The 52,457-nt window shown below is 41.8% G+C and overlaps 1 protein-coding gene across 2 annotated transcripts; it reads left to right on the forward strand.

Annotated features, from left to right (window-relative positions):
* The first annotated feature begins 17,100 nt into the window (after window positions 1-17,100).
* LOC109935649 (zinc finger protein 609) lies at window positions 17,101-35,621 on the forward strand. 2 transcript variants are annotated; one of them, XM_048617161.1, is made up of 3 exons: window positions 17,101-18,003; window positions 22,123-22,191; window positions 35,335-35,584. In XM_048617161.1, the coding sequence occupies exons 1-2, from the start codon at window positions 17,224-17,226 to the stop codon at window positions 22,138-22,140; spliced, it is 798 nt and encodes a 265-aa protein (XP_048473118.1). In that variant the 5' UTR covers window positions 17,101-17,223; the 3' UTR covers window positions 22,141-22,191; window positions 35,335-35,584. The 2 variants fall into 2 exon arrangements, with proteins under 2 accessions (XP_048473118.1, XP_048473117.1); XM_048617160.1 differs by lacking the exon at window positions 22,123-22,191 and having other exon boundaries at window positions 35,335-35,621.
* Window positions 35,622-52,457: the final 16,836 nt, after the last annotated feature.

The raw sequence follows: 52,457 nt of genomic DNA on the forward strand, positions 1-52,457 counted from the left end.
CCTCCTGTGGTCTCTTCCCTCTCCCCCTGTCACCTCTCCTGCCCCAGTCCTGTTTTCACACCCTCCCTCTGCCCACCTCCTTTTCGCCTTACTCACCTGCCCATTCGGAAATTTCGATGGTTACTTATTTTGTTGTGGAAGTGATCTGTTTTCCTGTTGTTGTTTGGGAGCTTGTTGTTCGTTACTCATCGCTTTGTTTCTTACACTATGATGTGTTCTGCAGTGTGGCTAGTCTGTTGTAGTCTGACTTTCTTCAGATGTGCATGAAGCAGTAAACAACACCTTGGTATGTGTGTTATTTATATCTTTAAAACATATTGATCACGCGTTTGAGTTTCAGGTAGCCATTGCCACAAGAAGACTTGTTGGCAGCAATTTGTAATGGAGGACATCTTGATTAATTTTACGGTTTCTCATACTCTGGCAGCATTTTGTGTGGTGGATGCCAGTGCTCTGGGTATTGGTTGTCATTGATGAAAAGTCAAACTTGAGAAATGTTTGTGTGGGGCTTTTGATAATAATATGGTGAATAAAATTGGCTGTTATTTTTGGATTTGGATAAACCCCACAGGCAATTGTGTTTTGTTTTATCTCCACGTGAACTTCAGTTGGAACAGGGTTTTCCCTATGACTGGTTTTTTTCACTGTTTGCCGATAGTTTTTTCTCACACAGTAACCTTGCTTTGATAGTCAGGGTCATTAATCCTTCACCAGCGATGTCTTCCTATGTCAAATGTGTGAACTGTGTTGGCTGATTGCCATGATATCTACAACGGTAAAAGTGTAGGGCAGGTTTGCCAGTGTGTGTTGTACAGTGTAAGCTGATTTCAGAGAGAACAGTGCAAGCATGTCCAAGTGACACAGGGATTAATTAGCAATTGCCCATCTATAGCCAGTAATCAGATAAGGACAGGTGTAGGCATTGCAAGGATACCTCCTGCAGCAAAATGTTCGAGTCACTGCAAACCGTCAAAGACCACATTGAGTATGACCACTTCTGCGATTATATCGAAGTGACAAATAAACATTTGTGTGGTTGCAACACGCTGGTGGTCAGTAATTTCAAGAAATAGATGGTATGGGGGTAAAATAATTGGGGGGCATGGTGGCACAGTGGTTTTCACCATTGCCTTTCAACACCAGGGACCCAAGTTCGATTCCACCCTCGGGCACCTGTGTGTGTGGAGTTTGCACATTCTCCCTGTGTCTGCATGGGTCCAAAGATGTGCAAGTTAGTTGCATTGGCCATGCTAAATTGCCCCATCGTGTCCAGGGAGGTGCATGTTAGGTGTATTAGCCATGGCAAATGCACAGTTACAGAGATGGGATGGTCATAGTCTTGCAGTGGTCACTCAGCATATGGTGCAAGATATTCTGTCAAACGTATATTCAACTTTGTCTTCAGATTCCGAGTCTTGTTTTCTCAGCGTGTGAATGGATGGAGTGAGGACAGCCTGTATGATGGGCTGTTTCACATTCAGAAAGAATAGATTGTTAGCGTTTTCATTGAAAATGTGAGTGAGGATGGTCTTTTCAATGGCAAGTATTATACTATATCCTGCCTTGGTACAGGATGATTATTAGAAAATATTTGAATATGGAAATAGATTTGGTTAGGTATTAGCTTTCTACAGCTTGGGGTTCTTGAGGGGAGATGTTTGGTACGATAGATGCAACTTATGGCAGTGGAAAAGAAAGTTGGTCTCTCTTAAGTTATTTATTTCTTGTCTTATTCTAAGTTAATGTGAATGGCGCAGCAGCTGTGAAAGACTGGTGATATATTTCCAAGTCAGGATGGTGAGTGGCTTGAAGGCAATCTTGCAAGTGGTGGTATTCCCCTTTATCTGCTGCCATTGTTCTTCTAGATGAAAGTGGTTGAAAGGTGCTGTCTAAGGATCTTTGGTGAATTTCTTGATTGAGCAATATTGAGGAATAGAATGCAAACCAACCAAGAAAAGAGTTATCGAAGATTTAGGTTGCTTGGATTTGAGCTATGTGTAGAAGATGTCTTTAAAGGATTGGAAGTACTTTTAATACCTTATGGAAGGGATTGTAAGAGATTGGTATTTACTGATTTAAGCCATTTGTACCTTAAGCTTAGGGCACTTAGGGTTAAATGGTTTTAAGTTGTCGAGTGTATTACAGGTTCATTGGCAAACGAGTGGATATGTTTAGACAGTGAATGCAGCAGGTTGTAAATATGGGAAAACTGAGACTGAGTCAATTAATATAGATGAATGCTATCAACTATGGAGTAGAACAATTTGGAAGGAAAATAGGTTGCCCTGAGCTTAGATTTGAGTACATATGATGTTATAATTATTATCAAGTAAAGGGTTTGAAAATGTCAAAGCTGTGTAGGCTGTTGCCTGGTCTCGAGGGCTTTGGCTATGAGGAAAGGTTAAAAAGACTAGGATTGTTTACGCTGGAATGGCGCTGAGAAGAGACCTGATAGGGTGGTTAGTCAGCTTAGAACATAGAACAGTACAGCACAGTACAGGCCCTTTGGCCCACGATGTTGTGCCGAACTTTTACCCTAATCCTAAGGTCTATCTAACCTCCACCCCTACCTTATACTGTCATCCATATGCCTATCTGATAGCCGCTTAAATGCCCCTAATGAGGCTGACTCCACTACCCTCTCCGGCAATGCATTCCACGCCCCTACCACTCTGAGTAAAGAGCCTACCTCTGACATCTCCCCTATATCTACCTCCACTCACTTTAAAACCAAGCCCCCTCATAATAGCAACCTCCACCCTAGGAAAAAGTCTCTGGCTGTCCACTCTATCTATACCTCTGATCATTTTGTACACCTCTATCAAGTCACCTCTCATCCTTCGTTATTCTAAAGAGGAAAGCCCTAGCGCGCTCAACCTTTCCACGTAAGACCTTCCCTCCATTCCAGGCAACATCCTGGTAAATCTCCTCTGCACCTTTTCCAACGCTTCCACATCTTTCCTGTAATGAGGCGACCAGAACTGGACACAATACTCCAGATGTGGCCGAACCAGGGTTTTGTATAGCTGGAGCATAGCTTCACGGCTCTTGAACTCAATCCCTCTATTAATGAAAGCTAACACACCATATGCCTTCTTAACAACTCTATCCACCTGGGTGGCAGCTTTCAGGGAACTGTGGACATGAACCTCAAGATCCCTCTGCTCCTCCACACTGCTTTTTCCCAGGGTTGAAGTTTCAGTTACAAGGAGGCACAGGTTCAAGGTGAGAGGGCAAAAGTTTAAGGGAGATGTGCAAGGAAACTTTTTCATGCAGACAGTGGTAGGAGTCTGGAATGCACTGCCAGAGGAGGTGGTGGAAGAAGGCACACTGGTGACATTTAAAAGGCGTCTGGATGGTTACATGAATTGGTAGGGAATAGAGATATATGGACTGGATTAGGGCAGAAGGTTTGTTTTTTAGTTCAGCCAAGGCACGATGATCGGCACAGGCTCGGAAGGCCGATGGGCCTGTTCCTGTGCCGTACTTCACTTTTGATCTTTTGCTTTTGTTTAAAAGAAATCACAGAAGCACTTTAGGTCAGCTCCAAAGTTGCAACGCAAGTTGATGCCCACAGAATCCTCATGCTCAAAAACAATGCAGATGATAACAGACTAACACAGAAAATGAATGCTCTCAGTTGTGAAGCTGCACGTTTAATGGCTAACAGGGGGAATGTTAGAGGGTAAAATGAAGACAATCAAAGGAGAAGAAAGTTTGCACTTGCTGCAGGAGAGACAGAAGAAGCGAGGAGTAATTTCGGAGTCGTGCTTCTTGCCTGGAATGGATAAGCCAACATTGAGCTCACCTGGAAACTAGATAGGCGTAAGATCCAAAATATTTACCAGACATAAAATGTAATGTTGATCACATTGGTCAAGTGAGGAAGGAGTGAAACTAGTGGAGAAAATGATCCAAAAGGTCAATCTTATGTTTGGAAGAACAAATTGTTTTGGCCTGAAATGTTGACTTTCCAGCTCCTTGGATGCTGTCTGAGCAACTCTGCTTCACCAGCCCCACGTTTATTGACACTATTAACTGAGCTGGATTCAAGAACAGTGGAAAAAAAGGGGATTGACAGAAGTTTCAAGAAATAATGGTAAGGAACCAGAAGAATGAGAAGAGTTCTAAATACGTTGTGGAATTGAAACAACTCAAACTAATATAAGAGTGTCCTGCTGCGTGCTGGATTGATCAAGACAGAAGGTGTGAAATGAAGAGTTATCTTTTGAAGTGGCTACAAGATTGAATAAGGAAACAGTGGCCATGTCTGAAGGTTGATGGATGAGTCAGTGCCTGGAATGAACACTGGCAAAAGTTTGAGATACAGCACAAAGCATGTTAATGAGAATCAAGTTGGCTGAATGTTTAGAGGTTGTCGGCTGTTAGCAGATTTTGAATTGAATTTGAACACTAAATTGGTTTTGCCAAAGTGGGTTAGTGCAAGTTATTGCTCTGATCCATTGTGCTGATCTGTTAAATCACCAACAGCTTGTAATTTTAGAGTTATGTTATTCACAATGATTTGAAGTGAGTTTTATTGAATTGTGATATATTTTGTTTACATTGATAATCAAAGTGCCTATCCTTCATAGCCTTCATGAAATGAATGATTTGAAATGACTTGCCCTCTTTCCCACTTGGAAATATTGCCTGTTGCCATGCTATGAATCCTGAATGGGGAAAATAAGCCAATATCACCTGTATGTCATGTCTGCAATCTCCCCTGTATCTTTAGGGCAGTGGGAGGGAAGAGTTTGAATTGTTTTGAATACCCATTCAGGTGCCATTTGAAAATTCATAATTTTGTTGTTATAGTCAGTTCAGTAGAAGTTCAGTCTTGGCCACCATTGAACAGTTTGATCATGTTAGAGCATCAGGAGTTCCATTTGGGTATTCCTTCTGGGCAGGGGTCATTTCCTGAATGCAACATCTGTGACTGTGTCCTCAGTAGAAGCAACCAGAAGTGTCTCCTTATTGGGCAGAGATAATTTCAACAATGTTACCTAGCACTTTGTACTGGCTTTGGGGTAGTACTTAACTAAATGATTCCCCAGTGGTATTTTCCTTATTAAACACAGTCTTTTATTTTCTTAAAGCTCTAAGACTGGTTTATGCTATTTTGTTCTTTTCGATCTTTGAAATTGCCTCCGATCCTACTTCCCTGCACCCCTCCAGTTCTGGCGGTGCAATTTCCTTTCTTCCACCATTTATGGCTGTGCTTTTGATGGCCTGTGCCTTAAACCCTGCAATTCTAAACCATCACCTCAATGCCTCCCAAACTTGCTCCTCCTTTAAGACTCTTCTTAAGACTTACTGATTAGACCAAGCTTTCGGACCTCTGATTTCGTGTCATCTTGTGGCGCAGTTTGAATTTTATTGTGAAGCACCGTAAGAGGTTTTATTACATTCAAGGCACAATATAAATGGAAGATGGTTATTTATAGTTTTCCATTGTCTATTTTCCATTTGTCTGATCGCTGTGGGATGTATGGGCCTGGGGGGGATGTGTACCTGCCTCTAGAGAAATGCAAGGTGACTGGGCTGTTATTGGGAACTGCATGTGGAATATGTGATACTGAGGAGGTGTGAGATGACCTTACCGTTTGTTTGAATACGCGTTCAGTTGAGCATCAGCTGTACTGTGTATTTTGTCTGGATTCTGTGAGGGGCCTTGGACCTTGGAGCCAAGATACAGCTGCTGAACTCAGCACCAGTATATCCCTTGAACCAGTGAGAAATATACTGTTCATGTGAAAATAAAGCATTGATATAGCTCTTTTCCTAACTATAGGAAGTCCCAAAATGTTTTAAAGCCAATGTTGCGCTCTTGAAATGTGTTTACTGTTGTGGGAAATATGACAGAAAATTTGCGTACAGTATATCAAACAGCAATTATGTAAATCTCTGGAAAGCTTTTGTGTAATGTGTTGAAGGACAGATGTGGGCCAGTACACATGGGATAACTCCTGTGACAGACTGTTGACAGTGCCTGCATGATCTAATTGTGTGATGTTTTAGTAACACCTCGATGTTGGGAGGTTTGCATTCTACGGTGGCTATATCAGACTGTTGAAAATGGGCAGCCCTGGCAGCTTCTGTGACACAATCCATCTGTTGTCCCTTTAGGTGACCAGTGGCTGCAGCACTCTACGTGTAATGGGAGCAATGATTGAGAAACAAGCAGCTAACCTTCATCTTCCATCCCCATGCACCCCTCATTACAACATTACAAAGTCCGACTAATAACGAGTTGTGGTGTTATGGAGAGCGCTCCCTAATGTCTAGAGATGCTGTCTGTAGCAGATTTATTATTCTCCTGTCAGTGTAAACTCTGACCCAGATTTAAATGGTTCTCATATTTCCAGGCTCTGCCGTTCATTTACCTGAGTAATGTTCAGGTTTTTGTCAAAAACCATCTTGCAAATAGACGCAAACAGAGGAATATTGCAGATGTTTGGGGATTGAATGTTTTAAAAAAAAGTGCATCTCAGGTAGCATCTCTCTTTAAGCAAGGAGAGCTCTTTAACCTGTTGACCTTCAGGTTGTGCTGTGCATTTTTTTTTGTGTACTGACTAGGACAAGTAATTTGTTGTTTCCAAATAGTGTATGGATGACTGTGTTGAACCTCTGTCGAGGGGGTTCCTTTGTGTTTGCCGAGCACTGTCTTCACTCAGGCAGCAGGTGCTGTCAGCTTCTGTGTGATTTGATCCATCTGTTGCTCAGTGTTTAGAAGCTGCCTGTAAAAAGGGGAGAAGGTTTTGACTGCTTGCTGAACACCATTCAGATGGCCTATTTGAGATGCACAGATTCCGTGGAAATGGAGCATTTTCTGATATGAGTACATTGATTGTAAATGCTTAAGTTGTTGTTGGCAAGAGGTGGAGCAACCATAGAGGAAAAACGAAGAACTGTTACTTAGATTTTCAACTGAGAGTCTGCAGCACATCCTTGGGAATTCCAGGGATCATCATATTTCTGTTTGTGATTCGATTCTGAAGTTTGATCTTGTTGGACTCCATACTCAAATATTTCCTTGGTTGCATCCTAAACAATGTAGTTTCAATACTGATTTTCCTTTGGATGCGTGATTGCAGGTTGCATTGTGGTATTTAAGGGCAATATATTGTTCCTATTTAATTAATGTGCAGAACTAGAGGGGAAGTTGGCACTGAATCAAAATGGTCAGACTAGTACAGGTGGAATGGGCTGAATGACCTCTTTTAACACTTTCTAACAATCCTGTGATTCAAAACAAACAAAAATGTTGGTTTTTATGCAGAAGATAGGGTGGGGGAAGGAGTAAACGATAGGTGGGGATAGAACCCAAAGAGAGAGAAGAATAGTTGGACAGATAAAGGAGTGGATAACGATCCGGCTAGGAGGGTGAACAGCTGTTACTGGAGACAAACCAATATTTTCCTAGTTACCATCATAAGTTATAAGGAAGGGTCACCAGATCGGAAACATTAATTTGGTTGCTCTTCGTAGATGCTGCCAGACCTGCTGAGCTTTTCCATGTTTTTGTTTCCAATTTACAGCATCCACAGATTTTTTTTTTCGGTTTTTATTGGGTGTCAGTTTCATTTTTGTTTATTCGCCCCGTTTCCCCCCAAAAAAAGGAGTCTCTCAGCAGTGAATAGAATGATAGCTTGTGACTGCCAAGGAGATCTTTGCAGTAAAGAGGTATTTTGTTAACATTTTATTTAACTCTGGGTGATGTTTTGTTTTGCTTTGTTCTGTTATTTAAAAGGCAGATCCAGATTGAGCTGAGCCTTGAAGAAAAGACTGATCTTATAAATATTTATTTGTTTCTTTTTGGCTTCTCTATTTAAAACATTTGTACCCCCTCTTGTTTTCCCCCACCCCTCTGTCTATAACCCTGCCTATTTTAAGAGGGAAGATAACTGCTGTTCCAGGAGCTGGGATGTATATGGTATATTTTTCTGAATTGACTGTTTTCAGTTCTCTGGAGAGCACCTGGCTTTGGAAAGTTTTAACGGTGGAGTTCTGACCTTGGACAAAGTCCAAGTTATTGTCATTTGGAATTAGAACTGTTTCTAAGCTGCCATTTTCCAAAATACAATGGCAGGTTATATATTTAAATTGCTTGCTGCCTCAACACAAGAATACCTTGTGTGTGATACTCTGAATTTTTAAAACGATTTTTCATGGGATGAGGGTGTCACTGACTATGCCAGGATCTGTTATCCATCCCTAGTTGCCATGGAGAAGGTGGTGCTGATCTACCTCTTTGAACCAGTGCAGACCATGTGGTGCAGGAACACACTCCATGGCATTTGGGAGGGAGTTCAAGATTTTGACCTAGCAACACGCAAGAAACAGCGATATATTTCAAGGTCACGATTTTGTGGAATCTGGAACTGATTTGTGTTTTCAAAACGAACTACAGGCAAAATTGATTTTACCAAATTGCCCACAATTCAGGTTTCCAATTTTCTGTGCTGCTTTTGGTTTTACCCAGTCTTGGTTACGTGCTTACTTTTTGCTTGAGTTTTTCCATAATAAAGAACTAGATGTTACATACTAGATCGGCTATGAACCTTTTCATCTCTGGCACCCTGCAGGTCAGCAGTTCTGGTGAACTTTGACACACACTGATCCTTGCTCAACACTAATGTGCAATTTCACTAAGTGGTTGGTGTAGGAAGGGAAAAAAAAACGCAACAGGTTGAAACTGAGGGAGCTTTCTTAGCCAGTCATTAAACAGTTTTAATAAGCGTTGTTCATAATGTGCAGCTGATTGCTTTCCAACTGAATAACTCAACCCATTGTATGCTTTTTGAACCAGAGTGCATTTACACTGCTTGGTCATTTTAAATATTTTTTGGCTTAACTATGAAATTATACATGTGTGCACTGTAATATTAAATGGAAATAAATAACGTAGATCATGTTGTTTCATCACATCACGCAGTATGAATTATCCAGATCAGCAACTGACAGATGAAGAAAACCTTTCAGCCTGTCTTGTACTATCCATCCAGATGGTATTGGTTGAGTGGGGGATATGCTGGGCCACAAGGTTGCAGATTGTGTTAGGGTACAGTTCTGCTGCTGATGGCCTACAGCTAGATCTGTTTGAAATCTGTTCCATTTAGCATGGTGATAGTGCCGCACAGCAGAATGGAGGGGGCGGTATTCTCACTGTGAAGGTGGGACTTCATCTTCTTCTTCACAAAGGCTGTTCAGTGGTTACTGTCATTGATACCGTCATACACAGATGAATCTGCAACAGGCAGTTGGTGGGAATGAATTGGTCAAGTTCCGTCTTGGTTATTTCACACCCGCCGCAGCTATGTCCTTTTAGAACCCAACCAGCTCGATCAGTAGTAGACTGTAAGAAATAGAAGCAGAGCAAGGCCAGGAGTTAGTGCCGCTGTTCAATCATAGCTGATATGTTTCTCTGTGTCATTTTCCTACCTTTTTCCCCATAACCTGTTGATCCCCTTATTAATCAAGAACCTATCTATCTCTGTCTTAAATACACTTAGTGACTTGGCCTCCACAGTCTTCTGTGGCAATGAGTAGTGCTGCTGCTAAGCAACTCTTGGTAGTGGGCATTGAAGTCCCTGGCCAGAGTACATTTTGTGTCCTTGCTGCACTCCATGCTTCCTCCAAATGTTGTTCAACGTGGAAGAGGACTGATTCATTAGCTGGGGGAGAACAGTATGAGTTAGTCAGGAGATTTACTTGTCCATTTAACCTGATGCCATGAAACTTCATTGACTCCAATGTTGAGGGCTTCCAGGGCAATTCCCTCCTGATTGTATACTACTGTGCTGCCACGACTGCTGGGTCTATCATGCCACTGGGACAAGACATATCCAGGGATGGTGATGTCTGGTATAATTTGGTGAATATGACTACCTCAGGCTGTTGCTTTACTAGTCTGTGAGACAGCTCTCCTCATTTTGGCACTAGGCCCACCCCAGATGTTAGTGAGGAGGACTTTGCAAGGTTGAGAGGGCTGCTTTTGACTTTGTTGATGCCAGGTGGTCTGTCTGGTTTCATTTCTTTATTGAGACTTCGTAGCGATTGATACAATTGAGTAGCTTGCTTGGGCATTTGAGAGTCAAGCACATTGCTGTGGCTTGAGTCACATGTGGCCAGATCAGGTGAGGATGGCAGATTTCCTTCCCTAAAGGACATTACTGAACCAGATTGTTGATTGTCAGAAAAAAAACTATGGTTTCATGGTTATCATAAGATTCTTAATTCCATATTTTTTTAATTGAATTTAAATTCTACCATCTGTTGTGGTGGGATTCAGAAGAGAGTTACCAGAACATGAACTAATTTTCTGGATTAATAGACTAGAGATAATATCACTAGGCCATTGTCTTCCTGATAATTAGGGATGGGCAATAAATGTTGGCCTAGTGACTGACATGTGCATGCCACGAACCATGGCAAAAAAAGATCAGTGATACAGGAGTATAGACCTAAAGTAATTGAAGGAAGGATTAGGGGAGCATTGAGGAAAGTTCCCTTCATTCAGAAGATGTTAGATCACAAGATGTAGGAGCAGAAGTAGGCCATCGGGCCCGTTGAGTTTGCATTGCCATTCAGTGAGATAATGGCAATATACTTAATTTACTTAATACTTAATGGAATAAACTTAACAACCCAGCTCCAACAGCCCTCTGTGATAAAGAATTCCACAGATTTACTACCTTTTGAAAGAGGAAATTCCTCCTTACCTCTGTGCTTAACAGGGCAACCGCTTACTCAGACAATGCCCTCTGGTCCTGGACTCTTCCCACAAAGAGGAACAATCTCTCCGCATCTACCCTGTCAAGCCCTCTAAGTGTCTTGTGTGTATCAATAAGGGCATCTCTTATTCTTGTAAACTCTAATGAGTACAGTTACGAGTGGGGTACCACAAGGATCTGTTCTGGGTCCTCTTCTATTTGTGATTTTTGTGAATGATTTGGATGTAGGAGTGGAAGGCTGGATTAGTAAGTTAGCGGACGATACAAAGGTGGGTCGAGTTGTGGATAGTGCGGAGGGCTGTGCTAGGTTACAAAGGGACATTGATAGGATGCAGAGCTGGGTTGAGAAGTGGCAGATGGAGTTTAACCCTGAAAAGTGTGAGGTGATTCATTTTGGAAGGACAAACTTGAAAGCAGAATACAGGGTTAACGGAAAGATTGTTAGCAGTGTGGAGGAGCAGAGGGATCTTGGCGTTCATGTCCAAAGTTCCCTGAAAGCTGCCACCCAGGTGGATAGAGTTGTTAGGAAGGCGTATGGTGTGTTAGCTTTCATTAATAGAGGGATTGAGTTCAAGAGCCGTGAAGCTATGCTCCAGCTATACAAAACCCTGGTTCGGCCACATCTGGAGTATTGTGTCCAGTTCTGGTCGCCTCATTACAGGAAAGATGTAGAAGCGTTGGAAAAGGTGCAGAGGAGATTTACCAGGATGCTGCCTGGAATGGAGGGAAGGTCTTACGTGGAAAGGTTGAGAGCGCTAGGGCTTTTCTCTTTAGAACGACGAAGGATGAGAGGTGACTTGATAGAGGCGTACAAAATGATCAGAAGTATAGATAGAGTGGACAGCCAGAGACCTTTTCCTAGGATGGAGGTAGCTATTACAAGGGGGGCATAGTTTTAAAGTGAGTGGAGGTAGATATAGGGGAGACGTCAGAGGTAGATTCTTTACTCAGAGAGTGGTAGGGGCGTGGAATGCATTGCCGGAGAGGTTATGGAGTCGGCCTCATTAGGGGCATTTAAGCAGCTATTAGATAGGCATACGGATGATAGTATAAGGTAGGGGTGGAGGTTAGATAGACCTTAGGATTAGGGTAAAAGTTTGGCACAACATCGTGGGCCAAAGGGCCTGTACTGTGCTCTACTGTTCTATGTTTTAGTACAGGCCTAACCTACTCAACCTGTCCTCCTCAGACAATTCCTCCATACATAGGATGAACTCTGATCTGCTTCCAATGCTAGTATATCTTTCCTTGGATAAGATGATCAAAGGTGTTGACAGTGTTCCAGGTATGGTCTAACTGGTGCCTGTGTAGACTTAGTAATGTTATGAAACAAGGATAGCAAGTCAAACCAAATCAGCCTCACTACCCCTAGATTTACAGCACAGTGAAATTAAAACATTTAATAACCCTCAATTGCCTAACTGTTCCTAACTAGACTTTATGAATAACAGATCTTGGACACCAACTTTGTATCAAAAATTAACAATGATAATGTAACTTTAGTAGAGCACAGAAACAGCAAGGTAATTTAATTAATATCTCTGTAAGGCCTAATCTTCTTTGATCTTAAACCTCTCTCTCACTCAGGCAGACAGACACAGTCAAGGGATATATTAAAGAGAAAGTAATTGATTTTCCAGGTCAGTAAACAATTTCAAACGATGGATGCCAGGCCTTCAAAAATCTTTGGACAATTGGTTGTTCAAAGGCAAGTAGAGCTATATATCTTGTTTGATTTCCAAAGTCACTGGCTAATGCAAACCATTTCAGCAGACATCTGTAAATATTAACTTATTTTTTACAGACTGGGATTCTTTTCTCAGAATATTCAACAATTCGATGGCTAGAGAGAGTCTACAGATGTTTTCAAAAGTCACACATCTCATGCCAAAACCAAGTCAGAACTGGTTCTCTCATTTTCTCTTTCCAATCAACATTCTGTCTGGTTGGCTGGTTATTGCTCATCCTCCCTTGATTGACCAATTCAATATCCAACTAGCTACCAGTCCTGAGCATAGCAACCACTTGGTGCTGGTTTGTTTACAGTCTCCTTTAGATCAGTCATTACTTTCCCGGCCAGTTCACAATAGAAACGTTTGTCTTAGTTCTCTTCTGTTTTAAAACAAGCTGCTGGTCAAAGTTCAATTCTTAGCTTCAGCTCTCGGTTCCAAACCCAAAAAAAAGTACTGATGGCATCAACAGTAAGACTTCCCTATTTTTTACTCCAATTACTTTGAAATAAAGGCCAACGTTCCGTTTGCTTTCTCTATTACCGACTGAACTTGAATTTTTGCTTTTGTGATTCATCCATAAGGACCTCCACATTCCCTCTTCCATTGCTTTCTTCAGTCTTTCAGCTTTTAAGTATTATCGTGCTCTTCTTTTCCTCCTGCCAAAGTACATAACCTCCTTTTCCTGCACTATATTCCAACAGTCAAGTTTTTGTCCACTCATGTAACCTGCCTGTGTCGCACTCCAGGCATTTTGTCATCCTCACCACTTGCCTTCCCACCTATTTTTTGTCATCCGCAAACTTGGCGATAGTATATTCACTTTCCTCATCCTTGCCATGAATATATAATAAATAATTGTGGCCATAGCATTGATCTCTGTGACACTCCACTAGTTACAAGTTGGCATCATGAAATGTCTCCTCAGTCCAACTCTGACTTCTGTTGGTTAGCCAATCTCATATCCGTGATAATATACTGGTGTCACCACAATGAGCTTCTTATGTTTTTACGTAGCTAAATGTGCGGTACCTAATGAGACTCTTTTGAAAATCCAAATATATTATGTCCACTGCTTTCCCCTTTGTCTACCCTGCTTGCTGCCTCTTCTCACAATTCTAGTTAATTTGTCAGACTTGAAGACTTCCTCTTCACGAAACTATACTGACTCTGCATGATTGTGTTAACTATTTCTAAATGCTGTGCTTTGACTCCTTTTATAATAGACTGACGTTTTCCCGATAACAGATTTTAGGATAATTGGCCTACGGTTAGCTGTTTTTGTAATTGCTCCTTTTTTTTTTGAATAAAGCTGTTACATTGGCATGTTCTCCAATTTTTTAGGAATTTTCCAGAATCTTAGGACTTTTCAAAAATTACAACAATGAATCCACTCTCTCTGTAGCTACTTTCTTTAATGTCTTAGGATGCATCCCAAAGGATTTATTGGTCTTTAGCCCCAGTAGTTTCCCTAGTACTTTTTGTCTAATGATGGTTATTGTATTTATTTCGACTTCCCATTTTGCCTCTTGATTATTTAGTATTTTGGGAAGTCTATTAGCCTTCTATCTGATGCAAAGTGTTTATTTAATTCTTCTGCCACTTCCTGGTTTTTCATTTTTATTTCCCCGGCATCATTCTCTAAGGGGCCTATGTTCACTTTGAAGTCTGTCTTCCTTTTCTTAAATATTTTGGAACTCGCTGCTTGAAAGGGCAATTGAGGCAGAAACTGTGGTTACTTTTAAGTCTATTTGCACTTCACTTCAAGTGCCTTAAAGTACAAGGTTTACCAACCAACAACTGAAAAGTAAAAATAGGCTGGTTTGCTTGTTTTTTTTTTTAACCAAGCACAGACATGGTGGGCTGAATAGCTGCCTCCCATATACTTGTATCCATCTGCTTCATGAGATCTTGTAATGTACTGAGCAACTGGAATATGAAGTTAGTTAGGATTTATCACTTCAATGACGATATGTAGACTAGATTAATTTGCATTTTCAACTTATTTTCTGTTTTATAAATTCATTCTATCCAGCTGTGATTTTACAGCTATGAATTTGTCTGCTAACTGTGGCTGGAATATTGACTAAATTAGTTAGATTGCCTAGAAAGGATGCCAAGAAAAGTGTTTGTAAATTAAAGCTTAAAACAGCAAAATGGAGGGAGCAGACTTGTACGTTGAGGTTAGGTTGTGTAAGAACAGCTTAAATTGGAGAAATCCCATGTCCCAGTCTGAAATTTGTTGGTACAGACCAATCGTGACCTAGAGTACATATTGAGGATCACACTTGAATGCTGCTGTAGTTGAGATAAGGCATTAACACTGTCTGTTTGTTCAGGTGAAGGTTAAAGATTATTTGATGCTGCTTAAAAAGAACAGAGAGTTCTCACGTCATAGCCAAGTTTCTTTGCTTACGCATAAACAAGTTCATTTGCTGTGTATGCAAAATGGCTGTTGTATTTACTTAACTAACTGTGACTGCACTTTAAAAGTAATCAGTTTGTATAAAGTACTTTGGGGACATCCAGGTGATATGAAAGGTCCTTGTTCTGGCTCAAATGTTTTAGAGTTCCTTAGTTTCCCATTTGTTATTTCTGAGTTTGGATGGCCACCCTATCCAAGTTGGGGTGTAAATGGTAACTATTGCAATGGATGGAAACCTATTGTTTAAGTTCAAGAAAGTAGGAATCAGGACTACCTTCAAGCCTGTCTCTTGTTCAAAGTTTTCAAAAGGCATTCTGGCCTCAGTCCTGAAGGGCTATGTTCTATGTTTAGTGTGAGAGAAGGTCATAGTAAATTTTTCTCTGCGCAGACTGTTCGGGACAACCGCAATGGCTGTGGAGGAAAAGTATGCACAATGCTACAAAGGCATAACCGGTTCATCTGCATCTGAAACAAAGCTAGGTCAATGTTTTGGGTGTCAGTTCTTCTGAGAAGTGGAAGAATCAGTCTAGATAAAGTCCTTTTTTATGGACTGGTGAAGACAAGTCTGTTCATGTCTAGAGAACAAAATGGGAAGTGTGTGCTAAGGGGTAAAGAACAAGAGATCAAATCGACAATTTCTTTCAATAAAGGTGCAGCAAATGGCTTTGACTAGCTCGTGGATATGACTATTGATGCTGGAATAGGGCAGAGTGTTGAAAGATGCAGGCAAGTGGGATGAGAGTTAAATGGAAAGCATTCAGATTTTCTGAACAAAATTTTCTTCATTTGTGGGACCAAATGTAATATTTCCAAGTTTGTGGATGACACAAAACTAGGTGGGAATGTGTGTTTTTGAGAGATGCAAAATAGCTTCAAGATATTTTGGACAGACAGTGAGTGGGCAGGATCATGATGGATGGCATACATTGTGAAAATCAAGGTTATATACTTTGGTAAGAGGAACTGATGCGCAGAGTTACTTCTTAAATGGTAAGAAGTTGGAAAGTGTAGATGTACAAAGGGGTCTGATAGAATAAGTTACTGAAGGCTAACATGCAGTTGCGGCAAGATATTATGAAGGCTAGTATTAAGTTAGCCATTTTGTAAGAGGACATGAGTCCAGAAGTTGTGAGGTTTTGCTTTAGTATAGGAGCTTGGTTAGATTGTACCTGGAGTACTATGTGCAGTTGTGGTCTCCTTATCTCAGGGAGCATATTATTGCTATGGAGGAAGTGCAAGGAATGTTCCTCAGACTTGTTCCTGGGATGGCAGGACAGTCCTGTGAAGAGAGATTGGGTAACCTGAGCCAATAATCTCTAGGGTTCTGAGATATGCGAGATGATCTCAGTGAAACTTAGAAAATACTTAAGGGGATAGATAAAATAGATGCAGGTAAATTGTATCCCCTGGTTGGAAATCTAGAACTTGGGGCCATCATTTGAAAATAAGAGGGAACACTTGGCACTGAGATGAAGAGAATTTGGTGATGCTGAATTTTTGGATTTCTGTACTCTTAAGGACATCGGCAGCTCTGTAGTTGAATATATTTAAAGAGATCAGTATTTAGAAATCTATCAATGGCTTAAAGGTGTATGGCGTTGTTGTGGAGAAAATAAAGCATTGAAACGGATGATTGGCTATGAAATACCAAAAGGTGAAGCAGGCTAGATGGTCTATTTGTGCTCCTATGTTCCTCACTGAATATTGTATTGTGTATTGTTTAGCCGGTGTTCTGGATTGCTAGTATTCCAAATTGCCTTTGAAAAATCCAAGCCACTCAGACATAAGTGGTTTTAGCAGTTTTGCTTTGGCCAAGATTCATTATTGGTAAGTGATCAGGTTTAATTCAATTTCTGTGAAACTTGAATCCTTTGTAGAAAAACTGCTCTACGTTTATCCAGGTTAAAACGTATTGCAAGTACCTCGTCCAGAAGTAGCATGAATTGTTCATGCTCCATTCTGTCTTATGCAGTCTGCAGCCTGCCAATTTCTCTGTCTAGATTTTTCTGTCTCTCACCACCCTCTTGCTAGTTGCCCATCATTGTCTTGTACCCTCCCAGTAGCTGGTACTTTGAGGTTTTCTGTGTTTTGGGATTTGGTAGCTTGGCATCCTGTTGTTTCTGCATGGGTCAGTGTTCGCTGGCACAAGTACTTTTCTGTTCATTGATATCCAGTTATTCTTATACCCAATTTCTTACCTTTTCCAGGCGATGATGCCCTCACATCGACGGAGAAGTTGTGAGGTTGCTACGATAAGGATCTAACACACCGGCACTAGTCCAAGGCCACTGAGAAGAGAAAGAAGTCTTTTCACAAGGAAGGTGAATCTAAGATGTCCTTAAGCAGCAGCAGTTCAGCTGGGAAAGGTGTGGATTCGAATGCTGTTGATGCCTACGACAGTGGGGATGAGTGGGATATCGGAGTTGGGAATTTAATCATAGACTTGGACGCAGATTTGGAAAAGGATCAGCAGAAAATGGAAATGTCGGGATCGAAAGATGGAAGCATCCCGGTTCCAAGTGCAGTGGCAGCTCTGCCAGAGAATATCAAGTTTGTCACACCAGTTCAAGCACCTCAGGCTAAGGAGAGCAAATCGAAGGCAAAGAGAAATAAGAGTGCAAAGGATGGGGGTAAATCTGTGTCTGCTGCTTCCCTCTACTCACTGGGAGAATCAGGAAGTGGGAAGAAAGAGATGCAGGGCCGTTCTGGAGATTTGACAAATCCCAGCGGACTGGGGTCTTCCAACAGCACATCCAAAGGGTCAGAAAAGGGCCCAAAGACAGTCCGGAACGGAGCCGGATCGAAAAAGGAGAAGGATGGTGGATCGAGCAAAAGCAAAAAGGATAAAAGTGAGAACAGTGGAGTTGTGCAACCTCCCCCTGGTAATGATCCGAATGCTGCACAACAGCTAGGGTTGGGGTCAGGGTCAAAGGGCAGCTCATTTGAATGTGCTCCTGGCACGAGCTGCCCCGATGGGGCTGCAAGTCAAGTGCTGGATTTGGGAAATGCACCAGTGGATAGCAACACCATCTCTAATCTGTTGGGAATTAAAACAGAGCCTGAGGAGGTTGAGAGTGAGTGTCGACCACTGAAGAAGATGAAAACAGAGAAGGTAAGAACAGTGGTGGTTTTGAATGCTGTGCAAAATCCCAGTTCAGTCATGAGATTGCAGCTTGTTAACTTGATCTCCTAAGCCGAGGTCTTGTTTGACAAACCTCTTCTGTTTCATGTAATGTGAAGTCAATTCCCTGATTCATTGCTGACTGGCTGGTTGATACACACAATATCCTGAAATCTATTGAAGCCTTCCCTACTGAAGTCTTTCTTCAGGACCCCTTATAGCATAGTTAGAACGAATTGTCAGCATTCTTCTCTAGTGACTGCTTTTTGTTGGGTCCACTTGCACATTTTTGTTTAACTCTCCACGCTTGTGATATTATTAGGAAAATTGATGAAGATGAGCATTCATTGGGGATGTTAATGCATAGAAACTGAATCCCTACCAGTGGGAGTGGTATAAACACTTGGGTAGTGCATGCACTGTGCTCAAGGCTACCATTTACCTGGTTATACTTCAGCTGCTCAAAACAAGTTGAGACAATTGAACTGGACTTCATGATGCTGCATTGTTAAATTTTTGAAAATTTCCTGATGTTGTGAATTATACTTTAAATGTTCAGCCTTCAGGTCCAGAGGGACTAGGTGGTAGTGCTGTAGTTATATTTGACACTTAAATCCATCTGCGCTCTCTCTGTGAGGATGGTGCACCTTACTGATTGTTGAAATGACTCGAATTGAGATTTAGATTTATTCTTTCAGTCTGTTGGAGGGTGCTGCTGTTTAGTGTCACCTCCATATGCGAATTCTTAAGTGAGGGGGCTGAGGTGTTGCAATTAGCTAAAAAGTGTTGGATTGCAAGTCTATCTGATTAGTCAGATTTATACTACAGTGACTTGTGCCACAGGCTTATATACGCTCTGATTACTTGATTTGGATCTGAAACAGAATGTGTCTCATCTGAATGTGGCGATCCGACCCGATTGTGAATCCTAAGTCAGAAATATTAACTTGGAAAGTGACATTGAATGGAGCTGAATTTAAAGTAAACAGGCTGATAACTTGGCTGTGGTGATGTTGATCATGGTTTAATTGTGCTGCACTGTATGCAACATTGGACCCTATGTCCTAGGCCTAAGCAGTATACAACATACAAACAGTGCTGAAAAGCTGCAACTGACATGCTTGGAGATATTCAATGAGCTGAGCAGCATCTGTGGAGGGATGAGAAGAGGTGTTTCAGGGTTGGGCCCTTTCTCATTGCTTCCCTCGAGATTTGTGTTGTAATTCCAGGGCTGGGATAAAATGCCCTTGGAAACATTGCTGAGGGAGTGAACAAAATGTTGCTGCACAATTTTCTTGTCAGAATGACATGCTGAATATTTAAAGCTTCACCTTTCCGGCAGCTGGCATTTTACTACAATCATTCTGTTTGCTTTTGGGCTGATCTGTAGCTGGATATGCAGATGATTGCAGGCACTTTGTTCAGAACTATTTGAATAATTTTTGGGATTCTAGGTACGTTCATGCAATGGCACCTCTTATCCTAGTCAGGTCAACCTGTTGTGAACGACAAGAGCAAGAGCCAGCCTGAGCTCAGTGGTCATTCTGTTACTCTCAGATGTTCATGGGTTTACACTCTCATCTACAATTTCATTGGCTGACATTCCAGTGCAGTGCTGAGTGAGTGCTGCATTGTTCAAGGTTCCAACTTTAGGTTGAAGACTTTAAGCCAAGCTCCCCCTTACTACCTTGGGTAGATCTGCTGGTATTAGTTCACTGAAGAGCAGTGAAAGAGCTCTTTCTATAGTGACCAATGTTCATCCCATAGCTGATGTCACAGAAGCAGTTGACACTGGAGGAACGTGATGGTGTGGTGATAATGTCACTGGATTAGTAATCCAGAGGCTTCAGCTAATGTTCTGGGAACATGACAGACAGTGAAATTTTAATTTTAATAAAAATCTGGAATAAAAAAACAAACTTTCAAGAAAGGAAATATGCTGTCCTTTACTAAATTAAAAACCAAAAGAACTGCGGATGCTGTAAATCAGGAACAAAAACAAAGTTGCTGGAAAAGCTCAGCAGGTCTGGCAGCATCTGTGGAGGAGAAAACAGAGTTAACGTTTCAGGTCCGGTGACCCTTCCTCAGAACTGTCCTTTACTAGTTTGGCAGCATGTGACTCTAAACCCACAGCAAAGTGCTTGACTTTGAACTGCCACCTGGGTAATAAATGTCAGTGTCATTCATGGGATATGGATGTAGAAATTTTAAATGATTCATTGCTGTTTTTGGGACCTTACTGTGTGCTGATTAGCTGCTGCATTTTCCTAGATTAGAAAAGTGACGGTACATAAATTATACATTCTTGACTGTCAAACCTGGTGTCCTGAAAAGTGCTGGAGAGATGCAAGCTGCTCCTTCCTATCACCATTGTGCTAAATAGATTGTTTGCAGTTTTTGTGTGTTATGGTTTCACTGGAAGCTTCAGATTTGTATGAGGTCCTTGTCAGAGGTTACATATTTAGGACCCCAGCCACAGGCCCCATGAGCTCATGTGCGTATCCACCTTTGATTTAAATAACACTAGGCTTCTTGTTGCTAACTGAGGGTTCTCTCGTTTTGTGATTGGGCTTCCCTAGAGTAGATGAAACAAAACTGGGTGTGAAAGCTGATTCGTCACCATCCTTAATTCATCAAACAAATGGTACTATCTGCAGTTGCTCTGAGAACCTGTGATTGTCAAATAACAATGCTACAGACATTTGACTCTTGGCAACTGTTTCAACTTCCAACATCCAGATCGAGTTTAACTATTCTTCTGTCTGCACGTTTACTGACCACAGAGCATATTTTGACTACCTATTTAGTGCAGTGAGGAATATGTTACTAGCACTGACTCCTCGAGACAAAGACAAATTGAAGAAAATCTAAATGATTCGGATCCCTCCGTGAGAAATGCCTGAATAAAACAGACACTTCAAAATGATTGATGTTGTGAATTGAATAATGGAGCGTTGACTTCATGTTACTGTCTAGAGAGGTAAACTGTGAAGAATGCCGTGTTGAGAGGGTCAGTCATGATGATGAGTGGATGTGAGGTAGGGCTGCAACTCCTGCTTGGGGTTTAATTTTGAATATGTGAAGGCTGATCTTCAGCTGGACAGTGAGTGAGCTGTTTCTAAGTAAGTTGCTGGTTGTGATGTCTGTGATATTTTAGTACAGGCTGTGGTCTGACACACTGGCCCTGTTGAACACTGAAATTCCTCCAGCTCTGCAGCTCAATCAGCCTGTTTATCGACAGCCCAGGAAGAGACCATTCTGCTCATCAGGCACTCATCTTTGACTTTCTCCCTTAAAACCCTTCAAATTTCAAGTCCCTTGAAGACTGAAGGGTTGGAACACACTTTGTGCTGATTCTTCTATCCTGCTCCCTGTATTGAATCTCCCTTAGAGACAATAAGAACTGCTGATGCTGGAGTCAGAGATAACAGTGTGGAGCTGGAGGAACACAGCGGGTCAGGCAGCATCAGAGGATTGGGAAAGCTGACATTTTTGGGTCGGAACCTTTCTTCAAGAATGGGGGAGGGGGAAGGGATCTATAAAATAAATCGAGAGAGGAGGGTTGGGGCTGGGGAAGGTAGGTGGGATGGTGATAGGTGAGTGCACGTAGGCAGTGGTGGGATTGGTCAGTGAGGTGGGAGGAGCAGATAGGTGGGAGAGAAGACGGACAGGTTGTGTCAGGTCAAGGAAGCGGGAATGAGAGGGAGGGTTGGTCATGGGATGAGGCTGGGGGTGGGGAGATTTTGAAACTAGTAAAGTCCACTTTGAGACCATTGGGTTGTAGGCTCCCAAGGTGGAATATAAGGTGCTATTCCTCCAGTTTCTAGGTGGCGTCATTGTGACACTGGAGGAGGCCCAGGATGGACAAGTTGTCCAGGGAGTTGGAGGAGTTTTTCTGTTGGACTCTCTCACCGAGCATATTCAACTACCTATGTAGTGCAGTGTTTTTTTTTTAATTACGGGCCTCAGACTGATTTGGTTTTTGCTTTTATCTGGAATGACTTTTAATTTATTTGCAATTTCGTGGAGACCTCTTAAAAACCAACACAGCCTTCTATATATGCAGTGAAAGAATGGATTCATGTTTGTGACCCGTTTCCCCTCTTCCAGGGCTGCTGTTCCTTCTAGTACTCTTATCTGATGAATTTCTTCTCACTACAAAACACAAGAAGTGTCTAGGTAAGCCAGACTGGGAAAACTAATTTTTTTCAGTATGTGTTATGAATAAAGAACAATATGCTTGGCACTGCTATTTACTCATGTTTATATCTTCCTAGATCCATGGATCCTATTTACTTTTAATTCTGCACCTGAGCATTTTGCAGAAATCAGCTAGAAGTAATGTAATTTTGAAAAATATAGTTTGACTGTTTATGGGCAAGTAATGGATCTGTGCATGACTGGTATTTGTGCAAAAGGTCCCTGAGCTTCAGTGCTTGTGGCAAACTGCTTTCACCAGCTGTGGAAGCTTGAAAAGCACCTGTAATTTAACCAGGCTTTCATCACATCTGGCAGCTCCAAGTAAAGCCCCAGTGCCCATTCCTGTCTTAGACAGTGCAAGGACCAAGTGAGTGAACTACTAAATTAATACGCTGGACATTGCTTCATATGTGGCATGATCAGGGATTTGTCTGTTCAAATCTTGAGTTGCCAGCTCACCAGCTCGTTGAAAAGGTAGTCTTCTCCATCGAGGCTGAGGCAGAGTTCGCTGACGGGCCATTCAAAGGCACATGTCATCATCTTAAGATAGAGAGAGGGGTGTCAGGAGACTGGATGTTTTTAAACTAGGAATGACACATTGGAGATCACTAGACTGCAAAGCAGACAACACCAGGCCATGAACGCTGACCTGTGTGTTGCCTGAGCACTGTTTAGTCTTGGGATTGATGGATTATTTCTGGATCCTCCATTGACTGTCGATTACATTAGCAGGGCTGTATCTCTGTAAATCACCAGACAGAAGTTGCAGCTGCTTTACGTGGAGAGAGCTCCAAACAAGTGTGATCTCTTTGGCATTGGTCAGTGCAGCAATTGGCAATACCAACCTCCTTGTGATCTGGGATAAAAGCCCCTCAGAAGGAACCGGCACACCAGTGTGAGAGAAATGGTGAGGGTTGGGAATTGTGCTGTGGTTACTGTTACCAGTATAACCTGCACAGGCAAAGTCTCTTTGTACACAGTGATGATTCAATGACAAAGTTGCTGTCTATAGTGTGCAATCATATTTTACTACTTGTGGAGTTCAGTCACTGATTTTACATTGGACAGATTGAGCTGTTTATTTTTGGGCATACTGCAGCATCAGAGTCTCTTGGGCTTGAGTTGTGAAAGTGTCTGCCAGGGATCAGATACTCACTTAGACGTGACCTGCATTCCATCAGTTTAGAGTGGATAGCTGTCTGTAAATGTAAAAAGTGAAATTAATTCTGCTGACTCCATAATATCACAGACACAGTAACAGTTCACTGTCAGTTGTGCATCTGTGCATGTATTAAGTTCCTGCGCCTTTGGGGTGTGATCTCTAATAACCTTGTGCCGTTGCGTTAGGGTTGTGCCAGCCCTTTCCACCATGGATGTCTCCATGCACATTGCTCTGAAGGATAAAGAGGTAGCTTTGATGGGATAGGGAGGGGGGAGCAGTAGGTGACCTGCTATGTTTTTGGGAATGTTGCAGTGAAACGGAGAAAATGCATGGACTAGAACTGAGCTCTTGCCCACCCACCATGGTCTGTTGTTGATATTATAAAGGGTAAGGGGGCCAGAGTTCTAAAATAAAGTATGGAACATCTTGGCTAACATTAATTATTTTAATTTCCCTTCCTCATCCAAGCTCCCTCAGATTTTAGCACTCAGCATAAATTTAACTTCAAGCACAGCACGAAGCCTGTGACCAGTGGTGTCCCACATGGATCTGTTCTGGGTCCCCTTTTGTTTGTCATTTATATAAATGATTTGTTTGAGAATACAGAAGGCATGGTTAGTAAGTTTGTAGACAACACCAAAATTGGTGGTGTAGTAGACAGGGAAGATTTTCTAAGATTACAGAGGGATCAAATGAGGCAGTGGACTGGGAAATGGCAGATAGAGTTCAATCTGAATAAATGCAAGCTATTGTATTTTAGAACAACAAACAAGGGTAGGGCTTAAACAATTAATGGTAGGGCCTTGGGTAGTATTGTAAAACAGTGGGGCCTAGGGATGCAGTTATGTAATTCGTTGAAGATTGTGTCACGTTTAGACAGGGTGGTTAAAAAGGTGTTTGGCACGCTTGCCTTCATTGATCAGTCCTTTGAATGTAGGATTTGGGAAGTCGTGTTGAGGTTGTACAGGATCTTGGTGAGGCCTCCTTTAGAATGCTGTGTCCAGTTCTGGTCGCTCTGTTACAGGAAGGATACTATTAAGGTGGAGAGGGTTCAGAAGAGATTTACTAGGATGTTGCCAGGTATGGAAGATTTGAGTTATAAAGAAAGGCTGGGACTTTTTTCACTAGAGCGTAGGAGGTTGAGGGGTGACCTGATAGAATTTTGTAAAATAATGAGAGGTATAGATAGAGTTAATAGTAGTTGTCTTTTCCCTAGGATGGGGAATTTCAAGATCGTGGGGGGGCACATTTTTAAGGTGAGAGGAGAGAGATTTAAAAAAGACATGAGGCAAATTTTTTACACAGAAGGTGGTTCGTGTGTGGAATGAAATTCCTGAGGAAGTGGTGAATGCGAGTACAGTTACAACATTTAAAAGACATTTGGACAGATACATGAATAGGAAAGGTTTGGAGGGATATGGGCCGGGAGCAGGTAGGTGGGCCTAGATTAGTTTGGAATTATGTTTGGCATGGACTGGTTGGACCGGAGGGTCTGTTTCTGTGCTGTAAGACCCTATGACTGTATAAATACCATGTAATCATTGTCAATTGTCATAAAAATCTACCTGGTTCATAATGTCATTTTGGGAAGGAAATCTGCCATCCTTACCTGTGTCTGGCCCAGATGTGACTCCAGACCTCTAACAATGCAGTTTACACTTAATTACCCTCTATGCAATAAATGCTGGCCTAGGTGGCAATGCCCACATCCCATAACTGAAGTTTTTAAAAAGCATTTAGTGCAAAAGCATGATGAGGAAAGAGCGAAAGGGAAGGATGTGTGAATTTTTGGATGGCTGTGAATGCATAGATTTCATTAGCTCCAGACTCAGAACTGTGTCGAGAGTTGAATACCAAAGATCTCACAATTTGCAGAAGCTATTTTAGCAATTTGTTTGTGTTCAAAATTTTAAAGTTTGACTGAAAAGTTTAGAAAATATCAGAATATGACAATAGTAAATCATTGTACTGAATCGTTTTTCAAAGACAAAAGGCCATTGTGATCAGAAGCAGCCGATGAGCTTTGTACCAAAACAGAAATGCCAGTGCGTTTTTCATTGTTATGGAGAAGAGATAGAGGAGGCTTCTTTTGAGATCAATTTAGTTTTCTTGTAAACCTAGGCATATCATGGCCATTCTGGAATTGCGATTTGGTCTGTCTAGATTGCAGCCAATTGCAAGATAGAAATAAAAAGATGGCAGTTCGACAAGCCTGCATTGAAAGCGTTGACACAATTGCTTACCAAGCAGAAATGCAAGTAGGAGTTTGTCATCAGTTTGAAAACTAGGTTTTGAGGAGTTAAAACAATGCTGGAAGGTCTGTATAGCTGGAGCTAAAGGGAGAAACCCCATGCAAGTTCTCACTGTAAGATAATACTGGAAGAGAACAGAAGTAAATCCTTAGGATTTGTGGATGACTTTGGATTGGTTCCAGAAGAATTGATTATCTACTTCAGAGACTGATTGACCTGAGGAAACTGGAATTTTCAGTTGTTGTTATTAAAAGTAGAAGCGCACAGAATCTGTTTGGTAATTTAAAGAATAAGTTGCTTATGGAAAGAAAGCCTTTTCTTATTCAGTATGTGGATGTACCTATTGGAGAGAAGGAGCAAAACTTGAACTTCTCTTGAGAAATAAGACCGGGCAAGTGACTGAGGTTTCAGTGGGGGAGCACTTTGGGGTCAGTGATCATAATTCTATTAGTCTTAAAATAGTTGTGGAAAAGGACAGACCTGATCTTGTGGTTGGTCGGCTTGCCAAGCTGGTTCGCTGTTCCACAAACGTTTCGTTACCATGCTGGGTAACATCAGTGTAGCCTCCGATGAGGCGCCGTTGTGTTTTTCCACCTGATTTTTAAACTCTGGAGTCCATTGAGCTGGATTACATCACTTCTGGTTTTCCTTCGCAATGGAGTGTATATGGGGTCGAGTTCTATGTGTTTGTTGATGGCTTTCTTCGTGGAGTACCAAGCTTCTAGGAATTCCTGTGCCTGTCTCTGCTTTGCAAGGCCCCATATACACTCCATTGCGAAGGAAAACTAGAAGTGAGGTAATCCAGCTCAACGGACTCCAGAGTTTAAAAACCAGGTGGAAAAACATAACGGCGCTTCATCGGAGGCTGCACTGATGATGTTACCCAGCAGGGTAATGAAACATTTGTGGAACAACAAACCAGATTGGTGAGCAAACCAACCACAACATCCACAACCTGAGCTATAAATCTACTCTTAAAACCTTAGAGACCTGATCTAAAAATTAAACTTCTAAATTGGAGTAAGGCCAATTTTGACATTATTAGATAAGAGCTTTCAAAAATTGATTGGTGAGGCTGTGCGCGGGTAAAGGGAAGTTTGCAAAGCGGGAGGCCTTCAAAAATGAGATAATGAGTGTCCAGAGGCAGTATGTTCCTGTTAGGCGTAAAGGGCAAAGCTGGTAAGTGCAGGGAATGCTGGATGACCAGAGAGCTAGTGAGAACTTAGTGGTTAGCACTGCTGCCTCACAGCATCAGGGACCTGGGTTCAATTCCACTCTTGGGTGACTGCAGGTGTCAGCATGGATTTTCTCTCACAGTCCAAAGATGTGCAGGTTAGGTGGATTGGCCCATGCTAAATTACCCATAGTATTCAGGGATGTGTGGGTTAGGTGTATTAGTCATGGGAAATGCAGAGTTATGTGGATAGAGTAGGGGGTTGGGTCTGGGTGGGATGCTCTTTGGAGAGTCGGTTTGTACTCAATGGGCCGAATGGCCTGGTTCCATATTGTAGGCATTCTATGATTCTGTTTTTATTAATAGTGTTATTCTTGTTTAGTTGATCCAGTAAAAGTTTTAAAATGCCCTGCTTTCAGCAAATAACTGGCAGTTCAAATTTCTTTAAACTTCAGGAATCTCCAAGGCTTATGACTGTTTGAGTGCTAGTCATCCATTTACCAAAGCGGAAGTCTGTCTGTCTTCTACAACTGTTTATTTGAAGTTTATAATTCAAGACAAACTCCAGTTTGCTCTCTCCCCATCCTAACCAAATCCTTTATGGGGAGAATTAACCTTTTCATTGACAGTGTAACAACACTTCGGATAAATATATTCAAAATTTGAATGGAGTTATCTATTGACATCATGTGGGCAAGCACATCAGATTATTGTGCACCATATCTAAAGGCTTCCTTTTATCCCTGTTGCTTGTTATCTCCTCAAAAGAACTCCATCAAGCGCAATTTCCATTTCCTAAAACCTTGTTGACTCTGCCTAATTGCACCATGCACTCAATGGTTATTAAATTACAATGCATTATAACAAATTGCAACAGGCTTCTGTCTTTCAAAATGTGTAAGTACAGAAAATAAAGCATATCACAGGAGTATAATTTTATCCAGAATTTTATATTTCAGCATTTAGTTTGTATTCCTAGCCCTTTTTTCTTGAATCAACTTCTTCAGAAATGTTATGATACATCCCTAAGAGCGTGTGGAGCTTAAACACTGGCCTCATGGTGTAGAGGTAGGCAAACTACCAGTGTGTTGCAAAAGCCCCTACTTTTTAGCCCTCTCTTTTTTTAAATAAACCACCAAGTCACCTATGTCACTAACTTAAATTAAAATATATCCTTAGCCCTTAAATATACAGTCCAATGAGAATCCACTGCTCTCCATTGCTCCAGAGATAATGTCCTAGTTCATTCTTAAAGGGACCATCAGTTTCAACATTGTCAATAATAAGTGCTATAAATAGGAACTTTTCAAATCCACACTCAAATCCCTCTTATCTGCAGATTTAATAATATTTATATTATCCCCTACACCATGAGCTCACCTTGTGAAAACACTTCTGGAAATCTGTGTGTGCCAAATCTAAAGGCCTTCCCTTTATCCATCCACAAAGGGACTCCACCAAGCACAATTTCTGTTTCACAAACCTTGTTGACTTTGCCTAACTGCACTGAAATTTTCTAAGTGCCCCACTATGATCTTCCAGAAATATGTTCCAGCATTTTCCCTAAGACAGAGATACAGCTGAGTGGTCTATAATTTTCTGGTTTTTGTTCCCTCTTTCTTGAATTGGTTATAATTCTGTCATTTGACACAACACATCAAGAAGGAGAAACTTGTATTGATATAGCATTTGTCCTGTCTGAACATTTCAAAACGCTTTCAGGCTAATTAAGTACTTTTTGAAGTATAACTCATCCTAATGAAGTAGGAGATGCAGCAGCCAACTGGACACAAAGCTCCCACAAACAGTAATGATCAGATAATCTGAATCCATGCAGTTTGAGCAATGATCCAGGACCAGGGAGATCTCCTTGCTTTTACTTCCCCCACCAAACTAATGCCATGGGAGCATTTGGATGCAGCCAACTGATATGGCAGGCAATGGTTCAGTTCAGTGTCTCATCCAAATGATGGAACCTGCAGCAGTGCAGCATTCCCTCATACTGTGCCAGACTGTCAATATTTATTTTTGTGTTAAAATCTTGAAAAAGGACTTGAAATCAAACTTGGACTCAGAAGTGGAAATTTTTGATTTTGTTTTTGTTTTATTCGTTCACAGGATGTGCACGTCACTGGTTTGGCCAGCATTTATTGCCCATTGCTAATTACCCAAAGACACATAAAAGTCAACATCATTGTGGGTCTGGACTAAAATGTTGGCAGACCAGCTAAGCATGGCAGTTTCCTTCCCCAAAGGATATTAATGAACCAGATAGGTTTTGATGACAATCAACAATGTTTTCATGGTCACCATTTGACTTTTACTTCCAGATTTTTACCGAATTTAAATTCCACCATCATCCAAGCAGAAACCCAGGTTCCCAGAACATTACCTGGGTCTCTGGATCAATAGGCCATTGCCTCCATTTGAGTGCTTCAAAGCAGGCCACTGCTGACAGCACTTACAACTTGCATACAGCAAGTTCAGATGCTCTGTAATTAGTGAAGTGCTCACAGACTTGGTGTCTTGACTTTTAAAGTTGCAACCGGAAATATCGCACTTCTAGCACCTTCACCACTGGCAGTCTGCAAATTTCACTTCAGCGATCTTCTTAACCCTGCTGAAAATTCTATACGTCATAAGTACAAATTGGATATCTTGATTTTATAAATTTTATTTCAAGATCCTCAAAATGCTTGCATTTTATTTAATTCTTAGATGCAATTGAGAATAAAAAATTGACTGTTTGGCATTTTCATTTGTCAAAAATGATAAGGTTGAGAGCTGGAGTACTAAGAACTTTGATATCTGCAGGCAGTCAATGGGAGTGCAGTGATAATCTGCAGATGGCTCACAGGATGTGGTAGTTTTTGCTGGTAGATCACAGGTTGCCTGTGTTTCCTAAATTACAACAGTAACTACATTACAAAAGTAGTTCATTTTCTGGGAAGAGCTTTAGTGACATGTTGAGGTTGTGAAAGGTGCTATACAAGTTTTGTTTCTTCCTTTCTACTGACACTCTTGAAGATGTGATCATGTTCTTCAGAGGTGTCTCATGCTGGAAAAGCTGTGACAGACTTTCTGACACAAATTGTTCTGGGTGATTGCAGGCTCCTAAATCTGATAGGATTGAAATACTTTACCGAATCCACTACTCCACTATCTCAATTTATTCCCTTGCTGATTATTCTACCTGATTTGGTCATGGTGCATTCAAACTGCAGTCATGACTCTAAAACCAGTTATTGCAGCCCAAGTTCTGGAGTTGGATATTCAATTCTATTGCTAGATAAGCAGATTCAGTCATGCCTGGTTATACACAAGCACTGAAGTTCCTCATTCCAATTATAATAGTCTACGTAGAATGTTACAGCATAGAAGCAGTTTATTCAGCACTATGGATCTATTCCAGATACTATTTTGCTTCTCTCACCTTAGTTTACCTTTCTATTCCTTTCTCCTAGTGCTTATTAGCTTCCCCTTAAATTAATCCAAGTCATCTGCCTCAACCACTTATTCCAAGAGGAAGCAAATTTCACATTCCCCGAGTGAAAACTTTTCACCTGCAGTTACTACTGGAATCACTACACAGAAACATAGAAACTGGGAGCAGGAATAAGCTATTCAGGCCTTTTGAGCCTCCTCAGTCATTCAATTTGATAATGCCTAATCCCACATCTTGCTGCCATATTCCTACTTTCTCCCCACCTCTTGATGCCTTTAAAATCTAAAAAATTGTCAATACTTTTTTTCCTTGATGTAATTATCTTATTACATAACTACCTTACATCTATGGACCCAATCTTTGGACTTAATGAAATGGAATGTTTTCTTTATTTTATGGGTCTCTTAACAGGTCATTTCTCTGCCTTTTCTAGGGAAGAGTCCTAGCCTGTTCAGATTTTTCTGGTGGCTATGGGAAAGATTTTGACATACTCAGATGCCAGAGAAAGGAGAAATTGTAGGAGAAACAAATAAGAAGAAATAGAAAAACAGATCATATACTTGAAGTGTCTATAGAAAGAGGAAAAAAAAACAAAATTGAATGCTGGCTCCTGTAAGGATGAAACTAGGGAATTGATAATGAGGAATAAGGCAATGGCAAATGCAATGTTGGCTTTTTGGCAAAGGGCAGCTGGAATATTAAAATTAAGTAAATTTTGCTGTGATTACATAGGATATTCACAAGATTGCACTTCGGATACAGTGCACGGTTCTGGTCTCCTTAATTGAGGAGGGATACACTTGGATTGAAAGCAATTTCGAGAAGGTTCACTGAGGAGGGTTGTACAGGTTGGGCGCAGAGTCTTTAAGAGTTTAGAAGAATGAGAGGTGACCTAATGATTCTGACAACGCTGAGAGGCAGTTTCCTTTCACGGGGGTATCCAGAATTAGGTGATAGTTTGAAACTAAGGGGTCTCCCAATTTAAGATGAAGAAGAGAAGGCGTTTCTTCTGCCAGAGGGTAATTGTTAATTCACAAAGAAGTGGAGACTGGATCATTCAATGTATTCAAAGTTAGACAGATTTTGATTGACAAGTGAGTCAAGTGTTATTTGGGCAGGAAGGGAAGTAAATTATGATATAATCATATCAGCCATAATCTTAGTAAAGAGTGGGGTTAGGAAATTCTTGGTCAAATGGCCCACTCCTATTCCAATTTCTTATTATCTTATGTTGGTTTGATATCACCTCTTGGTTCTGGTGTTACCTTTGTAAAATTTATTCACCAGTTATTCCAGTGCTTCGATAACCTGAATTGTATTCTGAAGAACCAAACTGCACACAGTGTTGAAGAGAGCAGAAATAGTAGCGCTTCCACTGTATAAACATTTAAAGCAATTCGGGCTACTTTTTTTGGGGTGGGGTGCAGGGGGAATCATTGCCTCCAAGCGGTTTCTAAACCTCATCTGACACCAGACATGGACTCCCTGCTGTGCATAATCCATCTGATGTGTTTTCTTCCCAGTGTCTCATGCAGTCTCTAGTTAGGAATTATACTAAAACTTTGTCACTGTGAATGGGAGGTCACTTTGAATCAACACGGAGCTACACCATGTGGCTTCGAAGGAGCACAAGTAAGCTGTAAACATGTCTGTCCAGTAAGTGGAGGATTTGGCCGAGTACAGATCTTACAGTTGATTAGCTGAACATATCCGATAGAATCAGCGGCTTCTCAATGTAAGCCTACGCGAGCCAAGAATAGTAGGTCATTGGCAGTAACGAGAGAGCAGTTTTCAAATTCACACAGATGTCATAAATACAATTTCAAACTGAAAGCAGCATGTCAGGTGAACCTTGAAATGAAATCAAGACCCCATGACTGGCTGAAAGTAACTTCTCTAGTAGACTGCCTGACCCCATCATGGGTTAGTCCAGACTAAAAGTTATCCAAGGTGATGGAATACAGAATTATTCACCACCTTCCACATAACATGGAACAAACAGCATGAAACAGTAGGAGCAAAAAGAACTGTCAGCCTACAACAGGAAGGAGCACGCCATCCAAATATTAGCCCTAAACTACAGTGTGCTGTTATGATATGTTAATTAACTGAGTGTGCAAAGTTGTGGCCAGTTGTCAAACTCATCTTTGAACTCCACAATACAAATACTTCCTTTCACAGAATAACGAGGCAAAGAACCTAACAGTACAATAGTCACGAATCCAGAAACTTGCAGTTAAGATTAGCTTTTGTTGTGTGGTTTACATTGAGGCTGCACAATATTATGGGCATGAAGTGCTGGTTCCAAGCACAGGATCCTCTCTCAGATAACATCAGCCTGTTAGCTTTGCTTATACACAGAATAAAAGCCACCTGAGGCTTTTTCATGAGGTTGATTTTGGAACAACTTTGACTGAAGCATATGGAACCAATTCAGCCATTTTAAAATCCTAACTATGCCACTAGAATGTCAAAAGGCATAAATAAGTGGAGGTAAGCAAATGGTCTCCAGGTGGCAATCAACACAGGCTACAGATAAGATTCCAGAATTGGGAACCTCAGCGTCCTTTAAAGTCCAATTGATTAGGCAAATATGATTCAATTGATCAGCCAGACCACTTGATAACAATTGTAGATTTAGAAAAGTTTTGGAAGGGGCCCTGTTGTGCTGCATTGGCAGTGCCTCTGCCCCTGGACTGGGATGCTTGGGTTCAAGTCCCATCTGCTTCAGAAGTGTGTAACAGCATCTGTGAATAGGTTGATTAGAAAAAAATAGGATGAATAAAAATGGAAAAGTTTTGGAGGGGTGGTGATGTCCCTCCTCTGGAACAAAGGCATGGGTTCAAGTCTCACCTACTCCAGAGGTGTGTCATAACATGTCTGAACAGGTTGATTCAAAATATCTAGAAAAGGTTTGGACAACTGAGCCATTCTTTTGCTTATAGTAACTGAAACCGCAAACCCAGCCTCAACCTAAAGTCTAACATGAGCTAACTATGGTTTAAACAATTAACCACACTTGCCCCAGTCTCCAACGCTCCTCCTCAACCAAACTGAAGATCTTCTTTCCTGTTTCTCCAGTTTGTTGCCTCAACTTCTCATTCAGATACTTTCACTCTCACATAGAACATTACAGCGCAGTACAGGCCCTTCGGCCCTCGATGTTGCGCCGACCTGTGAAACCAATCTGAAGCCCATCTAACCTAAACTATTCCATTATCATCCATATGTTTATCCAGTGACCATTTAAATGCCCTTAAAATTGCCGAGTCTACTACTTTTGCAAAATGCTCTGCAGTTTCCCTGTGATGGGGCCTGCCTTCTAAACATATCTTGGTGACTGATAACAAAAGATACAATAACGTTATAAACTATACCGAGGGCACACACTGCTGGCTACCCAAATATGAGGAACTCCTCCGCAAGTACAAAAGTTTCTGGGGATCCAGATGTTATACCCCAAAGGATAACTGCAATTGTATACAATTCAAGTCCCATGTTTTTATGTTAGAGCTTTATTTCAGTTAAACACACTGCATAAAATTCTCACCCCACTGATTTGTAACTTACCATATTTATGCAACAAACTCACACCCAATTAACTTTTAATTACTATATCCATTAAATGTTCCTTCATTCCATTCGGTCGCTGGTATTCCTTCAGACCATATTAAGTGATAATAGATGCTGCCTTGAGCTCTTGGAATCTATGGATATAGCTGGGTTTCTTGTGGTGTAGTGGTATTGTCCCTATCTCTGAATCAGGAGACCTGGGTTCAAGTCTCACCTTCCTGAGAAGTCTGTAATAACATCTTCTAACAGGCTGATTAGAAAGTAGCTCTGGACATAGCTTGAAGACAAAGGTGGCAGGAGACTGTGGATGCACTCACTCAGTCAAGGACAAAGGCTATTGGATACTATTCAGAAGCTGCTTAGAGCTGCTTTATCTGCTCACAGTGACCTTGTCATCAGTGAATGCTGTTGTTTTCAGGCTGCTCAACTCTAAGCTCAACATGAAAATCTGAAGGAACGCTCCAAGACCATCTCATCATCTCCTGTCATTTCCTTGTTTTCTTCTCCATGCACTAGAGCTGACACTGGTCTTTCCTCCAACAGGGCAAAGAATTGTAAGCCTCCATCCTTAATGTGAAACCTACTGGGTGTGATTGGTTGACTTCTTTCTTTACTAAAATCTGTGCAAGTGGCTTCACTCACTAAACTGGAAATAGACTAAAATCACCACCACCCTCAAGCTGGAGAAACATGCGATGACACAGCTGGTCCCATATTTTGTCCCATATCTCAGTTGAGTACCTCTTAAAATTTCACCAGGCTGTCCCCACTGGAAAGTCCTATTCCCCCCCAAAAAACAAGCCAGTTTTAGATCTGGCAGGGTACTGTGTTGACAAAGTGTTTGCAATCACCAGCCACACTGAGATTGGTTCCAAATGCATGTTAATATCAGGTGCAGCACACATCAACTTCCCATATGTCACTGTGTGGCAACATAGTCTTCTGTTGAAAGCTTTTGACTTTTCAGACACCTGACCTCAATGTGGAACCTTTGTTCTAGGCTTAGCAACAAAGACGCAAGGTTTCACTTGGAGACCAAACAAGAGAGGGGAGGTGGGGCATGGTGGTGTCATTGGACCAGCAACCAGAATCCCAGGTTCATAGGCGAGTACAGCTGTTCACAGTATTTAAATTCAATTGATAATCTGGAATATAAAGCTAGTCTCGGTAATGTTGACCATAGCAGCTATTATCAGTTATTTAAAAAAAAACCCGTCTGATTCACTAAATGTCGTCTGGCCTACATGTGGCTCTAGACCCACACCAATGTGGTTGATTCTGAATTTCCTCAAATGACCTGCAAACCAAGGGCAGCTAGGAATGAGCAACAGATGCTGATCTGGTCTGTGAAACCCAAATTCAGTGAATGAATACAGAAAGAAAATGTTCCTTGAAACCCCTGAATGATGGAATAAGTTGCGAACGTCTGACTTCAGTGATATCCTTGAATTTCTTTTAAGTTTGCCTGTAACTATTTAAATTACTAATGCTGCCTGTGTGCTTTCTTCCTCTGCAGTATTTTATGCCTATCTATGTTTGCCTGGCACTGGTCCACATTTAGTCTGCTCAGACCTTCCAAACAAAAAGGTTTGGCATCACGTACAAGATTTTGTCTTTGGAGTCAGGACTCACTCACAGGAAGTCATTTTCTCCAAAAATACCAAGCAGTCTGGATTTCCCCTTCTAAATCTGTGTCGGCTACTACTATTTAAAGAATTATTTAAGAACTATGATTTTATCTTGATAACTAACTCCATGATTTTGTCTGGAATGACATTAAACTGATGGTTTAAACTAAATAAACTAATCTCCTGGGTTAATTTTTTCACCTTCTTTGAAAATGGATATCAGGGCAGCCAACATCCAATCAAGCAGGAGGTGATCAGCTTTCATCTCTTACAAAAGCAACACATTACTAATTTCATTCTTGGTCTCATTTATTCCCCAAGGATAACACCATCCATCACAACAGGGTAAATTGTTTTCAACACCTGTTTAGTCTGTCTAGGACTTCCATCTCGTTGATGTAAGTCACTAATCCAATTTGGATGATCACCAATTATGGAAGACTCCCTATTCACTAATTCCCCGGTGATTTACACAGCGAGAGAGCCAAAATAACTCAGTTAGGAGAGCCAGACTAAAGATCTAAAAGGTCCCTGATTCAATCCTCGGTTTCGGCAGTATGCCTATGGTGATTCCACTTCAAGGTTTCTTTGAAGAATTGTGACACAGTGGTTGTGGCACAACCTCTGTGCCAGAATATCTGTGTTCAAGTCCCCCCCGCCAGTCCCAGAAATGTTATGACAGCCCTCCTCCCTGCAGGTCTTGTGGATTAACTTTTATTTTGTTTTACTCACTCACGTAATGTGGGTGTTGCTGGCTGAACCAGCATTTATTGTCCATCCCTAGCTATCCTTGAGAAGGTGGTGGTGAGGTGTCACTTTGAACGCAGATCCTAGGAGTGAGTAAAAAGGCAGGATGATTCAAAATAGCTACATGGAGGAGAGTGTACAAAAACATTTCTGTTTATTCATGGTTCATTCTAAGGGGGCATCACATCTTTTGACCATTCTATAGCCGTCAAAAACTTATTTTACAGGTGACTGACTCCTGACCACTGTTTTAACATATTAGGAAAGGTCTTGAATTCATCTCAGTGGTCACCTTTAATTTTCTCCTGGGAGGAATTATAGAATGTGTTTTTCAAATCTATTCCCCTTAAATATTAACTGAAATAAACTCCAACCTAGTTGATTAAGAAATTAATTCCAATTATCAGCTGTGGCTCAATTTATCCACAGTGAGGTTGGCATTGGAGATCCTACAATTTTCAGTCTCCCAAGGGAGGAAAAAAAGACAAGTTAGCCAGAAAGAAGCAGCGACTCTGAGAGAAATCACATGACTGAAGACAATCATGTTTCACTGTACATTACCCAATCATTAAATAGCATTCACTGTGAATAAACTCAAGGAGGACTAAATAATCCTGTACTTAAAGCTAAACTCCAAACTCCATTTACACAGCATCTGTAACCGAGTGAATTGTGCACCATTGCATCATGGAAGAATAATCAGACAAAAATAAATATATCAAAGAGATATCTAAAACCTCTGTCATCAGAGGCACGTGTTAAAGAGTGTCTTGACAGAAGAGGAGGTGGTTTGCCAAAGCAATTTCAGAGCTTAGAACCTTGACAGATCAAGGTACTGGTGAGGGAAAGGAAGTGTGGTATGAGCAAAATGTTAAACCTGCTCTGAATTTGCAGATGTTACCTTTCTGCCACAAAGTTTTAGGATGAAGTGTGCAGGCATTGAGCCAAAATCTCCTCTTGATTGTCTAGATTGCCCCTTGCTTAAATTTTGCAGGGCCTTACAATTGAGACACATTTGTCTGCAGCATGCAAAATATATGTCAAAGATTTAATGCATTGAATGCAAAGTATTCTGGGTTGTTCTGAGGCCGCAATCAAAAAAAGGTTCAAGTATTATTATATTTCTGCTCTTGCTTGGCCTATTGCTAAGGTTCTTCCTAAGTCTCCTGTCTGAAAACATTCGCCTTTGTCCTCATACTTTCAAATTCACAGTTCACTTCTGATTGTCCCTGCAATAATTCTCATTTCTCATTTCATTTATTTTACTGAAAGTTGTCTTAGCACAGAACAGATCCCAAGGATGAAAACACTTTAAATGTGTTTTTTTTAAAATTAGCCATCTCAGGAGGAGAGCAGTGAAATCATTGGAACTAATGTATAATAAAACACTGCAACATCATTGCACCCAGTGCTGAATAATTACATAGTTCTTTATATAGCTATAATTATTTACACACAACGCATCCTAGGAACCTGTAAAATACAGCCAATACTCTATTCATACCACTCATCATAAATCACTGACGACTGATGTCTAAGACATCAGGTGACCCCAGTTTTTTAATTGATAAATCTAGAAAGATAATTTCCATTGATCTATCTTCGAAAGCTTTTGTGTTTAAAACAGTCCTCAAAAGGAACAAAGTCTATATCCTGTTTTGTAATCTAAAATGTGTAGCATACAGTTAAATAGATGAAACACAAACATACACCTTGCTGAAAAGTACTGACTTGTGAAACATTTTCAGCAAGTGTTTTCCAGTGATCAAGAGTGAAAACACAAGGTGTAGACAGAAGTTTCACCAATAAACTGGAATTGAGAACAGGACAACCTAGCTATGAACTGTGATTGAAAGCTATGCTGTTATATCACAATTAGCCTGTAACAGAAAAACTTCACAGCAAAAGGCCTTGTGGTGCAGTGTTAGTGTCCCTTGCCTCTGGGCCAGAAGGCTTGGGTTCACGTCTGACCTGGAGGTGTGCCACATGTCCAAACTGGTCAATTTTTGGAGAAATATTCCAGAATTCTTGACAGGTGACAACAAGGGAAGGAAAAATGTAGACACCAAGTCAAGGAAGGAGCAATTGAGAAGCACAACCAAAAAGCTGCGTCAAAGAAGTAGGAATTAAGAGAGGCCTTTAAAGGAGGAAAGATTGGTGTAGGGACCAAATGACAAAGGGGACAGATGTGAGGGAGGAAGGTGCTCCACAAGCTGGGGTCCCAGGAATGGCGAGTGTTGAGGACGTTTAAGGATTAGAGAGAACAGAAACATGGAGCAGTGAGGCTGTGAAGGATTTAGAGATGATGATGAACATTTTCAGTGAGATCACAGATGAAGCGTGAGTGGATAAAATAGTAAATAAAAACTGAAAGAACTGCGGATGCTGTAAATCAGGAACAAAAACAGAAGTTGCTGGAAAAGCTCAGCAGGTCTGACAGCATCTGTGAAGAAAAAAATCAGAGTTAACGTTGCGGGTACATGAAATGTTAACTCTGATTTTTTTCTTCACAGCTGCTGCCAAACCTGTTGAGCTTTTCCAGCAACTTCTGTTCTTGAGCCAGATAACATAGTACTTCTTTTGAACTAAAATTATGACATTGTAGATGTTGGGGCACACACAGAACAGGATTACAGCAAAAAGCAGAAAAAGCACACAATTCCTTTCAATATATCACAATAGGAAGGTGTAACAGTAAAACCCTGTGATAAAGCTGCTTTTGTTTCCCAAATTCATGTCTCCTATGCCCAGCAGTGTTGATATGGTAACTCTTAACTAAAGGCAGCCTATAACTATCACTTGGTCCAGTTGATAGCATTCTGATCTCTGGATTAGAAAGGTGTAGAGTTGAACTCTACTCCAGCACTCCAGGCCAAATCTTCAATGCTGCAAGGCTGCAAGTGATCAGTTCTGATGTTAATCTGAGGCCCCAGCTATCTGTTTCAGTGATCCAGGTCAGCACTGAGGATTCAATCAGGCACTGAGTAGAATATGGACTTCTCCCAGATTTCTGACCAACGTTCTTCCCTCAATCATCACTTTAAAAACAGATGAATTTGATCAATTGCTCTTTATGGGATATTGCTCTGGGCAAAAAAGTTGCCACGTGTCATGAACCACTTCCATGACATTTCACAATCTCCGCAGAGCATGTACATTGATCCAACCTGTTTGTATAGGATAAGATACTGCAACAGATAATCTGATTTGGTTGAGGGATTAGTTAGCACAGAAGAACTTCCCTACTCTTTCTTTGATACTTACATTTTTACATCAAAAGGCAAAAAGTGTCTCAATTTCAAGCCATTGCCTCCAATAATGTAGTACTCCTTCATGACATTATCAGAATGTCAGCCTAGATTACTTACTTAAATCGATGCAACGGCCTTTGAATCTGTGACCTGACTTGAGACGTGGGTGTTACCCCACTTAGCCTAGAGATCAGCTAAGTGGAAAATGCAAATTGACATCCTTGTCCTGACACAAAGCTCTTTCTACAGCACCTTGGAGGACAAGAGCAACAGATATGAGAGAATTTCACCAGCTGCAGGTTCCTCTTCTTTTGGCCTGCAATTTCTCACACTGTGCATTAATATCTATTAAAATCATTCGGCAAACTGTTTTCTCAGAAAACTAGATGCAAGCAGAGTGCTCCTTTTACCAAATTACCTCAGCTTGAATTTCTGAGACTGAATTGACTCTCTCACAGAACACTTTCCGTGTTTGGCTCAAAAATGCAATTTCTGTAGCCCGGCAGCAAGTTGGAAACAGCACTCCCCTCTAGGATTCTCAGAGGTGGACTGATGGGTATGAATTTTCCAGGTAGGCAGGGGCGTGTTCAGTCCCTTGCTCTTGGCTTAAACACTTGCTCTTTGACTCAAGGCTTGCTCAACACTCATCATCAGCTCTGCCATGGTGAGAAATAGGCAGGGCAGCAAGCAGTGACATTCATGAGTGCAGTACGCATAGAGGACCACAACATAAACAGACCATGGCATCACACTACGCAAATGCAAAACATCCATCACATTCAGTTAAACAAAATCTGTGGGCACCAGGAGTTAGTTAATGGATCCTATAGTATGAACATCTCCATGAAGGCTCTCGATTACCACTGGGAGATTGAGGGTGAATCCAATAGGTTCCCAGCCATTCCACGATGACTGGTAACCCAGGTGCACTTACGCTACATGGACTGTATAAAGATGACTCACCAGCACCTTTTCAAGGGTAATTTGACATGAGCAATAAATGCTATCTTCATTAGTTTTAATCACATCACAATAATGTTGTTAAAAATGTCAGTAAATCTAACTTGCAAAAATTAGCTATAAATATCCATCCTAAATATAAGGAAATTTGTTCAAGGAAAGTCACATCTTGAAACTTTCAAGTACATTCCCTTGATCAAGTGGGTTTCAGACAGAAAACTAAAAAACCTCACTCAAGATCGACACCAAATGTCAGCTTTTAATTGATTGCACATGACCTCAGACTCTCCACTCTAAGCCAAAGCCAAATCCTAGACAGACAGACTCCAGCTGCAATCCCTGTTTGTTCCTTTAACCAGAAGTCACATGACACCAGGTTATAGTCCAACAAGTTTATTTGAAATCACAAGCGTTTGGGGTGTTGCTGCTTCGTCACTTTACCTGATGAAGGAGCAATCTTCTGAAAGCTTATGATTTCAGACAAATCTGTTGGACTATAACCTGTTATTGTGTGACGTCTGACTTTGTCCACCCCAGTCCAACACTGACCCCTCCACATCATACTCCTTTAGCTATGAGCCTCTGATTCCCAAGTCAAACCTGGGCAGAGACAATCTCAGCTTTTGTCCCCAAACAGTGGCAGCAAAGACTTTCCAAGTCTAATTGTTAGCAGCAGTTCTCCATCTCTCTCCCTTCTACTGCGAACGCTTTGACTCTAGTCCTGGTCTAGCTGCTCTGGTCACTGATGTATGATTAACTTTGGGGTAGAGGGACTCATTGGGTATTTCTTCATACAATAATGAAAGGTAGGTGGGGATTGGAGTCTTGTAAAGGAAATTGTCTGAAGCTCATCACTGAATACTTCTGCAATGACGGAACTGAACACTTTGACAAAAAAAAGTATAAATGCACAGCATGACTCAACAAATGCTGTCCGAGGTATCATTACGACACCCACCATTACTATTGTGCAAACCAGCCAGCAGGCTCAGCGAAAGTAGCGATATGGTGTGAGCTGCCAAACTCCAGAACTTACTTGGGCGACTCCAACAGTCATCTCCTGCACTTTCCCTTAGCCTCAACATGGTTTTCTCACCTTAGTAGAGTTGTCCACTGAATTCCCATTCCTGTACGAAGCAAATTCTTCTACAAGACTATAAAAATGTCATATCTTAAATTTCTTTCTTACTGTCACTTTCAATTTTTTCTCTCCATCCAATCTTTTCTTTTTCCCTTCTATTTTCTTGTTGTACCTGGTTTAACAAGTTCTCCCTCCTTCTTGGTCGTTCTACTGTATTTTGAACTATCCTCGAACCTCTGACTATGGAGATTTGGTCCTGTTGTTCACTAGGGTTCAGGTGTCAGGTTGTTGGTTAGCAATGGCAAGTTACACTGACATTTGTATCTGAGGAAATATTTAAAGGACAGCACACATCAAGGATGCCTCACCACTGTAAAATGTAATCTTTAAGTGGCCTATGTATTAGCGGAACTTTGTACAAAAACAGTGACTGAGCTGTAGACCCTCAAAAAATTGCGAAATGGAGGGTCCACCAGCCCCAAACAGTCTTCTTTGTAGAACTTTGCAGTAGTCTGTACAATGTGGCAAATGATTCTCCCATTAGGGGACATGCTGAACCATAGATCACAGACAGCAATTCAGATCAGACACACTGCTAACAGAACTGGTCATCCATGCAACAGCATTATTGGGACTGTCATGCCAGCTCCACTCATCCACTTCACTGCTCACTAACACTGAGGGATTATTAACAGTATAGGCACATGGCCAGTTGCGCTTCTAATGGGTTAACCAGCAACGAAGCAAGCATTGTGAACAAAGCAGCATAGTTGAAATCAGTTTTAACAATTAAATGACATGGTTGTGACAGGGCAAAGGAGAATCCTCAAAGGGCCCCCTCAGAGCAGGAGTACGCAAAGGTCGAGATCGTACAGTGTTCAGTCAACAACAGGCAGCATCCTGACCCTGAGGCAAACAACAAGGTTAGAGCTTGGTGACCAAAACAATGATTAAAGACCAACAAACTCTAGTACAGGTAGTTGTCCTACAATGTTCTTACGTGATCTTATGCTATAGAAAATCACTATTAAAAATTGCATTATTGGGAAATCGCTATACCTGTACAGCAGAAAGTTTGCATTATCCAAACAGCATCCACTATTCGTCAATCGCATTACAGCTAACTTGCGTTAACGAAATACGCATTATAGCGGAACTACCTGTAATCAAATCACCATGATGCTTACTGCAACCATTAAATAAATGTTTCACTTGCTGTTTTCCATGACCATTGTCTTAGTCTGTCAAAGTTGGTGGCTGTCATTCCAATGTGTGTGCTGATCTCTTTGACAAGAAATGAGTTGTAGATCTCAGAATTTGCTGACTGTTTCCAGTATTGCGTTGTGGAGTCTGGTCACAGGCTGAGGCACAACCACCTGTCCTAGAACTAGAGTTTTCTTGACCCTAATGGCAAGGGGGAACATAATTTAGGCATGGGATAGGAGATCCATGATGTTTTGGAACTAATCTACCTGGGTAACTAGTGCAGCCTCTTCTGTTGCTCTCTGATCAGAACATGATGTACTTCATTGTCACTCTTGGCGCTTAACAAGGTATTTGCCAAATCTCATTTCCGCAGCCATATGACATTCCTCAGTGAATGCCTGCAGGCCACTCACCCCACATGGATTCCAAATTAAGTTTCATCCTTTGTGTTTTGAATCCACTCAGGATCCCAGGTATCTCCATGATATGTAACACTCCTCAGTCAGCTGTTTTCAGTGCATCCTGAGATCCACACTCAATGCTGTGTGTCACCAGATGCACACTCTTGACCTCTTTCCCCATCAGCACTGTCTCACACTGGTTCAGAGATGCTCTGGCCCCTTCCAGTTCCACCGAAACCTCCTGCTGATTTGACATGCTAACGAAAACTTTTTTATTTTCCTTTCAGTCATTAAGAAGCAACACTTTAGAGACACCCATAGCTCTCTGGAAACTTTCTCCTCTTTTCCTTCCCTCTGACTCCATCCCCTCCCCTGACTCCACCTCCTATCACGTATTTATGATCCATTCTGACCTTCCAATCTCTGATGCTGAATGTTCTGTACTCAGCAACGGTCTTAGTTTTATCCCTCTGCACCACCACCTCAATGAATTTTGGGCATGACATGATATTGAACTCTCTTTCTGTTGCCTATGCCTCTGTGATCACTTCTTTGGACAAGAGTCTTCTCCCCGTCCTTTAGACCCTTTCACCTACTTGCAACAGTCTACTTCCACCTGAACCCCACTCCCTGGACTTTTACCTGCACTTGACCTGTTCATCAAGAACTGTCAACCTTGTATCAGCTGCCGTAATTTCTCTCCCTCTGAACTGACTGCATTCCGTGCTGTCAAATCCAACCCTGACTTTGTAATCAAGCCTGCTGACAAGGGTGATGCTGTTGCTGTCTGGCGTATTGATCTTTAAATTGTCGAGGCAATGTGTCTCTTTATGGAGTACATGGAACATTCCTTGTTCCAGTTCTACTCCAGCCCCCAACTATAACTCTCTCTCCAGTACGTCAGTGACATCATGGGTGCTGTTTCACTCTCATCCAGAACTGGAAAACGTTATTTATTTTGCTTCCAATTCCCACCTCGCTCTCATCTTCGTCTGGTCCACCTCGGACTCCTTCCTTCCCTTCCTTGACAACTGTTTCCATTTCTGAAGATAGACTGGCCACCAATATCCACTACAAACCCACCAGCTCCCACAGTTACCTTGACTATATATCTTTACCCCTGCTTCCTGTAAAGACTCTATTTCATTCTCCCAATTTTTCTGTCTCCCCTTGCATCTGTTCTGATGATGTTCTTCTTTGGGGGGGCCTATGAAATGTCGACCTTCCTCAACTGAAGATTCCCCACCACTAAGGGTAACAGGACCTTCAGTTCTGTCTGACCCATCTCCCGCACTGCGGCCCTCACCCCTTCATTCCCTCCCACAATAGTAATAGAATCTCCATGGTACTCACATACCATCCCACCACCATCTACATCCGAAGGATTGTTAGCCGCCATTTCTGCTACCTCCAGTGTGATGCCAACCATCAGACAAATATTCCCCTCCCCACCCTTGTCAGCCTTCTGCAGGGACCGTTGCCTCTGTGACACCATGGTCCACTCCTCCTCCACAACCTCACAGCACCTTCCAGTGCAATCGCAGAAGGTGTTACATTTGTCCATTTACTCCCCCCGTCCTCACTATCCAAGGCCCAGATACATTTTCCAGGTGAAGCAGCAATTCACTTGCACTTCATTCAATGTAGTCTGCTGTATTCGCTGCTCACAATGTGGTGTGTTTTACGTTGGGGAGATGAAATGCAGATTGGGTGAACACTTTGCAGAACACCTTGTTCTATCCGCAAAAATGACCCTGAGCTTCCTGTTGCCTGTCATTTCAACACGTCACTGTGTTCCTCTGGCCAACATCTCTGTCTTAGGTTGCTGCAGTGCTCCAGTGAAGCTTAACACAGGCTGGAAGAACAGCATCTTATTTTCTGCTTGGGGACCCTGCAGCCTTCAAGACTCGATATTGAGTTCAATAATTTTAGGGCCTGAGCACTTTCTCCTGTCTCCTTACCCAACCTCACACACTAGGCCTTGTCATCACATGGGCTGCTCCCACAACCATACCATTGTCAGCTACTAATGGTCCCCATTAGCACGTATTGATTCTCCCAGGCTCATCTTTACACATTACTGTGTTTGTCCACCTGTTGGTTTCTCTTTCTCTGGGCTTCGTCTACACCTATTAGTTACTCCTCCCCCTACCCCCACCCCATCTTCAGCATATATACCACCCTTTTCCGAGCTACAATCAGTTCTGAAGGAGGGTCACTGGATCCAACACATCAGCCCTTCTTTCTCTCCACAGATGCTGCCAGACCCAATGAGTATTCACAACAATTCATGTTTTGGTTTATGATAATACTTTTGTCTTGATATCAGTCTTGATAGCTTGAAGAGTTTCCCATCTGATCATGTGCAGTTACTCTCTCCTCATCTCTGGAATACAGCTTTTATGTCCATGATTGGACTAAAGCTGTCATCAGTTCAGGTACTGAGTGGCCCTGGCAGAACCCAAACTGAGCACTAGTGGGGAGGTTATTGCTGATGAAGTGCTGCTTAGTATCACAGTTACTGAGTTCAGGCTTGATGGCAATGGCAGAGTGAGGAATATGCTGGGCCATGAGGTTACAGATGTTTTTGAGTACAATTCTGCAGAGGCTAATGGTGCACACCATTGCATAGATGCCCACCTTGTGTTTTTAAGTCTAATTAAAGACTATTCCATTCAGCATGGTTGTAATGCCACACATGGAGGTCGTTTTCAGTGTGAAGGTGGGACTTTGTCTCCACAAGGCCTGTGCAGTGGTCACTACTTCCAATTCTGTCATAGACAAATGCATTTGCAACAGGTAGACTGGCAACGATGAGACTTCTTGCTGGCTCCCTCATCACCAGCCACAGATACAGTTTGCTGGGTTCTTCCTTTAGTCAGTAATGCTGTTATCTCTTGGTGATGGACGTAGAGCTCCCCTCCCATTTTTAGGGGCAATCAGTATAGGTTTTCTTGCCTAGGTTTAACCTGATGTCATAAGAATTCACAGAGTCAGAAGTCAATGTTAAGGATTCCCAGGTCAACTCCTTCCCTTCTGTATACCACTGTGTCGTGGTACCTCTAGTGCTACTGTACCTCTGGTGAGTCTGGCCTGATGTTGAGACAAGATATACCCAGGGATGGGTCAGTCATATTCTCAATCATATCTTACAATGTCAGGCTTTTGCTGAACTAGTCTGTGGGACAGCTCTCCCAATTTTGGCACTTGCCTCCTGATATTAAGGATGGCAACTGCAGTGCCAACTGGGCTGGTTCTGTCACAGTCTTTCCCAATGCTTATTTCGATGCCGAGTGTTCCATCAAGCTCCATTCGTTTGTTTGGAGTTGGTAGCAGATTGATACAACAGTGTCTCGCTAACCCATTTCAAACAGTATTTAAAATCAACCACATAGGTGTGGCTGTTGAGTCACATGTCGACCAGACCACGTAAAGATGACAAAATTCCTTCTCTGATGGACTTTAGTGAACCAGATGGGATTTTACAAGTGAAAATGATTTCATGGTCGCCACTAACAAACCTAGCTTTTTAGTGCAGATTTTATTAACGGAATGTAAATTCCTTAGCTGCCCGTGGGATTTGAAACCATGTCCCCAAGAGCATTAGCCCAAGCCTCTGTTCAGATGGATAGATAATTAGATTGTTGAAAATGTGGTTCATTCTTAATTGCCTCTGAACACTCGAGTATGCCTGGGGTCCCTGCTCTGGGCGTGACATGCTGCCGTTGCTGCAGCCACCACTTTGCTAACACCAGGAGTCCCTGCTCTGGCCTACTGCAACCAGGAGTCCCTGGCTCCACTGCCAGGCCAGGCCACCATGCCGCCAAGAGTTCCGCTCCATCCGCCTTCTTCTGAGGTGTTGCCTTGCTGGCGCCATCTTGAAGAGTCTGCTACCACTGCCTCCGATCGCTGAAGAGGCTTTGCTGCTGCTGCCAGCCCCAAACACCGCGAGGTCCTTGCTGTCCCTGCTGCTGCCTCCAATCACTGGGAGAACTTATGCCCGCTGCTGCTGCCTCCAATCACTGGGAGAACTCATGCCCGCTGCTGCTGCCTCCAATCACTGGGAGAACTCATGCCCGCTGCTGCTGCCTCCAATCACTGGGAGAACTCATGCCCGCTGCTGCTGCCTCCAACGGTTGGGAGGCTGCCACCATTCCATGCACAGCCCATTCTTACTGCAGTGCTGATGGCACCGACAATCCTGCCAAAGAAAACAAAATCAGAAGTAAAAAGGAAAAAAAGAAAGCAGGCAGGATGGATGAGCCCTGAGCAAGAGCTTGCAAGCAGCCCTGATACGCAGCCGCCATCTTGGAAACCAATAACCCTACCAGCCTGTGTTGCAGCATAGCAATCTCAAATGTATCATCTTCCTCTTCATCAATCTTCCTACTTAAGGAAGGATATATTGCTGTGGAGGGAGTGCAAAGTTCATAGACTGGCTCCTGGGTTAAGGGAATTGTCCCAACAGGATATTTTTTCATCCAGTACAATGTTTCTTGGTGTTTAGAAGAATGAGAGGTGACCTCATTGAAATATACAACATTTTTAAGAGACTTGACACATTAGATGCTGGATGTTACCCTTGAATGGAGAATCTAGAACTAGCCATCACATTGCTAGTATAAGGGGAATGGTCATTTAGGACTAAAAAGAGGAAAAACAGTATTTGCTCTTTCATTGAGTGCGTTTGAAGTAATATTAAAATAAAACTAAGAGACAGTGGGATAGAGTTGGAAGGGAGATAGAGAATAGAGGATCAGCTGTAATCTGAATAACTGATTTGAGGGGCCAAATGGCCGAAGCCTGCATCTTTATAGTTGGCATAGCCTCCATTTTCAATTGCAACAGTTGATATACAAATAACTCAAGGAATGTCAAGGTTTTCCAAAACTCAGTGACCTTGAAGGGTCAAATGTCATGGAAACGTCACCCATACCACGGTGACTGACCCAAATTACTGGTAGGTTTGGAAGCTGCGCTAAGCATAAACCTGGCTCAAGTTTGCAAAGTTGGCTCCAAGTCTAGTGATACTTAACCTAAAATCTGCAACTAAAACTGATCCAATCAAATACTTTGACAAAATAAGGAATTAGAGCCGTACCAATGATTAAACAGACAAAAGCTACATCTAGGGAAAATAGAAGATCCAGAATGGTGTTGGATGAAAGGGAAGTTTGCAAAGGGGCCTTTGCAATCCAGGCTGAATTCGATAATCTCAGCAGGGAGGTGCTGGCTAATATCCAGAAGTACAAAACGACCAGAGTTCTGAATCCTAAAGGTGTGCCCTAATAGAAAGGCTGTATTTGGAATGCTTGGGGGCAGGAGGGATAAATTAAACTGATCTTCCCCCTCAATCACCATCCAGCTATCCATATTGAGGGATGGGCAACAGTGCTAGATACCAGAACACAATGGCACCTGCAAAACAGAATTCAGCACAGAGAGCAAACAAATGTGGAGAAATAACAGGGACATTGATAGGTTGGTCACACTTGGGTAAATATACAAGTTAGAAAGCACCTGGAATTGGAAGGAGAATAGAGAATCCCAATTGTCCTGAGAGAAATCTTCTTTGTCTCAGAGAAAACAGTGCTTTTGTTGATATATTAAGAGGTGAGAAAATATATTTCATTTAGTATTTTGGTCCTTGGTAGGATTCTCAAGCAAGCAGCATTTCAATAAGGAGGGTCCCTGGCAAGGATGGGCTGAGTCCTATTTGTCACTCAGAGTTTCTTGGGCTCTGTAGTCAGCAATGGCTATTGAGGGAGGGCAATGTTGGCTTGGACAGCAGTAAAGTTCTCCTGGCAGGGTGAGCTTCGGAGTAATGACCTGTCCCGCAACAACAAATCACTACGTTCAAAACTCAAAGACATCGCAGCCAAATTTTTTGAAGTTCTAGCATGAGGAACATTCTCACTCAAGAACACAGGAGTCAGTCTGATTTTGTGAACAGTGAGGTAGAGTGTTCAAACTGGAGTCAATCTGGGGGAGATGGTGATGTATTGGTATTGTCACTGGTCTACCTAACCAAAGCCCCAGGCTGATGGCCTGGGCACAAAGGTTCATATATGACCATGGCAGCTGATGGAATTTAAATTCCATTCTGGAACCAAATGCTAGTCCCACTGATGGTGCTATTAAAATATCAATTATCATAAAACCCATCTGGTTCACTAATGTTCTTTAGGGAAGGATATCTGCCATCCTCAACCAATTTGGCCTACATGTCTCCAAACTCTCCAAAGCGGTTAACTTTTAATTGCCCTCTGAAGTAATCCAGTAAACCATTCAGTTCAAGCACAATAAATGCTGGCCCTGCCAGTGACACACACATTTTGTTTTCAAGTTCCTTTACGAAATGTGGGCATTGTAGACAATGCCAGAATTTATTGCCCATTCCTAATAGCCCAGAGGTCATTTAGGAGTCAGACACATTGCTATGAGTTTGGAGTCACACACAGCATTCCCTCTAATTTTCTTACTGGCTGTGCAGGCCTCTTAGGCCCATGCACAGCACCAACGTCTGGAACCAGAATTCACTGCTGTGATCCATGCACCAGCACCAACTGGAACGTTGGAGCAGCTAACATTGGTCATAGATAGACAAGGGCAACAGATTTCCTTCCCTAAAGGACATTAGAGAACCAGGTGGGTTTTTATAGCAATCGACTATGGTCACATGGTCACCTATTCTTTTAATTCCAGTTTTTTTTCTTCGATTCAAATATTACCATGGAGGGATTTGAACTCATATCCACAGAACACTGCCATGGGGTTCTGAGTTGCTAGTCTAGTCACATTGCCACTAAGCCAAGGCAACCCCTCTACATCCTATGATGTGATGGGTTGAAGCATTTTTTAATTCAATCATAATTTAATCCATAAAGTTTCTGAACAGAAAAGAGACACTGCAGCATAAGAAATAAAATAACCTGATAAAGATTTACATATTAGCAGATTACCCTCAGAATTTATAGGTACCAAATATTCCAAAAACGCATATAAGACATGCCATCAAAAACCTATGGTCAGTGAGTATCAAGGGAAAACGTAGAATAGGAATAGGATAAACAAAAACAAACATGGCGCTTGTTAGTGGGTGTTAAAATTCTCATTTGTGTGGAACAGTAAGAGTAGATAGCAAAGAAAGTCTGTGAATCTGATATGGATAAATGGAACAGAGCATTGATCAAAGCACCCTATCAATTCTGTTCAAATCATCAGGCAGTCTAGTCAGGCTCTTTCCGGAAAGCATAATACAAATTTTGGTCACAGGACAGGAGGACGATCAAATTTAGGGATGAAGGGATTGCTTTACAAAGATAGTGGTGTCAGAGGACAGACTTACGTCTGGACATTGGACTCTCAAGAAATGGTTGAATACTATGGTGAAACAACATCAGGGTTGGTATATAATGTAAGATTGACAACATGTCAGGTCTACACCTCTCTAACCTACACATGCCTCTGATTCATACCCCAGAGTTAAATAATGTTCTGTCAACCAGTCAACTGTGAAAGCAAATACCGTACAGATACGGTACTATAGAATTAACACTGCTAAGGGCAACTGGAGATGAACAAATGCCCAGTAACACACTAAAAAATGAGCCAAAGGATTTTTGCATCAAACCAATCTTGTGACATGCAACTGACACTGATAACTGCCAAGCTAAAAAGAAGTTCCAAAATAAACCATAAAATTCTTTCAAACGGAAATAATTTGCAGCAGAAAGCATGAATTGACTGGCAAAAATGACCAAACAAGGTAATCGCCCAAGATAACAATCCCAGCACTTTATGAAAAGTGTCAATCAAGTAACTTTCAACTTTGAGAGACAATTTCTTCAATTATCTACAATTAGCAACCCTCGCCACATTTAGACTATGAGCTATAGGAGCAGAATTAGGCCATTTGGCTATCAAGTCTGTTCCACCATTCAATCATGACTGATGATATGTTTCAACACCATTCTCCTGCCTTCCCCACTCCCTGCTCTTGAACCCTGAAGAGCCTATTGATCTCTGCCTTAAATACACTCAATGACTTTGCCTCCATAGCCTTCTGCAGTGATGCGTTCAACAGATTAACCACACTTTGGCTGAAGAAATTCCTCCTCATCTCAGTTCTAAATGGTCAATGCTTCACTCTGAGGCTGTGCCCTTTGATCTTAGTCTCTCCCACCAAGTGAAAATATCCTCTCCACATACACTGTATGCAGGCCTTTCAGTATTCAGTAAGTTTTGATGAGATCACCCCTCATCCTTCTAAACTCCACCAAACGTAAATGGAGAATCATGAACTGCTCCTTATTTGATAAGCCCTTCATCCCCGGGATCATTATTATAAACCTCCTCTGGACCCTCTTCAAGGCCAGCACATCCCTTAGATAAGCGACCCAAAACTGCTCACAATGTTCCAAATGCAATCTGACCAAAGCCTTATACAGCCTCAGCTGTACATCCTGCTTTTGTATTCTAGCTTTCTCAAAATAAACCATAATACTAACATTGCCTTTGCCTCCTAACTGCGAAATGAACCTGCATGTTAACCTTAAGAGAATCCTGAATTAGGACTCCCAAGTCTGTTGTCCTTTAGATTTCCCAGGCCTTTCCCCGTTTACAAAATAGTCTATGCCTCTACTCTTCCTACCAAAGTGTATGACCTCACACTTTCCCACATTCCATCTGCCACTTCTTTGCCCACTCGCCTAGTATGTCCAAGTCCTCCCCATCTCCTCAACAGTACTTGTCCCTGTACCTATGTTTGTATCATCCGCAAACTTAGCAACAATGTCCTCAGCTTCTTTGTCCAGATCGTTAATGTAAATTGTGAATAGTTGTGGTGTCAACATGGACACCCCCCAGAATTCTAGTAGCCAAAGGTTGCCATCCTGAAAAACACCCATTTATCCTTACTCTCTGCCTTCCGTCAGTCAACCAACTCTCTGTCCATGCCAGTACCTTGCCCCTAACACAATGGGTTCTAATCTTACTAAGCAGCATGTGGCACCATGTCAGAGGCCTTCTGGAAAACAAAATAGATCACATCCACTGGCTCTCCCATGTCTAACTTACTCGTTACCTCCTCAAAGAATTCAAACAGATTTGTCAGGCATGATCACTCCTCGAAGAAGCCGAGCTGATTCAGCCCCATTTTGTAATACACTTCCAAGTACTCCTCAATTCCATCTTAGATAATGGTCTCTAAAATCATACCAATGACCAAGGTTATGCCAACTGGCCTATAAGTTTCCATCTTCTGCCTCCCTCTCTTCTTAAACAGGGGTGTTACATCAGCCATTTTCCAGTCCTCTGGGATTGTGCCTGATTTCAGTCGTTCTTGACAGTTCACCACCAGTGCC

This window comes from Rhincodon typus, chromosome 36 (genome assembly GCF_021869965.1).
Source record: "Rhincodon typus isolate 14 chromosome 36, sRhiTyp1.1, whole genome shotgun sequence".
NCBI lineage: Eukaryota > Metazoa > Chordata > Chondrichthyes > Orectolobiformes > Rhincodontidae > Rhincodon > Rhincodon typus.

Coding starts and splice junctions, on each gene's coding strand:
- LOC109935649 (XM_048617160.1), top strand. CDS start 17,224: ATGTCCTTAAGCAGCAGCAGTTCAGCTGGGAAAGGTGTGGATTCGAAT. Junction 18,004..35,334: donor AGAAGATGAAAACAGAGAAG/GTAAGAACAGTG, acceptor CTTCCTCTGCAG/TATTTTATGCCTATCTATGT.